General features: G+C 43.5%; 2 protein-coding genes and 2 pseudogenes across 2 annotated transcripts; 3 read left to right on the top strand and 1 right to left on the bottom strand.

Annotated features, from left to right (window-relative positions):
* Nucleotides 1-26,581: 26,581 nt before the first annotated feature.
* Nucleotides 26,582-29,499, bottom strand: LOC136484014 (uncharacterized; annotated as a pseudogene).
* Nucleotides 29,500-38,074: 8,575 nt separating this feature from the next.
* Nucleotides 38,075-38,980, top strand: LOC136484013 (uncharacterized). The gene is made up of 3 exons (XM_066481177.1): nucleotides 38,075-38,213; nucleotides 38,268-38,800; nucleotides 38,849-38,980. Exons 1-3 carry the CDS (start codon nucleotides 38,075-38,077, stop codon nucleotides 38,978-38,980), a joined length of 804 nt encoding a protein of 267 aa, XP_066337274.1.
* Nucleotides 38,981-41,294: 2,314 nt separating this feature from the next.
* Nucleotides 41,295-41,894, top strand: LOC136484009 (secreted RxLR effector protein 161-like). The gene has a single exon (XM_066481173.1). It carries the CDS (start codon nucleotides 41,295-41,297, stop codon nucleotides 41,892-41,894), a length of 600 nt encoding a protein of 199 aa, XP_066337270.1.
* Nucleotides 41,895-61,406: 19,512 nt separating this feature from the next.
* Nucleotides 61,407-66,992, top strand: LOC136484003 (uncharacterized; annotated as a pseudogene).
* The last annotated feature ends 5,097 nt before the right edge of the window (nucleotides 66,993-72,089 follow it).

The following is a 72,089-nucleotide window of genomic DNA, read 5'->3' as shown; positions in this document are numbered from 1 at the left end:
TTAAACACTACATTTTTGCATTAATGAAATAATAAATATTAGTTACATTATGTTTTATAATTATAACAAAAAATAAAAAAGTTAGGTTATAGATTTTTCCTATGTGCAATAAAGAAAAAGAAAATCCATATTTTTAACAAAATAATTTTATGCCTTTTATTTAATTTACTATGTATTTAACAAGACTATTGCATTTCTATTAAAAAATTTTGCTCAAAACAGGCGGGTAACGAAACTGCAGCCCACCTTTACTCCCGGGTGGGAAGCCCACTCGGGAGTAAAGGTGGGCTGCAGTTTTATGGCCTGCCAAAAAAACCTTTACTCCCGGTGCGTATTACCAACCGGGAGTAAAGGTAAACCTTTGCTCCCGGTGCGTGTTACCAACCGGGAGTAAAGGTATACCTTTACCTTTACTCCCGGTTGGTAACATGCAACCGGAGTAAAGGACCTTTACTCCCGGTGGGGGGCTAGCACCGGGAGTAAAGGGGTGTGGCATATATATGCCAGTGCCCAAACCCCTCGTCGCCCCATCTTCTTCCTTGCGTTGTCGATCTTCGCCGCCGCGCGTGCCATCGCCGATTCCTCTCCCCCGCTGCGCCCACGCCACCCGGCCCGCCACACCGAGGACGCCGCCGCCACCCCGCCCAACGCCGGTCGTCGCCACCGCCTCGTGCGCGTCCGCGGTCCTCGCACGCGCGTTCGCCGTGTCACTGCCGCCACGACCCCGTCGACCCGGCCCCAACATCGCCGCCGACCTCGGTCCCCACGACGCCCTCCACCTCTACACCGACCGCACCGACCACCACCCTCGTCGTCGGCCCTCCACCGCGCGCGCCCGCGCGCCACCCTCCACCACGCGCCGACGGCCTAGCGGCGCCAGCTGCTGCCCGCCCCGGCCCGACGTGCGGGTCACACCCTCCAACACGTTGACCGCAGCCCTAGCCCAGGCCGCTCCGCGCCGACGACGCCCTCCACCGCACCGACACCGCCCCAGCCCGGCCCGCCTCACGTCATCGTCGTCAGCACGTCGGCCGCCTCCACCGCGCCGCCGCCCCTAGTTCGCGCCGAGCACCGCCCCCGGCCCGGCCCGCCTCACGTCGTCATCGTCAGCAGAGACCGTAGTGTGCACGCCCCCGACGCCGGTCGCCACCGCGCCGACATGGCCCGGACCGCTCTGCTGCGCCGACCACCGCCCCGGCGCACTCTACGCCGACGTCAAGACCACGCCGCTTGTCTTGTCGTACGTCCTTGTCCTCGATCGCGATCCATATGTTTTCATCAGTTGTATTCATATGCATGTATATATACGTCGCGGAGCACCACCGCCCTCGTTCGCCCATGCGTTTCTATGTATACGGCGGAGCACCGCCGCCCTCGTTCGCCCTAGGGTTTAGGGTTTATACGGCGGAGCACCGCCGCCCTCGTTCGCCCTAGGGTTTAGGGTTTATACGGTGGAGCACCGCCGCCCTCGTTCGCCCTAGGGTTTAGGGTTTATACGGCGGAGCACCGCCACCCTCGTTCGCCCTAGGGTTTAGGGTTTATACGGCGGAGCACCGCCGCCCTCGTTCACCCATGTGTACAAACATATATACGGCGGAGCGGAGCACCACCACTCTCGTCACACTGCCCTCTCTCGCGGCCTAGTCGATCAACATTCGTATTATCGTTATCGTTAACGCTAAAAAATAACATGCAAGAGGATGTAGATGACAGGAGTCAGTACTTAGCTCTTGAACAAAATGAGCAACAAGATATTGGCCAAGTATATATTTTTTATTATTAGCTATATATATTATCATATGTCTTATGTGTGCTCATGACATTAAAAATAATGTTTATGTTTTGTAGCCCTCTAGATCGACATCAACAACTACAACGAAGAGTAAAAATGTTCGAGGTCCCAAAAAGCCATTGAAGGGCCGCTTCATCATCTCGGAGTTCAATTTGGATACAGGCGAACCGGGGGGGGCCAAATAAAACAAAATTCGTGCACCACTGTGGTTACCTTGTAAGGGACCGGCTCCCGATCTGTACTCACGAATGGAAGAAGAAGACCAATGCTCCTCATATCAGTTTTGTCTCCGATCATGACAAGACATTAATTTGGAATGATGTCTTGGAACATTTCATGCTCCAAACAGATGGTTATGATGATATAATAGATGGTGATGAATTGAAGGAGCGAGTTAGGGATTGGGCAATGAAGAAGATGGCCACCCAGTTTTAGACTTGGAAGAAACACCTATACACGACGTATGTCAAGAAGAACATAGCACCAGATTTCACTGTCCCAGACCCGATCTCAAAGCAGAGGCCCTATTGGGATGAGTTTGTACAGTACAAGACGTCGGAAGAGGGTGTGAGTCGGGTGATAAAGAACCAACGTAATGCCCAACAGAAGACATACCACCATAACTTGGGATCAGGTGGCTATCAGTCTTGTTAATGCTATCAACCGAACCAAGACACCAAGGATTCATGGGAATATAATCCAAGAAGGATATGCTACCATCTCGGTAGATAAAGCTGAAAATGGTTTTAGTGATTTGCCTCTTGATATTCCTGGAAGTGATGGCGAGAAGACTCTAGGAGAAGCAGAGAAGACATTCATTCTATGGCGCAAGCGCTACATCATCATTCTCGGGATGTCACCTCCACCTCCTCCTGAACTACCTCACCATAGTTGCGGATGAAAACACTACATCATTAATTTATATTGGCTTAAATAATTAACAATCTGCTCATAATAATATGCCATTCCTTTTTTTGTAGCAGATCCTCCCCTAACCTAAGTCCAATTGTTCAATCGCCAGATCATCATAGTGCTCTGTACATTGACAATGTGTTGGAAGGCGAGGCTGCATCCACACCATCTCCAAGGAGGTCTCCAACGCCGTAGCCGCCACCTCTAAGGAGGTCTCCAACGCTGCTGCCACCACCTCCAAGGAGGTCTCCAATGCCTCTCCTGCCCCGGCCTACCAAGAAGCCAAGTACTAGCAAGAGGCCAGCCCCGCAAACGAAGAACCAGCCCCCGCCAACAAAGAAAGCCACCGTGAAACCAAGGGCTATTCCCAAAATAATATCTGAACAGAAGGAAGAAAGTAATTGATGCATATAAAAAAGATATGTCCAGATTCTATGACAAACTTAAAAAGGATCAAGAAGTAAGGAGAAACCCAGAGAAACCGTACTTCTTCGTAGCTCCAGATATTCTAAGAAAAAAGGTGGCTTCTTACCAGCAACAATAGCGGGAATCTCGTAAGCTGTCCAAAGCAACGTTAACGAACTATGACCGCACTCTCACCAAGTCAATTGAGGCGGCATAGAAAAAGAAGCGGGCAGGGAAAGGAGTTGCACAACTCAGACAACAATCGCACCAATCAGTCCCCCCGCTAGTTGTTGGTAATGAATATGGTTCGAATTTAGGATTAATGCATCAGGCAAACATACCTCCGGATGTCAATTTGGATCACCTTGGTGAATTTATTGAAGAGACTGGTCTCGACCTTTACCAGATGTTTGGTGATAGAAACATTGAGAGTGCAGCGGAGGTTGATATTTGGAAGAAAAAATTTGTACTAGGCCAGAGTCTGTACAACCCTCAAGCCTTAGGTGATCTGGGGACGCAAATGTACCTGCTAAACAAGTGGTACATGAAGGCGTCTACCGGTGGATACTTCTGCGTTGGTGTTAGAATTAGAGATGAACATTGGTTCCATGGCGATGATGTTATGTATGTTGACTTTGCAGAATTTCATCAACTATGCCACCTGACATCTATAGACAAAGTTATCATTAGCTGCTATTGCCTGTAAGTAATAATTCTTTCGATCTATTTTTAAACTCATCATATGTGTGTATATGCATATAAATTATCCTAACAAGTACTATATATATGCAGATTTACAATGACAGAGCGCAGAAAGAAAGGCTGCAATGAAATTGGTTTTGTTGATCCCCATATAGTATTCAAAGACCCAGTTACTCCAAAGCCTAATTGGAAGTCTGTGTCAGAGAGTAACCTCATAAACTTCTTAGTGAACCAACGCCACAAGAAGGATATACTCTTCCCCTACAACTTCAAGTGAGTGTTAATAATGTCGATCATCCTTAATGGCTCATATGTTGATTCTAGTTAATTAATGAGTGTTATGCGTTATATCCTATAAACACATGCAGCAATCACTGGATATTGATGGACATCGATCTGGTGAAAAGTCACTTGATAATCTATGACTCGATGAGAAAACCACAACAAGACTACCAAGATACGATAGATATTATCCAGAGGTAATTTCGGTATCTCTAGCAACTATATATACACACAAACATGATGATTAACTATATCTGATGACGTGGCAAATTTTTTATTGGGCAGTGTTTGGAAAACCTTTATTGAGAAGCAACACATGGGAAAATGCAAAGCGCCACTGAATGTAATCCCTTTGAAAGTAAGTCCCCTAAATCGCATCATCTTTATTAATTAAACATATAGCTTTCACCGGATCACCAGATTGGATGACAAATCTTTTTCTCGTAAAGTGGTGTCTGAGGCAGGAACATGGGAACAACTACTGTGGTTACTATGTTTGCGAGTTTATAAATCAGGTCTCCCAAAGAACTCCTACAGAGAGACTCAAAGTACGTTAAAAATACACTATATATCCATTTAATTATTATTATTGATTGTGTTACTATGTCTTTATATATATATATATATGTACATATATTAATTTATTTTCCTTTAATTCAAACCTGTAAGCTCGATGGTTGGAGGAAAAGGTCATACGGCAAGACCAGTTCAAAGCAATTCAAGAGTCTATAGCCGGATTTTTTAATGACCAGGTCATCGATTCCAAGGGCGAGTTCTACTTCGACCCAACACTGCCATGGAAGCCAAGCTAGAGGATGAGAGGAAACTTGTTATATCACAACAACTGTAATGCAATCTTTTGTAATATATGCACATGAAATAATATAATGTAAAATACACATGTGCATGCATGCATGTAAATATATATATGATGCATGCATATATATATATATATATAGTTCTATGCTTGAATTGTGTCATTTAATATGTTCATTGTGCTTGAACCGAAACATACTATATGCACGTATAAATGTATTATTAGCATCGTACAATACGACTTCGAAACCTATTTTGAAAACAAAACAAAAAAAATGAAAAGAAAAGAAAAAAGAAAAAAAAATAACATTTAGTCCCGGTTGGTATTACCAACCGGACTAAAGGGTGCCGGCCCCGTGGCATGTCAGGAGGCACCTTTAGTCCCGGTTGGTGTTACCCACCGGGACTAAAGGTCCCCCTTTAGTCCCGGTTCCTGACCCAGGACTAAAGGACCCCCTTTAGTCCCGGATGCTTGCTCCCGGGTGGGGAACCGGGACTAGAGGGTGTTCCCCACCGAGAGTAAAGCCCGTCTCTGTACTAGTGGCTGCACGCAAACAAGGAGATGATCTTTCGGGAAGCTTCAATGAACAAAAAAGAAATAGAATTATGAAGCCTAATGTTATTAGAGGAAAGATTCATATCATGAGGAGCTAGTTCAAATAAAAATTAGAAAGGGAATCTCCATGCATGCGATAAAGATGCTTTAGATATCCAAGAGCATGAATAAGGTCACAGAAGCAATAATCAATAGAAACTACCTGCAAAAAATGAAAGTGAGCAGCCAACCCCAAGGTAGTGTGTGTGTGTGCGCGTGTGTGCGTGTGTGTGCGTGCGTGTGTGTGTGTGCGTGCGTGCGTGTGTGTGTGTGTGTGCGCGCGCGTGTGTGTTGTGTGTGTTGGTGTTTATAGAGCTTATCCAACGAAGGGAATTCCCGAATAGGGGGGTGGGGGTTTATAGCGAGAAGATCATGGGCCAGGGGCGGATTTGAAACCTTGTTCATCCTTGTGCTTAATTCCCCTCCCAATAAATCCTGCCTTCAGTTACAAACCATGTGCTTCCATCTACAGTATGCTGGCTTTGCTTGTCTCTTCCGAGCTTATAGCTATACTTCTGTTTCTACTGTTTGAAACCACTGAAGAATTTCCCATAGTTTTTCCACTGGTTTTGAACCAAAAGTCAGCCTGGATAGTTCCAAAAAAACTGAGAGAGAGAATCGTGCCCCCCCCAGGCCCCGAAGCGAAGACACAACCAGGATGATCCAAGCGCCATTGCGAGTCGCATTAGAAAAGATTGATGTGCATGGCGGCGTGTTTCCTTGAGGCCGTGCTGTTGTTGAAGGGTTTCACACCCGAGCAGGTAGATGGACCTAGGCCTCCTTTATTTTAATTCGTTAGCAAACATTTGAGCCCAACAGGCAGCCCAATATGCAAGCCTGTACTCAGCAAGTTTAGTGTCAGTCACACAATCTTGATGCATAGTGTAGCTTTCTAGTCTTCCGATCTGATATATGTTTTTGCACAGTACTAGGCTAAAACTGTATAGCAACTCCAACTCTATTCATATGCATGTTCACAATTAGAGTGAGTTGTTCTGACTGATACATCTTATAAAATTGGAACAATATAGGGCATAGTGGTGTGGGATTCAGTTCTTTTCATACATGGTTAAAAAAAATCTGTTCTTTTCAAATCTCTACATGGTTACTATAGTGCCTGATCATTCTGATTTGAGATTTGATACCGTGCTTGGCAGGAACCACTGGTTCCTCTCCATGGAATTATTTTCAGCAGTGTAATGCACTGTCTATCTTGAGATCACCGTTAGCCACCACCAGAAACTCGTCTTGATGCTTGAGGGTGTGAAGATTGTATGCTTGTCAGCTCAATGGTGAACGTGAACAGCCATTCGGCGTGCCTCATGGCGTGGGACCCAAGCATGGCAGTGGTCAGAGCGGGGCTTCCAGATAGTAAAGTATGAGTATGTTAGATGCCCGTGTTCCAGAACCAAACTACGGCAACAAATTATGCAACAACGCTTTCAATTATACCATTTAAAATAAATTTGTAACTAGTTCCGGGTCCACTAACTTTAAGTTCGGGTCCACAACTTATGTTCCGCCTAATAGGTTCCTCTTCTTTTTTTGACCACTAGATCTTGTTGAATGGGTGGGTATCCTTTTTTTCCAAGCACTGTAAAATTTTAGTATTTATAGAATCATTAAGTTTCAATTGCTCTGCATTTATAAAATATATTATGTGTTTACCATCTATCTAGTTTCTTTCAATCTTTGCAGTGTTGAGTCCATCCAGTTTGGTTTATTGCATGGCCCAAACTAACAGAAGGATTCTTTTCAAGACACATCAGATAAATGGAGAACAAGCTGATTATGTTACTAATGCCATCCCTACTTCATTTACCCCTATAATACATTACCATGCCATCAAGTCCTTTTCCATTCATGTTCCAGACCCGGTTGATCTCAGAGCAGATAGAAAAAAAAAATATTGTTTGCGCCCTTCCGGCTCCTGGCAATGCGACAATTGGCACTCCAAAAGAAGGTTTAAAGGGAGATCAATGCCACACAAGCTGCAGGCAAACAAGGAGGTGATCTTTAGGGAAGCTTCAATGAACGAAAAAGAAATACAATGATGAAGCTTATTATTATAGGAGGAAAGATTCACAATGAGGATCCAGTTTGAATAAAAATTAGAAAGAGAATCTCCAATCAAGCGATAAAAATGCTTCTGATGTCCAAGAGCATGAATAAGGTCAAAGAAGCAATAATTAATAGAAACAACATGCAAAAATGAAACTGAGCAGCCAACCCAAAGGTAATATGTGTGTGTGTGTGTTTTGAATGTCCTATTAGTGTTGTTTTAGGAATTTGCATTACTGTTAGATTTAATCTGGGCCAAGCCCAATATTTTATCTAATTTAATCAAATAACTCTAAGGCCCATAATAAATATTGTGTGTTGTATGATTTAGTCCCATATGGGATTTTTGACTGAATGTTAACTCGACTTATTGGTGTGGACTATGTCTGCCTACATTGAGAAGTTGACAAAGGATAAGGGTGAGCCAGATGCGCATGTGGTGCATGAATTGGTTTGGCCACTCAAGCCAAATATGGGCAGGAGTTTGACAGGAGTTACATCAGTTTCTATTTCTAAATGTGGGTAGGAGTTACAGGAGTTTCTAATCCAAAATGAGGTACTTACAGGAGTTTCTGCTGCTAATGGCAAGAGTTACACTACGTCAGAATAGCACTTCACTGCCGGTTCAAAATACACCATCACTGCCGGATTTTGAACCAGCACAACCATACCGGCAGTGATGAGGGTAAGCTATCACTGTCGGTTCCTACAAAACGGCAGTGTTCTTCAACTTCACTGCCGGTTCTTTACACAACCGGCAGTGTTCATTTCCACCAACATTACCGGTTCATAAGACCACCCGGTAGAGCTCAGTTCCAACAACACTGTCGGTTTGTGTTTCAACCGGCAGTGTTGTAGTAAGAATCACTGCCGGTTTGTGACAAGAACCGGCAGTGATGGCTAAGCCAACGCTGTCGGTTTGTGGCTCGAGCCGGCAGTGTCATCACTGCTGGTTTTGTTGCTAACCGACAGTGATGTTTACGACAACACTATCAGTTTTCTGATAACCGGAAGTGATGTCACGTTCGCATTTTATTGTTTTATAATTGATTTTAATTTATATTTTTTCATGGAATCGGGTTTCGCTTTATATACGCTACGTAGACGATAGGTCGATCAATATTAAACATTACAAATGTTACGGTTACAATTCAATTGTTCTTATCCACATCTCGATCCCTCAAAATAAAAAAGAAATGTTTTCGGACTTCACAGATTGTGCAATGCTTCTCGAACTTCATACAACAATCTGGCGAGCCGCTCTAGGCCATACTGGTCCTTGTACTTCACGGATTGTGCAATGGAAAATACTCCATCTTTTTCCAATACCTCGGCTAAGATGAATTTTGCCAGCTCCGATTGCAGTGCGACGATCTCCATGTCGAACAGCCTTTCGTGGTTATATTTCTTGCTTTGTCATTCAAAAAAGATAATATCCAAAGAGGAACAGTAAATCATTTTGTTGAATTATTAACAGACATAAATAAAATGGGGATTATACACACCAACTTATCGGCTTCTTCCGATTTTTCGCCGATGTAGCGAAGCATTGCCCACATTACATAAAACCCGCATTCATTGTTTCCCGCCGACTGTGATAGGTACTACCCCTCCATTTCGACAACCTTGAATGGGATCGGTGTCCCACCGATATGTCTTCTTCAGACACTGAGCAACATTAAAAGGAGAAACATTAGAAAGCGGTATGTCTGATTAGAAAATAATATGTTATTAGGATCGCTTACTAATTCAGCACTGCCACCAGCGCATCCAGATGATGAAATGGTTTTTTTCTTCGAGTCCCACACCTCGATCAGATTTTTGGCAAGATTAACACAAATGAAGACAAAATGGTTGCTGCAATCACAGAATCCTAATTATTGAATAATCTTAACAAAAAAGAAGCATAAAATTAAAATTTGAGAACACATACTCCCAGTTGTAGGCTAGAAGTATGTGGGTTTTGTTCTTCATTGTGAATTCGTCGAAAACAACAATCAATCTCTGTTTCAGGTCTTCCACGTCACATCCATGCAGGCCTAGACATGTCCTCTCATTGACTCGCAAGGGGTCCAAGAAGCCTATGCAATCTCATTTGCTTTTTAGAATGCAAAATTTTGCTATACACCTACATAAAATCATTGGAAGTGCTCAAAAGTTAACAATTTGTGTCTCGAGAGAGTAGTTAATTGTAATATCGCGCGTGTAGGGTACTTACATAGTCCACAACGTCAACATTTGAACATCGAGAGAGCGTTTCTGGTATAGCTGGAACAAGCACTCCCACTCGACATCAAACTTTTCTTCTTCAGGATAATGGAAAACATGTGGCGAACAGATAATAACCTCAAAACCAAAGTTGTCCGTCTCTGTTTCTTGAGCCATGTAATATTCATGTAACTGGCGCATATATGTTGTTAGATTTTTATACTCATGATCGGGAACCAAAAGATTGCCCCTTTTATACTTCATTGCCGGTGTTCTCGTCCCTTGTACATCATAATAGATGTTCACGGCCTCTTCCATGGTTAATCCTAGGTTGTCTTCGACATACTTCTATATGTTCTGTAAATCTTTATTGTGTATTTCTTTGTCTCTTGTTGTAGCGTATTTATTCCGTGTTTCCTTTCAAATTCGGACTTCAACAAAAATGAAGGCAGTGAGACACAAAGATTGAAGAAACTAACACAATCTTCCTTCGAGATGTGTGCTATAAATTTTTCTTTCATCAAGGTGGTAACGCTGCCACTGAACGGCATTTTTCTTTTTTGTTGGTCCACTTTGGGAGCATTAGCGACTGAATCCAAGGACCTTTTCTGCGACTGCGAAGATGTCCTTGATCTAGTTTTGGGCTGAGGTGGAGGAGGAGGAGGAGGAGGATGACAACGAGAATTATGTTTTCCCGGCGCAAAGATGGAGGAGGAGGAGGAGGAGGAGTCTCTTTTCTCGGGGCTGATGAAGATGGAGTCGGACAAGGAGAAATAGAAGGAGATCTCTGTGTTCTCGGGGGTGATGGCTCTGGATGAGGAGGGGAGTGATCTCTGTTGGGAGATGGTGAGTGATCATCGCGGGTGGGCGAAGACTCACAGTCGTCCTCATCATCAGAGGACAATTGATGGTCAAGCTTAATGAAGCGCTTGCGCCAGGCCACTTGAGAGCCCTTGTTTTGACCAAGTTTTGGCCTGTCTTCCGCTACGGGGTACTCAATGGGTATCTTGTTATACTTCTTATCAAGTATTTTGTCAATTGTGATGCGAGTGTACCCCTGTGGAATTGGGTGACCATTAATTGTCTCGTTTCCTGTAGGCCAGGCCTGGCCAAGCGCCACCTTATCCTTTGTCGATTCCTGACGGATGTACAACTTGACATTGACGGGTTCAGTGATGCCGTCCACCGGATGAGGCACATTCATCTCTTCTTCGTCGAGCGGGGTCGATTCGTAGCTGCTGCAAGCCCTAAGCTGTTTGCTAAAGGCAGTAGGAGTAGGGTTCTGTGGTACTCCTAAGCCCTTGGACAACAAAATTTGCTTGACTCGCACTTCAATAGTCACCTCAATCCATGCTTCCATTCTATCTTCCATCTCTTTTAGTCGCCTCAAATACTCTGCCTCCTGTTCCGCTCTACCCCTCGAGTGGCTTTAGTAAGTGTTAGATTCTTGGGGGAATGCTAGTTTCCAAGGAACAACACCAGTTCATCTAGTGTGGCCAGGGAGCTCCTTGGTTCCGAGTGCTTGGGTGAGCACGTCTTTCTCCCTATTAGAAGTGCGAGTCCCTTGCCTCACCTCCTCAGTTACCTGGGAGATCCTCTAGATGAGTTCGCTCATGGGTTGATTTGTGGAGCTAAAGCTCCCGTCCTCGGCGTGCCGTACATTCCTCCCCATATAGTATATTATTGATCTAGGCTCCCAATCGGTGGTCTCAACCTGAACGCCTTCCTTAGCAAGGCGATCCATCTTTTGAAGTTCTGCTTCAAATTTTGGCATCTTTTTAGCATAGCCACGAGAGCCGAGATGATGAGGATTCGTCGCTTTCTGCGAGTTCTCCTTATTCTTCCTGCTCAGTTCTAAGTACTCCTCGGATAACCTGTATTCCTTGAAATTCTGCCAGAAGTCCTTCTGCTTGCTAAACTGTCCACCATCAAAATCTGGCTCTTTATTTTGGAGGACAAAATTCTTGTACAATGTCCCCTTGAAATTCTTGAAGCATGTCCCCATGATTTCTTTTGCTTTTTTCTTGACTAACTCCCTGTCATACTCCGTTGGGAAAGTGAAATACTCTGGGATCTTGACATCCCATATGTAATCCTTCTCGCTTTCGAGAACCCTCCATGGGTCATCGTCTTTCCCAATCCACTTCCTGTACCTAATCAGGATGAATTCCCTAACAAGTAACCCGAGGATAGTCTTGTATTTGGTCAAAGCTATAGGCGGTGAGAGTGGATCCCCGAAATCATCGAACTTAGTAATGTGCCAGTGTGCATTCCTACCAACAAGAATCTTTGACACGCCTCACTTGGATCTGGCCTTCCTGCTACCCGAACCCTCTAGCTCCTCGGCCGGCGAAGGCTCCTGCTAGAGACACCAAGTAAGCTATGACCCTCTCAATTGATTAGCGTGTGTGGCTACATAGTCACATAATACCAAAGTTACATGGCCATCTTGGTCATTTTGACCTAGATCGAGCAGGCCAGATGGGGTCCATGGCTGCTCGTTCTCACCATACTGATTGACACCATCACCGTTTGTCGGATCATGCAGCTCTCCTGTCCCAACGATATCAGCCGCTTCTTGTTGCCGATCTGTTCTTTGGCGACGGGGTAACATGCGACGATGAGTCATGGCTGTGACACGATCGTGGTTAGTTTTGGCTGCAGACAACTACTAATAGCATATGTTCATATATATATATACATATATATATAATATGTTTAATGCAAAGTCTAATAATAAGTCCACATACAACAAAGTCAAATAATAGCATATGTTCACCTAGAACAAATTCATTGTTTGATTGACCACATACAACAAAGTCCACCTACTGTTCTACGAAACTAAGCCTACATCAACATCCAAATAAGAAAAGCAATGACCATAGTCATAAATAAAAGCATGACATCTTTCCAAGACCAAGGAGCAATTCTCCTAATCTTCACATCTCCAGCGGGTGGCTTCTCTTCAATCTCCAGTGCCAGTGGATGGCCATGGTTTGCATTCATTGGACCATAGTAGGCTGGTTGCCCATGGTTTGCAAGGTAGGCCGGATGACTATAGTAGGCCCTCAAAGCTTTAGCTTCTGTGTTGTACTTTTTGTTCAAATTACCAGGGTAGCGATTGACTTCAGCATAGCAATCTTCCCAGGTTTGATAAATCCCAGGTAGGTGACCAACATGCACTACATACCATGCCATGGTTGCCTATACATTTAAGTAAATTAGGCATGTGGTAAGTGGTAATAGTAACTCACTGAACTAGGGATGCTTAAGAGTAAGAACATTGTTCGGCAATACATTGTCAGTATTGCTCATGTGCAAGATGAATAACCAAATTCTTCATTGCTCCCAATAGTCATATTATACCGATTGGTTTATGAATTTTGGAGGGAGCTAAAATTGACTTATATAGTCATATCTTAATAAAATCCACTTATTCAGGTGTCACGTATCTATGTCATGTTTTACACTGCCATTAGTATCTAAAAAACCTCTCATTGATGCATTGGTAATCCACACACTGTTATATCGAAATCTACATGAAACATGAGGCTATGGATACCACTGCTCTAATGAACAATATTTGTAGGTATGTCAATGGGGTTTTTGCTGTAAAAGGGTTGATGAACAAATAATAGAGAACCACATCTTCCAGGAAATTAAAAATCAACTAGATGCATTTTTTGGATGCTGGTGCATGTCTGTGCCATTGAAATGTATCATTTCTTCTCCTGACTGACAGAGAGGCGAGAGCACACAAATTTGTACTTGAACATCAAATATGTAGCTACAGTGATTGTATCAAGATCACACAATACATCATCATCAATGTGGACATACACTATCAAAAACTATGGGCAGACAGCTTAATCTAGTCCCAGACATTTAAAATTGGATGCCTGGGATTCTTGCCTAAACAAACAAACATACCCTAACAGCATCATCAATGTGGGCATACACTATCAACTGTCTTAAAAAACTATAATACACATAGGAGTGGATGTATTAGAACTAATTTTTCCTAACACAGTGTATATTTGTCACTTTCTTCTTGTCCCAACCACTCCATGTTATGCCATCTTGTGACTCGGTCACTTTACTCATCCCGTGCTCTCGAGAAAATGCATGCTAAGCCACAACGTATAGCTCCATATGTGTTTCTGCGATTTGTCAGGTGAGGCGTCGACTTCTTCTGCAAGCTACTCTATCTAGCAATCCATGAAGCCACCGAGGTCCCTGCTTTTTTCCTTTACCTGGCATCTGAGCCTACGTGGTCTAAGGAGACCACTAATACTCACGAAAGATGGAGTTGAGATGACCATGATTATACGTGTGATGTGGGTGATACAAAAAAAATCAGCAATGTTACTAGCCATAGGTGGTGGAAGGTAGGAACCAGGAGGGAGAAGCGCTACAATGAGGCGCTAACATCGTGGGGCATTTCATCAAACACACAGCGGGCAGTGAGCCACGCACTCACCGTGGGGGAGGGAAAGCAGCTATCCACGCACTCCTGAAGGCCTCGGCGGTGGGAGCGCTCCTGAACGCACTCATCGGGAAGGAGGAGGGGCATGGGCGGCGTCGTGGGCAACGAACGAGGGCACGTAGAGAGAGAGTTGATTTCTTGAGAAGTGAGAGTGAAACGTGAGAAATGAGACTGTGGAGTTCGTGGGTGGGTGGGATCGATGTATGTGGCCGGCGGTTTATTTTATATAGGGGGGCATGGACATCACTGTCGGTTTTTAAGTAGAACCGACAGTGAAAGTTAATATCACTGCTGGTTTTTAAATAGAACCGACAGTGAAAGTTAATATCACTGTCAGTTTGTAAGTAGAACCGACAGTGAAGGTGCATATATGTAAAGGATATATTTATTTAGATAGTACAGTGGGAAAGTTTTAACAACAACGATATATTTATTAAGATAGTAATGAAATACATCAAAAAATAACAAACATATTAGAAATAAATTACATATACGATAACAAAGACCTTACACTAAAATTCCATATACGATAACAAAGACCTATTTGCGTATAGGTCAATGTTAGAATCAACGTGTATCAATACATTATAATGTAACCACCTCAATAGCATTCTTCTAGCACCACAACTAGGGTCAAACAGCAGCACCAAGGTGGTCTACGAGCTATACTGATTGGAGATGACAATGTGGCATCAATGAATCTGCCTTGTCTGTACATGGCCTTTTTCCAGATGCGCACAACAGCGGATGGCTCTGTGAACCTCGTGGCATCTCCAATCTTCGGCGTTGCTCTATCTTCAGTAGCATTCTTCTAGTACCTCTTGTGTGCACCATTTTGGTGGACTACGATGCATAATGATATATGTGGTTTGTTGTAAGAGGAAAACATTGTATCATGGTTGATAAGGCTTGGCTGAAACCAACATGCATGGAGAGGCTAGCTCCTGGCCGAGGGCCATTTTATAGGGGCTAGCAATCGTGGTACATTTTTATTTCTAAACTAAAGTTGTCGGGGTAGGTGGGAGCAGTGTTCCAACTGTTGTGGTCAGTGGGAGCACTGTTGGCATGTGAGGAGTATCTACACATCACTGTCAGTTTTAGTTTAAAAACCGACAGTGAATGGAGCCTTCTGTGTCGGTTTGAGCAACCGACAGTGATAGAAGCTATCACTGTCAGTTTTAAAACCAAAACCGGCAGTGATTTGGTGTAGCAGTTTTTTTAAATGTAGCAGTTAGGTGTTAAGTAGGACAACTTTTCATTTTCTTTTGAACTCCTTCGACTGGCTCAATGGTTAAGGCCCCTCAACCTAGCCCCGAGACCCATCTTCGAGTCCTAGGCTGCCCAAATTTTTTTTGTTCAATTTTATAAATTATTTAATTAATTCGGGAAATAGCTCATCACTGCCGGTTCGCATTATAAACCGACAGTGATGAGGATACATCACTGCCGGTTCATTCCCCAAATGGCAGTGATGTGGTGTAGCAGTTATTTTTTTGAAAATGTAGCAATTAGGTGTTAAGTATGATAACTTTTCATTTTCTTTCGAACTCCTCCTACTGGCTCAACGGTTAAGACACCTCAACTTAGCCCCCGAGGCCCGTGTTCGAGTCCTAGGCCGCCCAAAATTTTTGTTTCAATTTTATAAATTATTAAATGAATTGTCTCTATGCACCTTCTTTCTTTATGGCCTTCTTAGTGTTCCTCTTCATCTCGGCCTGATCTGGAGACTGGAACAATACACACATCAAGTAAATGGATCACTCAATAGTCAACACACAAGCTACAGTCATTCCCATTCACATCTCCAGGAGCACATACATCAATGATCAATGAAGGTTGGAGCTACTACACCTTTGCTCAATGCCTACTGGGGGCTAGGCTCCTTCGAGTATTGCGAGCAGGGACTACAAACTGGTTGAGGACCAGTGGCGCCGAGGAGCTGTGGATCCCTCACTACTAGTAGTAGCTCGGAAGAGAATGGCCGCCCCAATTTCCTTCTATTGGAAGTCTAGACATATATATTTATATTTATATTTATATTTAGCTAGTGTTTAAATTCAGAGAGTAAAGTTTTGAAATGTTACGTCCGGTGTCTAATCGAGTGTTTGAATAGTAATAAGGTCCGTCTTAATGGTAGTTTTAAATAACTTTCATTCTCATTAATTGCTATGATATGTCGGCATATTTGCTGAGTCGACAGAGCATTAACGAGGAGGAGAGAGGAGATGAGAGTTTCATCAGGATCAAACATCCTTCACGGGTATGTGCATAATGATTACATAGTTAATAATAATCTATCTATCTTTACGTACATCAACAATGAGGGCCTCATTGTGATCAAGCCGTACATAAGTAGGTTCGTCACCCTCTTGAAGGATAGGTAGGGGTATGTTCGCCCCGATTGGAGGCATTTCCTGATAGCCCTTGTAGTCTTCTTCGTCCGTCACTCCATCGACACCGACAATCTTCCTTTTCCCTTCTAGGACTACTTTTAGCCTTCCTTTTGTCTTGTTGTCCCTTGTATAGAAGACTTGCATAACATCTCTTGCAAGGACAAAGGGGTTATCTCTGTATGCTGTCTTAGTGAGATCAATTGTAGTGAACCCTTCGTTGTTAGTGTTGATTTCCTCGAGCCGGACCCACTGGTAGCGAAAAAGAGCTGCCTTCAATGGACCGTAGGCTAGCTCTCATATCTCCTCTATGAAACCATAGTATGTCGCTTGCACGTTGCCGTTTTTGTCGTGAGCATCAAAACGAACACCACAATTTTGGTATGTGCTCTTTCCATCTTGCTTTTTTGTGTAAAATGTGAATCCATTGATCTCATACCCTTGGTACTTAAGATATGTACTCGAAGGTCCCTTGGCTAAGGCATCCAGTTGATTACCCAACTATATTCCAAGCAAGCGACGTTGCAACCAGTTGACAAATTCCTCCTTATGTTTTTTATCCAGCCAAGCCTGTGACCTGCTCGGATACAGAGTTTGCAGCGATTGCCTGTGCTCATCAATGTATGGCATCACACCCTCGGCTTGCTGGAGAATAGCGAACTATGCCTGTCTAAAAGAAATAGGGTTGTCTATTGTAACAAATTTCTCCTCAATCGTTCCTTTGCCAGGTAGTCTTCCCTCGTGATGAGATTCTGGAACTCCGACCCTTTTGATGTCCAGATAATATGTGCAGAACTCAATGGCCTCTTTTGTAGACCATCCTTCAACCATGCCCCTTCTGGCCTGAATCTGTTTCTAACATACCTCCTAAAAACTGGCATCAATCTTTCAAAAGGGAACATCTGATGCAGGTACATTGGGCCAAGGGCTCTAATTTGGTCAACAAGATGAATGGGTAGATGCAATGAGATATCAAAGTAAGTCATCAAGAAATGCATCTCAAGTCTAACGAGAGTTTTGGCTATGTCCCACTACAGCTGCTCTAGCGTGGACACATCAATGACCTTTTTTGAGATCACGTTGAAGAACGAGCAAAGCTTTATGATTGGGGCGCGGACCTTTGGGGGGAGGATACCACGTAGGGCAATAGGGAGCAGCTGAGTCATAATGACATGATAGTCATGGGCCTTCATAGGGCCATAGTTGAACTTGAGTTCTCTTATGTTCACTAGCCTCTTCGGGTTCGCACAGTAGCTCGTCGGGACTTTGAGTTCATTGAAGAAAGAAATAAGCGCACGCTTTTCTTCCTTCTTCAATGTCCATGACGCAACTGGAAGTTCGAACTGTCCATTCTCTACCTCCATGGGATGCAGCTCCATCCTGATTCCCAAGTGTTGCATGTCCAAACGTGTGGCTAGTGAATCCTTCGATGTCCCCCCGGTGTCCATCAAGGTGTTAAGAGTGTTAGCGCACATGTTTTTAGTGATGTGCATGGGATCAAGACAGTGGCGTACACTCAGAAATGGCCAATAAGGTAGTTTCCAGAAAACTGATTTTTTCTTCCAAACGCTCCCATCAGGCGCGGCTACTGCATTATCCCCCTTCCCAAGGACAACCTCCAGTTTGTTTAGTTCTCGAAGTATCGCAGACCCATCTCGATATTTTGGAGCTAAGCGTTTCTCAATAGTACCGTTGAAATCTTTTCTGTTCCTACGGTAAGGGTGATCCTTAGGTAGGAACCATATAAACTATCTTTGAGTTATTTGGCAGATTTACCGCATTGGTGTCGTCCAAGCACTCGACACATCCAGTATAGCCTTTTGTCTTCTCTCCGGACAATGAACCTCGACCTGGTAGGTCGGTGATTGTAGCGATAAGTACTCCCTTGATCGTGACATGTTCCTTTTTGTACTCGTCCCAAACATCCGGCACACCCTTTTTAAACATCTCCACTAGTTCATTGATCACTGAGTCCAGAAACACATCAATGTCATTCCCAGGTTGTCTTGGCCCTTGATCAGTAGTGGCATCTGGATGTATGACCGCTTCATACAGACCCAAGCTAGAAGGTTGTATATACAGAGCATCACTGGCTAGGTGCTATGATTGCTTCTAACCTGGTCGAAAGGATTCATCCCATCTGTGCTCAAAGCAAACAAAAGGTGTCTTACATCTCCAGCGATGTCCTTATAGAACATAGTATTGATAGTCCTATAGTCATGCCCATCGGCGGGGTGCCTCATCATTGTATCTTTCTTACGCTCTTTGCTATGCCAGCGCAATAGCTTAGCTGACTTTGCACATGCAAACAGCCTATGCACCCGGGGAGCAATGGGGAAATACCAAACGACCTTTTTAGACCTCCTCTGGTCTTGGTACCCTCATCTGACAGCCCTTCCTTGTACCGTGGAGCTTCACACTTGGGGCACTTGTCCAAGTCTTTGTATTTTTCTCCACGGTATAATATGCAATCATTGGAACACGCGTGGATTTTTTCAACCTCGAGGCCGATGGGGCAGATCATTTGCTTGGCCAAGTATGTCTTTTTTGGCAACTCATTTTTTTCTGGGAGCATTTTCCTTATTAAACATAATAACTGATCGAAGTCTCTATCGCTCAATCTATTTGTCAATTTGAACTCTAATAGCATGATGTCGACTTCTAGTTTGCTCATTGGACAATCCCTATACAATGGTGTTTTGCCATATTATCTCATTTTCTCTAGCTTTCTCAGCTGTCTTTCACTAAGACATCCGGTCTCTACATTACGTAGCAGCCGAGAAATGCCATCGTTATCCTCGGTGTCGTCAGCTAGCGTGTTCCTAAACACATTATTAACTGTGGCCATAGGTTTTGTGTTGACACCGGGTTCCTCGTCAGCATCGTGGATGGCTATGTCAGGCATGTCCACATCATCATCGTTTTACTGTAGAACATTCACACCAACCTCGCCATGCATAGTCCATGTCGTATAGTTTGGCATGAACCCCTTGGTAATCAAGTGCGATCGTATAGACTCAATTTGATGAAAGTTCCTTTAATTCTTGCAATCTTTGCATGGGCAGAAGACAGGGTTCCCATTCCCAGCATGGGCTTTGGCGTTGGTGATAAACTGGTTGACGCCATGCATGTACCGCTTGTCCGTTCAGGACAGATGCATCCACTCTCGTTCCATCTCTGCACATAAAAAATACTGAGGCAGTAATTACAAAGAATTAATAAGAAATCGAGCTTCATGAACAACAATTGTAGCTTGAAAGTACCATTTTTAGAAAACATTATTGTACACTAATTATTGGAAAATTAAAATTTTTAGCCCCGGCCCTGTAAATTGAAAATAGTAGTAAAAAACAATTATTGCACAATATTGAAGAACAACTATTATACGCTACTTCTAAGAACTAATTATAGCATCACATACTAACAATGATGATCTTGACCACCATGGAATAATTAGCTAGGAATTTAAATGTGTTTATAGACACCAACCGTTTGGATGATGGATTCACCATAATTTGAGCCTTGCACAAATATCCAATTGGAAAAGTGCTCTCTAGAATGGAGAAAGAACTAGAATGAGAATCAAGCATTTTAGCCATCAAAACGAAGCTAATTAAGCAACAAAATCAAAGGAGTGGATGTTTGTTACTAAACTTAAAGCAAAAAGATCAAGCCATTCTTCAAAATCTAAGCGCTAGCTTTATGGTGAAGAGCAGCTGCAACAATGGAGGGAAGGGCCCAAAAGCGCACCTCTATTCTCGGGATGGAAGAGAGGAGGAAGAAGAGGACGGCTGCAGCCTTTTTGTGCTATAGGCTTATCACCGTCGGTTCTCGGCTAGAACCGACAGTGATAGAGCCAAATCACTGTCGGTTTGTGGCTTTGAACCAGCAGTGATAAGTGGTCGCAAAAACACTGCCGGTTCAAGCCACAAACTGGCAGTGATGTGGTGCTTCACTGCCGGTTTTAGCCCAGCCCCAATCATTTTCTCATTTTCAAGCTCATAACCGGCAGTGAAGGTACATCACTGCCGGTTCTCACAAATCCGGCAGTAATGATGCCGGTAGTGATGTCCAAATCTGGCGTAGTGTTATAAGAGTTTCTACTCCTAATGGTGAGAGTTATGGGAGTTTCCGTTTATGATGACGGGAGTTTCTTCCCTGGGTGTCTCTTCCGCTTCTGAATCTTGATCTCCTGCGGGTGGCCCTTGTGCCCGCTCTGCTTCTTGGCTACAAGATAAAAGTAAGACCCCCTTCAACATTTAGTCTCTCATACACGCAAGACATCCATGTTTCCGCTGCTGCCAAGCTTTCTCATCCTGGTTCTTGCGAGCATGGGAATAGGGAGAGTAGGCCTCCGAAACCGTGTCATCTCTGTGTTCATCTGCTCGGGTGAAGGGCGGCATCAAGTTTTTTGGGAGCGATTACGTGACTGCTCAATCGATTGATCCACGATTTCTTCTTCTTCCAAGTGGCGGCTGATTGGCACTGCTACATCTCTGCATTGCATAGAGCAGGACGACTACAACAATAGGCACTATGTTGACTTGCATAACCAGCTCTAGTGCTGTTGGGTATGTTGCAATTCATCCTCTTTTTATAGTGATCAAGATCTTGATGATTAGTATCATATATGTGTTCATGACACTGAATCATACGTGCACATATCTGAGGCCACAAACTTGTTCTTAATCTTTTCTGGATAAAATGATACTGAAATTTCCTAAATTTATAACAATTACTTCTATTACAAATATTTCTCTGATCTTGTTTTGTGCAAAATAAGTCTAAGCAAAAATTCAGCAATATAAATCCATCTTTTTTTACTGGTCAATTCTTACTGGTGTCTTTGTACAAATTATCTAGCTTTAGTGCTGTCGCAAGAGTAAAAAAGAATGTTTATCAAGCAACCATCGTAACATTTTGTGGGGGCCCTTTTGATCGGACGGTATCCTAATTCTGGCATATTCTGCCATTCTGGGAGTAGGAGGCTTGCTCTTCCTGTTTAATTTTTGACTGGTGTCTCCTTTCCCTCCATGGGTCTTGCGAGTGTAGGAGTGTGTATTAATCCATGGAGGGCAAGTGGGTGCTGCGACTGCGTGAGCATGGACGGTGAGGAGGCCACAGGTGGCAGCAGGACTAGGAGCCGTACAGATCTAAACCTGTTTATTGCCGTCCCTCTATTGCCGCTGCCTCGAGTCAGGCTCGACACCACGATGACATCCCCGACTTTGATGCCCAACCCGACCGGTGCTGTGCCAGATGCTCCAAGAATGGGTGAGGAATCACTTGCCTCGGCAGTCACGCCCTATTCGCCATCGAATGATCTCTCCACCTTGGAGAGAACCCAATGCTTGATCCCACAGTTTATTCCAGGCAGTAGTGCCGGCGGTGAATAGGACACTGATACACTCCTAGTAAGCCGCCGCCGGCTGTGGATGGTCCCAGTGTCTGTGTACGGCAGCTTCTGGTAGCTGCCATTGGGTTGGAGGGTGATGATCTTCCGGTAGCAAGGTCTATGCACCCTAGTAGGGTAGTTGCTGCTGTTGGAATGGGGATGGTCAACACAAGCATACTTGGGCGGTCCACTCAAGGGGCTCCTGCAATTGATGTTAATTGCAATATTGCTTCTTCCTTATGCTGGTAGTTAAACCTTCTAGCTGAGTTATATTGCCAGACTCTCTGAGGTACTCACAGGTGTAGAATCCACATAGAGCTGCCTTTAGAGGTTGCTTGGCGCACCGCACAATAGAATATATTAACGATTAATACCTTGTACATATGTATATAGATCATGCATTGTCGTGCTTGATGGAAGAAGGACAGGAGGTAGTAAAAACGACGGTAAAAACCTTGTAGGTAGCAATTTCGACCCGTTTTAAAAGTTCGAGTATAGGTGGAAAAAGAAAAATCGATTTTTCTGATTGGTAATTAGGAGAATCGTACTTGGACAGGAGGTAGTAAGAACGACGTTAGTTTCTATTTTTTATTTATTTAAATGGAAAATGGAATCACGCGGCCTCTGCTTGTAATGCTTGCATCCGTGTGTCTGGACGCATCAGACGCTCTAGCAGGTCCACATGCACTCTGATTAAATTAGATTGGCAAATATTGAGATTTACCTCCTACCGCACAGGGCACCATTCATCTCTCCACCTCTCGTGGGTGCCTCCTTTGTGCACGTGTCCTATGACGCTGCCCTCTCCTACATACATACCATATGTGTGCGGCACTTGGCGGCCCCTCCCCTGCGCCCCCATCTTTGTATGACACTTCGATGACCCCTTCCCCTGTGCCACCATATGTCTGTACGGCACTTCAACGACTGCCTGCCCTGTGCCCCCATCTACGTGTACGGCACTTTGATGACCACCTCCCTCGCGCCCCAATTTGTGTGTACGGCACTTAGACAACTCCCTCTCCCGCGCCCCCAACTATGTGTATGGGACTTGTACGACCCCCTTCCATGCACCCCCAAATGTGGGCGGCACTTCGACAGCCCCTTCCCTCGAGTCCGTGTGTGGCACCGTAGTCCTCCAAGATTGTAGGGGTGGCGTGTCAGTTATCCAGCATATGAGGTTTTGGATCTCATTCATGGTGGCAAGCCTCCAACTACATCTGTTGTCCACAACATCTTTTTTAGATCAAAGGCATTCACCCGGCTTTTATTGAAAGCTTAACGAAAGCCCAAGATTCTGCTGGGAAAACCAGCTTACAGATTAAGCACTAAACCCTTCAACGAACTCTATAAACTACACATCAAAAGATCTACCATCAGACCTCTAAACCCAAACAACAAGTTTGAAACCACCAACATTCGGACCAACAAAATCAGACAAAGGCAAACACTCGCGCACAGCTACATTGCCACAGTGGCATTAGAAGCAACTAGATTTATCATCTCGTTCGCCACAGGCTTCAGATTGGGCTTCAAGAGCGGACGCCAAGATTTCACCACCATCAGCATCTTGTAAATGATTGCCACCGGGGACGTCATCGTCTTCTTGTTAAACACCACATCATTGCGCGCCTTCCAGATAGTCCATAACGCCCCTGCACATAGGAACAATGTTACCTGCTGTTTTTTTTCCTCTAAGGTTTGTCAAGATCTCTAAAAATAGCGCTGAACAGCTTGTTGGCGACAATGACCAACTAAGGCTTTCACGAAAAAAGGACCACAAGAATACAGCAAAGGGGCATTGAAACAAAATATGATCCGACGTTTCAAGTTTATCACAACTGAACCATTCCTCCGGTCCAGACCATTTCTTCTTCTTCAGTTGGACCCCACACTGGATTCTATCATGTATGGCCATCCATAAGAAAATTTTAACCTTCAAACGAATATTACATTTCCAGATAAGCATCGTTTGCACATCTTGAAGCCCTCCAAAGGTCATCAAATTATAAAGTGATTTTGCTGAATATTGCTGAGATCTCTCTAAAGCCCAAAACACCTCATCTCTGCCATCTGACAAAGAAACTTCATCTAACAACATCAGATTGCTCCATTCTTCCCACAAAATTCTATTCAACTGTCTTCTAAATTCTAAAAACCACTGACCTTCCACCCATGCCTCTGCCACCACTAGGTCTTGGCGAACAGCAATATGAAACAGGTTAGGAAAAGTTACTTTCAGTACACAGTCTCCTACCCAACAATCATTCAAAAACCTTGTTTGCATCCCTGATTTTATCCTAATACACCTTCCCATTTGAAACCACTTTCTGACATCCAACAAAGATTTCCAGAATTGAGAGCCTTTCCTACTTCTAACTTGGAAAATACTTTTGTGGCCCAAATATTTGTTTCTCAATATGTTACAGCACAAACTATTATCTCCTCTTTCAAGCTTGTCAATCCATTTACCAAGTAAACAAGTATTCATAACTCTAATGTCCATAAAACCAAGACCTCCAAACCGCTTCGGCATGTTTAGAGCTTCCCACTTAACCATATGATACTTCCTTTTCTTACTTGTCCCTTCCCAGAAGAATCTAGCTCTAATAGAATCCAACCTCTAAAAATTGCCTTCATATAACTGATACACACCCATCGTGTACATGGGTAAGCTAGACAGACAAGAATCAATCAAATCAGATTTTCCCCCTGATGACAGATACTCACATTGCCAAGTTCCCAGTCTTTTCTCTGTCTTCTCACAAACATAACTCATTTGTGCTTTTGATATCTTATGACAACTCACCGGCATTCCTAGATATTTCATCGGAAGAAGTCCACTTTTACATCCCAACATCTCTGCTGCAACATTCATCTCCACTGCAGACAATCCTACTAAGAAAATCTCACTTTTCTCAAAGTTTATCTTCATTCCTAACATAGCCTCATAGCAAGATAAAATTACTCTAACATTTCGCAAAGTTTGTAAATCAAACTGCAGGAGCAGAATAGTATCATCAGCAGACTGTAAATGTGTTAACCCTCCTTCAACTAAGTGAGGTACAAGCCCCTTAATCATCCCAGCAGCACAGGCTCTCAATAACATAGCAGAAAGGGCATCTGCTACAAGGTTAAACAACAGTGGAGACAATGGATCACCCTGTCTAAGTCCTTTGAAGCTTCTAAAATAGTCGCCTCTTTCACCATTCAGATCAATGCACGCCTTTCCCCCTCTAACAACTTTATTCATCCATTGGATCCATTTCATATGAAACCCTTTTCTATGAAGAACTTCCTCTAAAAAATTCCAATTAACTCTATCATACGCTTTTTCAAAATCCAACTTGATGATAACCCCACTTGTTTTTGTATCCTTAAGTTCATGCATCACCTCCTGCAGGATCACCACTCCCTCTAAAATATTTCTTCCAGGTATAAAAGCTGTTTGAAAAATGCTCACCACCCTACCAACCACTGATGAGAGCCTTACAGCGAGAGTTTTGGTGATAATCTTGTATATTACATTTAAAAGGCAAATCGGTCTAAATTATTTAACACTATTCGTCGGTTTAACCTTAGGTAACAAAATAATAAATTCATAGTTTAGTCTACACAGCTCCAACTGTCCATCATATAATCTTTCTAGCATTTCTTTGATATCCCCTCTTATCATATTCCAAAAAGCTTTGAAAAATTCTATTGAAAAACCATCCGGGCCTGGAGCCGTATTATTTTTCATCTCCTTAATCACCACATCAAGTTCTTCTAAAGAGAATGGTCTAGTCAAAAACTCATTCTCTTCTTGCTGAATTTGCTGATAGCTCGGCCAAAGATCCCTGTCCAAATGCATATCAGCCACCTCTTCACTCCCAAACAATTTTTTATAGTACTCCGTAATGTGATCTCTAAGGCTGCCAGGCTCAACCACTTCTTGACCATTCACCTCCAACATTGAAATATGCATTTTCCTTCTTCTGCCAATAGCACATTTGTGAAAGTAGCTAGAATTTGAGTCGCCAGCGAACAACCATTTCTCACCCCCTCTTCTTTGCCATTGTAACTCTTCTTCTAACAGCATCTGATTAAAAGTCTGATCCAAAGCATATCTTTCCTCCCACTCCAACTGAGCCAGTTCCCTTTCCTGACTCCAATCATCCAGCATGGCAATTCTTCTAATAATTTCTTCCTTCTGTTTTCTTCTCTGGCTATCCAGATTCTGACCCCAGCCTTTTATAGCTCTCCTCAACTTACTTGAAATCACATGCCAATGATCTAAAGGATCATATTTAAACCTTGAAGGCCATTTAGCTCTCACCCATTCTCTGAACCCCTCCTGTTGGAGCCAATGAACACTAAATCTGAAATAAAACTGCTGACCTGGCACATTGTCTCCCATATCTACTATAAGAGGGTTATGATCTGATCCTAGCCTCGGACCAGTTACCACCGACGTCAGAGTAAACTTATCTTCCCAAGCATTTGACACCAAAACTCTATCTAGAACACACATAATCGGAGGATTTTGTCTGTTTGTCTAGGTAAAACGACTTCCAGACCTGTGAAGTTCCCTGAGAGTTGTATTATTGATCATTTCATTAAATGCCTCCATCATCTGAACATTCACATTTCCATTAGATTTTTCCTCAATTCTTCTCACCAAATTAAAATCTCCACCCAAAATCATAGGGCATTCCACCGACTGAACTTTAGATTGGATCTCTTCCAAGAACTCTAACTTTCTATTATCATGAGCAGGGCCATATACATTGAAAATCACCCACTAAAAACCATATGCCTTCATGGTAAGATTGAAACATTAGTAAAAATTACCCACATCTTCAGCTGTCACTATAGCCAGCTCTTTATCCACACCCATGAGCAAACCACCTGAATGTCCAGAACAAGGCAACCAGGACCAAAACATATCCTTCTGGCCAGCGAACCTCTCTAACTCTCTATTTCTAAAACAAGACTTAATGGTTTCCTGTAAGCATATGCAATCAAAAGAATGCTTATTAACTAATCCTAAAAGCAACTTCCTCCTCCCTGCATTTCCCAGACCTCTAATATTCCAATACAGAATCTTCATCCTTGATCTCTATGAGATAATTTATTCACTGTATCAGCACCACCCCCCATCAACTCTAACACCTGGGGGCTCAAATCCACAGAACTCTCAATCTCCAAAGGAACTCTAATAATTGTATCATTTGGGATCATAGAACTCAACTCAATCTTTTGCTTAGTTTTTTGTAAAGCAATGGAAGCATCTTCCTTAGCTTGTATCAAAGAAATGTTTGCAATTCTAGAAACCTCATCTTGCCCCAAAGAAAAACCACATACTCTAGCCATAGAATCTAAGGAGCAAGTATCAGTAGGACAAGAAGATGAGGGAATGGTTTTAGTACCTTTTGCATCAGCTGTCCTGGCATTTAGTTTATCTTGAGTTGCTCCTTTGTTCTCTTGAATTCTCGAACTATGCCTTGTATTGAAATTAACCATGTCACTCTTAACTGGCTGAAGTTTGGAAAGCTCATATGATTCCTCTATAGAAGTCAAAATTGACTCAGGAACTGCTACTTTGTCTTCCTCATTACATACTAGCCTCCCATCAGATACCACACCTTCCAAAAGAGATTTCTGACCCCCACCAGATAACACCACATTTTCAAGTACCAGATCACCCTGCTGATTTAGACTAGCAGCTAAATCATGCATATCCTGAAAAATGTCAGATTTGGTTATCAACCTCTGATAATCATCTATACCATCCTTAGGTCCCTGAGTATTCATCTCTAATGCTTCAGCAAGTGGACCAGTACTTTCAGAACTACCCATAGCTACCTGCCTTTGATGACTAGAAGGACCAGACCCATATTTCTGACTAATATCACCAGGTGTAGGTTGCCCGATTCTAGCCATCCATGGTTGTCCTGTGATTCTGGGTCTTCTTCATCAGTAACATCATCTTCATCATCTTCAGGATCATCGTCTTGCTTGGATGGGGGATAATTCTGGAGCTTGTCTGAAAAATACCAAGTTATCTTCCTACCCTTCTTGTTAATAAACACTTCAGATGTCCCGCCTATCTTGTTAGGATTACGGCATGACACCTTTACCCACACCGCTTTCCATTGCAGAGACGGTACATGCACTTCCTCTGGGTCACCCACCAACCTAGCCAGCTCCATAACATCAAACTCAGTTCTAGCAAATTTTGGAATGCCAATAGCTCTAACCCACACAGACTGAAGGACCTGAAACACCTCCGGATCCATATCTGACTCCTCAACCACAGCCACAATATCAAACGTGATAAACTTGATTTTTTCATCTTGATTAGCAGATTCAAAGCCACTTTGGAAGGTAGATTCACCAGAAACTCACTTCCCGAGATGCGCTTGACATCCCAATCCCAATTCGAATCCATCAAATAATGCAATTCAGTCTTAACTCTAAACATAGTACCCCTTCCTTCTAAAATTGACACAATAGCTCTAATCGGACCCTCTGTTTCAAGTTTAGCTTCAGCCTTAGGCTCAGGTAAATCTAGAGCATAAAAGATCTGACCAGGCATACCATACGCACAGAGACACAAACCCTTGTTCGATTTCATCAAAGGACACTGATTGGACTTATGACCTGACTCTCGACAACTATAACAGAATGGAGGTTTCTTGCAAGTAGAATGTTGGTGACCATAATCATTGCAATTAAAACATTTCATAGCAAGACCTGAAGACTGACCTGCACCCGAACCCCAACTCTGCTGAACATTGTACCCCTTCCTTCGAACTTTAATCTTGTGACGTAGATCTTCTTCAGTCATTTGACGCACATCTCGCTCCTCAGACTGATCCCCCATCCTCTTGCGATTCTGCACCTCCCACTGCTCCTGACCTTGAAACTGCTGATGACCCTGCTTTGACTCCCAGTACCCTTGATCACGAGCAAATCGCAGATCCCGCCCCTCTCGAGCCTGGGAATCCCATCCTTCACGCCTGGACCCCTGAAATCCATCACGGCTACTGCGTCCATCTCTAAATCTCTCCCCATCTTTAATATCTCTAAATCTATCTCCATCTCTACCTTCTCGACTTTACTACCTCTTATCCATGGTGACCTCAGCGAATGACCGCCCGTCCATCGTGTTAGGACGGACACGGCGGAAAAACTTTGCCTGAGTCCCAAATCTCCTGATGTCCCTCACACTCGCCGGAAAACGCTCTACGGCTGGATCCCAAACCCTAGCGGAGGCAACCCAGACCCAAGATGAGGCGGACCTAACAATGCGACCATGACTGCGACTGCGGTTTTGACTGGGTGGAGGGATATAAGAATGAGCGAACAAGTCATCAATAGACAGGCCTAACTAGGCCGGCCCAACTAAGCTTTCCTTTTCCTCAGCCTTGGGCCGTTGCATCTTCTTCCCCACAGTCATCACCTGGACATCACTGTCAATGATTCTTCGAGCTTGAGACCTCAACAATGGCGGCGAACTCACTTTTGTGCTCATCACTGGCGGCTGCAACTCTTGAACAATTTGCTCTATTGACTTCTGTACCTCTCCACCACCCAAAGCAGTGTCCGATTTACTACTCCATGAGAAATGAATTGGCAAGTTCCCAATTGCAATCGAATTCGAATCCACCGCAGCAACTGGAGGCAACTTGCCATGACGAAGGTGCTCACCTCTATCCAAATCACTCAACTACGAATGTTTAGGTAACCCGAACGCTACTTTTGGAGATCTCTGCTTAGAACTCAAAGGCGGAAAACGATCAAAACTCAACCAATCCTCCAAATCCACCTCTAACTCCTTCCGACTATTTACACCTACCCTCTGAGAACTCTACGGTGAAATCGAATACGGCGGACAAGCTAGAGTAAGCCTGCGATTCCTCATGAATGATGCACCAAATCTACACTCAATTTTCTGGAATGTTCTGACCACCGCGACCACACTCTCGACATACCACAAGGAAACGAGAAATACCTCTGACACCTGTGAAATCCGCACCGAATGCCCCGCTAGTTCCTCACCGTTGCTCAGCAGACACCGCTGGAGTGCTCCCCTCCACCTCCTCAAAATGACAACCGCTCCAACCTCGAACCAACACGCGTAGATCTACGACTCCAATGACAGTCCCCCTCACGAGCGAAGTGGAGATGAGCAGGGGCGAAGAAGTGGGCGGAGGCGGAGAGGTGAGCGGAGGTGGAGGCGGAGAGGTGGGCGGAGGCGGAGGCGGAGAGGTGGGCGGAGGTGGAGAGGTGACCCGGTTCGTTATCTGTCTAGGAGGTTTTCGACCCAAACAATCCTTTTCACCTCTTACGGATCTAATGCCGCAACACAGCGGCAGTATGAAATTTCATCCAAAACATCTTTGAGCTCCACATTTGATTTTTGAGATGTTATATTTGTGTTTTTCCATGTTGCATTAGATGAATTCCCATGTTGCCACAACAAAATACAGATGTTTCTGTAGATGATTTTGCCACAACAAAATTGATATGTAGCGTTGCTTGAATGGTGTTGTAGCTGATGATTTCTCATGTTGATTATAAATGGTTCATCTTCTCTTATTCTGATGTTGCAGTAACAAACTGTTGTATGTTGCACTTCGTTGATTTCTCATGTTGCAGCAAAAAATTTTTTGGGAGGTTTCAATAAAAAATGCTCTTGGGCCAGCACCTATTCCATCCTACGACCCATACGGCGCATAGCTCACTACTAATTTTTGACCCATGCGATAGCTTGGTACCACATCAATTTCGCGTTTGATGCGAGCCGCAGCAATAGCTCTAGTTGCCATAGCCTTATCGCATTAGTTTGCTGTGAGCGATGTGAGATTTCACTATTGCATCAGCCATCTGTTGTCTCTTGCATCAAAATAGAGAGATGCAAAAGGGTTATTGCATCAAAATCATTTTGATGCGAGGTTGCTATTGCATCGACCATAGATGTCTCTTGCATCAAGATAGAGAGATGCAAAAAGGTTATGCATCAAAATCATGTAGATGTAATACATGTAATAAATCTGATGCAATAAGAATTTCAATTGCAACAGCTAACGTTCGTTGCAATAGACCATATTACATCGACATTAGGTTCAGTACAATAAAAACTATTGCATCGACATTAGGTTCGGTGCAATAAAACCTATTGCATCAACATTAGGTCCGATGCAACACAAACTATTGCATCGACATTAGGCTCAATGCAACATAAACTATTGCATCGACATTAGATTTGATGCGATACAAACTATTTCATCGACATTAGGTTCGCTGCTATTTTATATTGCATCTGTTTTATTTGCTAAATAATAAAAAATTGCGGCACAGAAGTTCACAAAATTACAAAATCTAATGGCACAAAAGGGCAATGATATTAATAACTTTGATCATCCACATTCAATAGTGTGTACAATAATAAAATAAAAAAGCTTTATAGTTCAATAATGTAATAGCAAGGTCGTCGAAACTGCATTCTAGACTTGTAGAACTAAACAATTAGACTAAGGACTCTTAGCACAAATCATGAAAGGTTCGTTGTCATTGCAAAATTCTTGATTCAGTTCATCCTTCAAAAGAGTCTGAGCACTCTTCTCAAAGCGCATCTTCCTGCCCAATGGAAACAGTCCAAATGGCATATGCATCAGTTTTAGAACAATTAAATTTTGTCGCCATTAGATCAAAAGAGCTGTCATGGTAGATTTATGGCCTCTCACGCCATTATAAATATGTATATCATCTGAAACTCAACAATTGCAACATCATAAAACTTTACCAGCATTAGTAGATAGATGATCACCTTACAGTTGGTCTCAGGACTCTGGACCTTCTTTCAATATTGATTTATTGAGCTGTCAAATGAACCAATAATCAATCAGCAAGCACATGAAGAAAGAACTGGCCTAACAAATATTCAAATCAGCACCTTAAAGTAGATGTTGAGAAGAATGAGAGGACCACTACCCCAGATCTGTACATCACTGTTGGTTCAAAAAACCCCTTCACTGCCGGATTTTGAACCGACAGTGGCATACCGATAGTGATGGGGGGTTGACATCACTGTCGGTTCTTAAAAACCAACACTGATCTATAGGAAACAGTGTCGGTTTCTGGCTCCACCCGACAGTGTCTAGTTGAACAACACTGCCGGTTTGTAGTCCTAACCGACAGTGAAGGTTGCTTCAAGAGTGTCGGTTCATGGCTCAAGCCGACAGTGTTGAGCTAGCCAACACTGTCGGTTGAGGGCTCAAACCGGCAATGTTGAGCAAGACAACACTGTCGGTTCATGGCTCAAGCCGACAGTGTTTTGCAAGACAACACTGTCGGTTTGTTGATAACCGGCAGTGTTTTGCAAGACAACACTGTCGGTTCGTTGCTAACCGGTAGTGATGGCCCATTCGTATTTTATTGTTTTATAATTGATTTTAATTTATATTTTTTTGTGGAATCGGGTTTCGCTTTATATACACTACGTAGACGACAGGTCCATCAATATTAAACATTACAAATGTTATGGTTACAGTTCAAATGTTCTTATCCAGATCTCGATCCCTCAAAATAAAAAAGAAATATTCTCGGACTTCTTACAATAATCTGGCGAGCCGCTCTAGGCCATACTGGTCCTTGTACCTCATGGATTGTGCAATGGAAAATACTCCATCTTTTTCCAATACCTAGGCTAAGATGAATTTTGCGAGCTCTGATTGCAGTGCGACGATCTCCATGTCAACAGCCTTTGGTGGTTATATTTCTTGCGCTGTCGACCAAAATAGATGATATCCAAAGAGGAACAGTAAATTATTTTATTGAATTATTAACGGACATAAATGAAATGGGGATTATACACACCAACTTATCGGCTTCTTCCGATTTCCCACCGATGTAGCGAAGCATTGCCCACATTACATAAAACCTGCATTCATTGTTTCCCGCCGGCTGTGACAGGTACTTCCCCTCCATTTTGACAACCTTGAATGGGACTGGCGTCCCACCGATATGTCTTCTTTGGACACTGAGCAACATTAAAGGGAGAAACATTAGAAAACGGTATGTGTGATTAGAAAATAATATGTTATTAGGATCGCTTACTAATTCAGCACTGCCACCGGTGCATCCAGATGATGAAATGGTTTTTTCTTCGAGTCCCACACCTCGATCAAATTTTTGGCAAGATTGACACAAATGAAGATGAAATGGTTGCTACAATCACATAATCCTAATTATCGAATAATCTTAACGAAAAAAGAAGCATAAAATTAAAAGCCGAGAACACATACTCGCAGTTGTAGGATAGAAGTATGTGGGTTTTCTTCTTCATCGTGAATTCATCGAAAACAGCAATCAATCTATGTTTCAGGTCTTCCACGTCACATCGATAGAGGCCTAGACATGTCCTCTCATTGACTTGCAAGGGGTCCAAGAAGCCTATGTAATCCCATTTGCTTTTTAGAATGCAAAATTTTGCTATACACCTATATAAAATCATGGGAAGTGCTCAAAAGTTAACAATTTGTCTCGAGAGAGTAGTTAATTATAATATCGTGCGTGTAGGGTACTTACATAGTCCACAACGTCAACATTTGAACATCAAGAGAGCGTTTCTGGTATAGCTGGAACTAGCACTCCCACTCGATATCAAACTTCTCTTCTTCACGATAATGGAAAATATGTGGTGAACGGATAATAACCTCAAAACCAAAGTCGTCCGTCTCTGTTGCTTGAGCCATGTAATATTCATGCAACTGGCACATATATGTTGTCAAATTTTTATACTCATCATCGGGAACCAAAAGATTGCCCCTTTCATACTTCATTGCCGGTGTTCCCGTCCCTTGTACATCATAATAGATATTCATGGCCTCTTCCATGGTTAATCCTAGGTTGTCTTCGACGTACTTCTGTATGTTCTTTAAATCTTTATTGTGTAATTCTTCATCTCTTGTTGTAGCATATTTATTCTATGTTTGCCTTTCAAATTTGGACTTCAACAAATACGAAGGCAGTGAGGCACAGAGATTGAAGAAACTAACACAATCTTCATTCGAGAGATGTGTTATAAATTTTTCTTTCATCAAGGTGGTAACGCTGCCACTGAACGGCCTTTTTCTTTTCTGTTGGTCCACTTTGGGAGCATTAGCGACCGAATCCAAGGACCTTTTCTATGACTGCGAGGATGTCCTTGATCTTGTTTTGGGCTGAGGTCGAGGAGGAGGAGGAGGATGACGACAAGAATTCTGTTTTCCCAGCGCTGATGAAGATGGAGGACGAGGGGGAGGAGGAGGAGTCTCCTTTCTCGGGGCTGATGAAGATGGAGTCGGACGAGGAGGAATAGAAGGAGACCTCTGTCTTCTCGGGGGTGATGGCTCCGGATGAGGAGGGGAGTGATCTCTGTTGGGAGATGGTGAGTGATCATCGTGGGTGGGCGAAGACTCACAGTCGTCCTCATCATCAGAGGACAATGGATGGTCAAGCTTAATGAAATGCTTGCGCCAGGCCACTTGAGAGCCCTTGTTTTGACCAAGTTTCAGCCTGTCTTCCGCTACGGGGTACTCAATGGGTATCTTGTTAAACTTCTTATCAAGTATTATATCAATGGTGATGCGAGTGTACCCCTGTGGAATTAGGCAGCCATTAATTGTCATGTCTCCCGCAAGCCAGGCCAGGCCAAGCACCACCTTGTCCTTTGTCCATTCCTGACGGATGTACAACTTGACATTGACGAGTTTAGTGATCGGTGTCGTCCAAGCACTTGACACATCCAGTACAGACTTTTGTCTTCTCTCCAGACAATGAACATCGACCTGGCAGGTTGATGATTGTAGCGATAAGTACTCCCTTGATCGTGACATGTTCCTTTTTGTACTCGTCCCAAACATCCGGCACACCCTTTTCAAACATCTCCACTAGTTCATCGATCACTGGTTCTAGAAACACATCGATGTCATTCCCAGGTTGTCTTGGCCCTTGGATCAGTAGTGGCATTTGGATGTACGACTGCTTCATACAGACCCAAGGTGGAAGGTTGTATATACAGAGCGTTAGGTGCTATGATTGCTTCTAACCTGGTTGAAAGGATTCATCCCATGTGTGCTCAAAGCAAACCAAAGGTGCCTTACCTCTCCACCGATGTCCTTATAGAACATAGTATTGACAATCCTCCAGTCATGCCCATCGGCGGGGTGCCTCATCATTGTATCTTTCTTATGCTCTTCGCCTTGCCAGCGCAACAGTTTAGCTGACTTTCACATGCAAACAGCCTATGCAACCGGAGAGCTATAGGGAAATACCAAATGACCTTTACAGGACCTCCTTTAGTCTTGGTACCCTCATTTGATGGCCCTTCCTTACACCATGGAGCTCCACACTTGGGGCACTTGTCCAAGCCTTTGTATTTTTCTCCACGGTACAATATGCAATCATTGGAACACGCATGGATTTTATCAACCTCGAGGCCGATGGGGCAGATCATTTGCTTGGCCAAGTATGTCTTTTCTAGCAACTCATTTTTTTCTAGGAGCATTTTCCTTATTATACCTAACAACTGATCGAAGCCTTTATCGCTCAATCTGTTTGTCGATTTGAACTCTAACAGCATGATGTCGGCTTCCAGTTTGCTCATTGGACAATCCCTATACAATGGTGTTTTGCCATCTTGTCTCATTTTCTCTAGCTTTCTCAGCTGTCTTTCACTAAGATATCCGGTCTCTACATTACGTAGCAGCTGAGAAATGCCATCGTTATCCTCGGTGTCGTCAGCTAGTGTGTTCCTAAACACATTATTAACTGTGGGCATAGGTTCCGTGTTGACACCGAGTTCCTCATCACCATCGTGGATGTCTACGTCAGGCATGTCCACATCATCATCGTTTTCCTGCAGAACATTCACACCAACCTCGCCATGCATAGTCCATATCGTATAGTTTGGCATGAATCCCCTGGTAATCAAGTGCGATCGTATAGACTCAATTTGATGAAAGTTCATTTGATTCTTGTAATGTTTGCATGGGCACAAGACAGGGTTCCCATTCCCAGCGTGGGCTTTGGCATCGGTGATAAACTGGCTGACGCCATGCATGTACCGCTTGTCCGTTCAGGACAGATACATCCACTCTCGATCCATCTCTGCACAAAAAAAAGTACTGAGACAGTAATTACAAAGAATTAATAAGAAATCGAGCTTCATGAACAACAATTGTAGCTCGAAAGTACCAATTTTGGAAAACATTATTGTACACCAATTATTGGAAAATTGAAATTGGTAGCCCCGGGCCTGTAAATTGAGAATCGCAGTAAAAAACAATTATTGCACAATATTGAAGAACAACTATTCTACTCTACTTCTAAGAACTAATTATAGCATCGCATACTAACAATGATGATCTTGACCACCATGGAATAATTAGCCATGAATTAAAATGTGTTCATAGACACCAACCGTTTGGGTGATAGAATCACCACATTTTTTAGCCTTGCACAAATGTCCAATTGGAAAAGTGCTCTCTAGAATGGAGAAAGAACTAGAATGAGAATCAAGCAATGTAGCCATCAAAACGAAGCTAATTAAGCAACTAAATCAAAGGAGTGGATGTTTGTTACTAACCTTAAAGCAAAAAGATCAAGCCATTCTTCAAAATCCAAGCGCTAGCTTCATGGTGAAGAGCACCTCAACAATGGAGAGAAGGGCCCAAACGTGTGCCTCTGTTCTCGGGATGGAAGAGAGGAGGAAGAAAATGATGGCTGCAACCTTTTGTGTTGTAGACTTTTCACTGTCGGTTCTTGGCTAGAACCGACAGTGATAGAGCCCAATCACTGCCAGTTTGTGGCTTCAACCGACAGTGATGATTGGCCACCAAAATACTACCAGTTCAAGCCACAAACCGGTAGTGATGTGGTGCTTCACTGCCGGTTTTAACCCAGCCCCAATCATTTTCTTATTTTCGAGCTCATAACGGCAGTGAAGGTACATCATTGCTGGTTCTCACAAATCCGGCTGTGATGAGGCCGGTAGTGATGTCCAAATCTGGCGTAGTGGACAATGTTGGATTGGGGTGCCCTACCACTTTTTAGCATTGTGCTTGAGAAAGCATGTCGCAGCCCCCCAAAGTTAACAGTCCATGATTTGATATATATTATCTAGAAATGAAACTGATAGAAGAGAAGTGATAAAAAGAATATGTGGCAAGAGCAGCCAGTAGTTGGTATGAATCAAGCTGCTTTGCTCTATCTGAACTGAACTTTGTTAAGTAATCTGCTGCTCCCATGTATGAACATGCGGCAGGGACAGGCGCCGAAAGGCTCCCCTACCGCTGCACTGTAGCTGCTGTAGGGGCAGGCGCCAAAGTCAGCCCTGCTGTCACATCTAGTCACTGTAGCAGCATGGTAGCCTGACATGTCTATGTACTAGGATTAGATGGGTAGAGTTGTATATATAGCTTCCCACTGCAACTCAGTAAAGTGAGCGAGTTTAGTTTTGCCATCTCCTCTATAGAGCTCCGGCCAACGCTGATGCTTGTGTTGGGCGATAGCAGTGGCACTATTGTGGCTGTCCAGCCACGACAGGAGGTCGTCGTGCACACGGTGCAGGAGGTTAGCAGCACCAGTTGGCCGATGCTGACTCGCACCAACTATGGCGAGTGGGCGGTGACCATGAAGGTCAAGCTCAGAGCCCGATGGCTCTAGAATGCTATTGACAAGGGCAACGACAACGAAGAAGACGACATGTCAACGTTGGAGGCTATCCTTACTGCTATGCCAATGGAGTACAGGGAGTTCATTGGGGGAGAAGAACTCTGCTAAGGAGGCATGGGAGGCCATTGCAGCGATGCGCATCGGCTCCAACCACGCAAAGAAGGCGGCGGCCCAGCTGCTAAAGCAGGAGTACGCTAGCCTTAAGTTCAAGGATGGTGAATCAGTGGAGGACTTCTCCCTCTGCCTACAGTCGCTCATCAGCAAGCTGAGGAGCCATGGTGTCACCATCGATGAAGAAGAGGCAGTCTCCAAGTACCTCCACTCCATGCTGGTGAAGTACATCCAGATCGCTCTGTCTATGGAGACGATGCTGGACTTATCCAACCTCACTATTGAGGATGTGACAGGCCGTCTATGGGTGGTGGACGAGCGCATGGAGCAGGCCACAGCAACAAAGGACAGCGGCAAGCTACTACTGATAGAGGAGTAGTGGGTTGCCTAGAGAAACTCCGGGGAAGCCTCCTCCAACTGCGGTGGCGATGACAAGCACCACGGCAAGGCTTCTTTGGAGAAGAAGAAGAAAAAGGTCGACCCCAACGCCTGCTGGCGTTGTGCGAAGACGGGCCATTGGTCAAAGGAGTGCCCAAATCGCAAGCAAGAGAAGAAGGCTGAGGCTCATATAGCGCAGGCCGATGAGGATGATGAGGCCACTCTCCTGAGGGCATCGTTCTATGCACTGCACGACGTTGAGGCGAAGGAGAAGGGAGAGATGATGGTGTTGAAAGGGCACGGCAAGGCTTTAAAGGCTGTCAACCTCGATGAACCGCGTGCCCAAGTCCACCTCGGATGTGTGGGCGGCAGACAAGAGCAGCTGCGGTACCTAGACTTTGGCGCTAGCAACCATATGATGGGCTCCAAGGAAGCCTTCTTTGAGCTCGACGGCAACATGACTAGCACGGTGAAGTTCGGGGACGGCTCAAGGGTGGCGATCCGAGGGCGCGGCACGATCATCTTTAGGTGCCAGAACGGTGAGCACCACGTGCTGACGAATGTATATTACATCCCACAACTACGTTATAGCTTCATCAGCATTGACTAGCTGGATGAGTATGGCAGCGAGGTACTGATCAAGGATGGTGTCCTCAGGTTCAGGGACCGGGAGCAGCGCCTTCTTGCCAAGGTGAAGAGGTCTCGGAACTGGCTATACATGCTCAACTTGAAGGTGGAGTAGCCGGTGTGCCTAGTAGCATGGCACACCGAGGAGCCATGGGTGTGGCATGCCCGGTTTGGCCATCTCAACTTCGACGCACTCGGTTGGCTGGAGAAGATGGTCCGAGGGCTACCCCACATCAAACACATAGACGAGCTGTGTGACAGCTGCCTGGCCGAGAAGCAGAGGAGGCTGTCGTTCCCAAAGGCGGCCAAGTATCGCGCGGCGGATGCTCTCGAGCTCGTCCACGGCGATCTCTGCAGGCCAATCACGCCATCCACAAATGGTGGTCGGCGATACTTCCTCCTGCTTGTGGATGATTGCAGTCGCTATATGTGGCTACAACTCCTGACGAGCAAGGTCGAGGTGGCGGAGGCAATCAAGAATTTCAAGGTCCGCACGGAGGCGGAGAGCAGCAAGAAGCTACGCGTGCTGTGGACTAATCGTGGTACCGAATTCACTTTGGTGAAGTTCGTTGCATACTGTGCGGATTAGGGTGTGGTGTGACACCACACCGTACCGTACTCGCCACAGCAGAATGGCATGGTGGAGCGGTGGAACCAGATGGTGGTCGGCATGGCTCGGTCCATGATGAAGGCCAAGATCATGCCGGCAAGGTTCTGGGGTGAGGTGGTGACCATGGCGGTGTTCATCCTCAACCGTGCGCCCACCATGGAACTAAAGGGCAAGACGTTGTTTGAAGCTGGGTATGGGCACAAGACGAGCGTGTCCTTCCTCCAAACATTTGGCTGCATCAACCTCGTTAGGAGGACGAAGCCAGTTCTCACCAAGCTGGAGGACAAGAGCACACCAATGGTGCTCCTGGGCTACACGGAAGGTACCAAGGCGTACTAGCTCTATGACCCACACGGAGGCAAGGTGGTAGTCTCGTGCGACATCGTGTTCGACGAGAAGGCGGCCTAGTACTAGGACAGTCTGGGCATGGGGGAAGCTGGTGGCTTCAATAGCACCTTCGTCGTCGAGCACTTGGTCATCCACGGTGGTGGAGACGCTACAGAGAAGATGCCGAACACTCTAGCAACAGAGCCGAGCACTCCTGGGGTGGTGCCAAGCACTCTGAGAGGGGTGCCGAGCACTCCAGGAGGGATGCCGAGCACTCCAGGAGGGGTGCCGAGCAGCCCTGTAGTGGTGCTGGCCAGTCCAAGATGGGTGTCGACTGCTCCTGTAGCAGAGCCGAGAGGTCTTGCAGTGGTGCCGACCACTCCAAGACTACTACCGAGCACTCCTATAGTGGTGCAAACCACTCTAGCAGTGGTGATGAGCAGTCCAGGAGTAGTACCGAGCACTATAGGTGTTGTGCCGACCACTCCGGCAGAACAGGGGACTCCATCAATGCCGATCGAGTTTGCCTCACCTCCAAGCGACATCACTGAGTTCGTGGATGCTTTCCACGATGGGGAGGAGGTGCGGTTCCACAAGCTGGACAACATCATTGGTGGCATGGGGTCCTTAGGCCTAGCATGTCAGCTTCTCAATGACCCAGAGCTGCTTCACATTAGTGCAAAGGAACCACCCATGTTCGCGCTGGCCGAGCGCGATGCAAATTGGCGACGGGCGATGCTAGAGGAGATGAAGGCAATCGAGGAAAATGGGACTTGGGAGCTCATCGATCCACCTCTAGGATACCATCCGATCGGCCCTGAAGTGGGTGTACAAGGTCAAGTGGGATGAGCGCGGCACCATTGTAAAGCACAAGGCGCGCCTCATCGCTCGAGGCTTTGTCTAGTGCGAGGGCATCAACTTCGAGGAAGTCTTTGCGCTGGTAACGCACATGGAGTCTATCCAACTGCTACTAGCATTGGCAACAGTGAAGGACTGGCGCATCCATCACCTGGACGTAAAATTGGCCTTCCTTAACGACGAGCTGGCGGAGACGGTCTTTGTCAAGCAACCTCCGGGTTTTGCTATCAACGGAGCGAAGCACAGGGTGCTCCAACTACGCAAGGCGCTCTACGGGCTATGGCAAGCCCCATGAGCGTGGAACGCTAAGTTTGACGCCACGCTGGGCGAGCTTGGGTTCACGTGGTGCGCAACCGAGCACGTGCTCTACACGCGGCGACGGGGGAAGGAGGAGCTTGTCATCGCCATGTATGTGGATGACTAGATCGTCACCAGCGCGCGTGTGGAGGACATCGACAGCTTCAAGCGCGAGATGGCGGCTCATTTTTGAATGAGCGATCTCAGTGCGCTCTCCTACTACTTGGGCATCGAGGTGAGATAGGGGAAGCAGGTGCTCACGCTCGGTCAAAGCGCGTATGCCTCGAAGCTGTTGGAGCGGAGCGGCATGGCTAAGTGCAAGCCGTGCGTGACTCCGATGGAGGAGCGATTGAAGCTAATGAAGGCCAGTACTACGGCGAAGGTAGATGCAACACTCTACTGGAACATCATCGGCGGTCTGCACTACCTAGTCCACATGAGGCAGGACATTACATTCGTCGTGGGCTATGTCAGCCGCTTCATGGTGGATCCCCGAGTGGATCACTGGGCTGCGATGAAGTGGCTGCTACGCTACGTTAAGGGGACAGTGGATCAGGGGATCGTCTTCCCCAAGACCGACAAAAGTGGGCTGCAACTCATGGTGTTCCGTGATGTAGACATGGCTAGGGACATCGATGGACCGCGGAGCACCTCTGGCGTGCTCGTCTTCCTTGGGTCGGCTCCAATCTCATGGCTGTCGCTAAAACAAAAGGTGGTGGCACTGTCCACATGCGAGGCAGACTACATGGCGGCGGCCACAATGGCGTGCCAAGCTATGTGGCTGCGCCGGCTGCTGGGCGAGCTGACCGATGTGGAAGCTCACCCACCAGCACTGATGGTGGACAACCAGCCCTGCCGCACTGTAGCCATAGCAGGTGCAGGCGCAAAAGTCAGCCCTGCTATGACATCTAGACACTATAGCAGCATGGCAGCCTGACATGTCTGTATACTAGGATTTAGTGGGTAGAGTTGTATATATAGCTTCCCACTGTAACTCAGTAAAATGAGCGAGTTTAGTTTTGCCATCTCCTCTGTAGAGCTCCAGCCAACGCTGGTGCTTGTGCTGTGTGTGTGCTCTGTTCTCCCTCCCTTCTTCTACCTCTAGCCATAGTGTGTGGTCGGCAACGTCGTTGAGTGGTCGGCTCACCTGTACCGGAGATCTAGGGGCCAACAAACTTTAGGTCTTGATCCTATTCATTTGCTAAGGGTGAAATCAAAGAAATACAGATCAAACTTGTACATAATAGCAAATTGAAGAATGGCATACTATATGCTGACTTACAGTAAGTCTTTAACCATAATCTGGCCTGATGTAAAACAGACCACAATACAGATCATATCATGATAAAGGCATAATTTTAAAGAGTTCATGTGTGATACAAGAGAGAAGTCATATATAAAATCTGAAATAAAGTCATGTGGATCTAACTTAAAGAGATCATAAGAAATCTGTTGAGTAGACTTACGATAGAGTATCCCCACATCATTATTGAGCTGAATGTAAAAATATAGCTACTTCTGAACAACTGTAAGAAAATATCGCCTAAAACCATGGGCAAGTTTTTCACAAAATATCCCCCTCCCCCGTCCAAAGATGAGTAGCAAGCCAGCTGCAAAAAAAACCCCATAAATATACGATCCTTACAAGTTTTTGGCTCAAATGACATAATCATAGCTTAATTTGTAGAGTTATTTCACTGACATTACAAGCAGCTCTTCTATATGATAGCGCAAGACAGATATAATCAACACAACAAAGATCGTATCACATAGCAGCATACAATTAGACAAAAAAAGATTACCTAAAGTGCACCATTTAAGTAGCAGACAAGGAAAGTAAAGAGTCGGACAAACCAGCTTTGTCAAATATTCTTTCAACACATCCTAGGACCAACCCTATATGGAAGCTTGTCAGTTGGCCTAGCTAGATTCACCTTCAGACCTGATTGAGCAATGCATCAGTTTACTTGCACTACGCCAGATTTGCACATCACTGCCGGCATCATCATTGCCGGATTTATGAGAACCGGCAGTGATGTACCTTCACTGCCGGTTATGAGCTTGAAAATAAAAAAATGATTGGGGCTGGGCTAAAACCGGCAGTGAAGGACCACATCACTGCCGGTTTGTGGCTTGAACCGGCAGTGTTTTGGCGGGCACTCATCACTGCCGGTTTAAGCCAAGAGCCGACAGTGATTGGGCTCTATCACTGTCGGTTCTAGCCAAGAACCGACGGTGATAAGCCTACAACATAAAAAGGCTGCAGCCGTCCTCTCCTTCCTCCTCTGTTCCATCCCGAGAACAGAGGCGCGTGTTTGGACCTTTCCCTCTATTGTTGCGACTGCTCTTCACCATGAAGCTAGTGCTTGGATTTTGAAGAATGGCTTGATCTTTTTGCTTTAAGGTTAGTAACAAACATCAACTCCTTTGATTTTGTTGCTTAATTAGCTTCATTTTGATGGCTACATTGCTTGATTCTCATTCTAGTTCTTTCTCCATTCTAGAGAGCACTTTTCTAATTGGACATTTGTGCCAGGCTCAAATTGTGGTGAATTCATCATCCAAAAGGTTGGTGTCAATGAACACATTTAAATTCCTAGCTAATTATTCCAGGGTGGTCAAGATCATCATTGTTAGTATATGATGCTATAATTAGTTCTTAGAAGTAGAGTAGAATAGTTGTTCTTCAATATTGTGCAATAATTGTTTTTTACTGCGATTTTTAATTTACAAGGCTGGGGCTACCAATTTCAATTTTCCAATAATTAGTGTACAATAATGTTTTCCAAAATTGGTACTTTCGAGCTACAATTGTTGTTCATGAGGCTCGATTTCTTATTAATTCTTTGTAATTACTGTCTCGGTATTTTTTTTGCAGAGATGGATCGAGAGTGGATGCATCTGTCCTAAACGGACAAGCGGTACATGCATGGCGTCAGCCAATTTATCACCGATGCCAAAGCCCATGCTGGGAATGGGAACCCCGTCTTCTGCCCATGCAAAGATTGCAAGAATCATAGGAACTTTCGTCAAATTGAGTCTATACAATCGCACTTGATTACCAGGGGGTTCATGCCAAACTATATGATATGGACTATGCATGGCGAGGTTGGTGTGAATGTTCTGCAGGAAAAAGATGATGATGTGGACATGCCTGACGTAGCCATCCACGATGCTGATGAGGAACTCGGTGTCAACACGGAACCTATGGCCACAGTTAATAATGTGTTTAGGAACACACTAGCTGACAACACCGAGGATAACGATGGCATTTCTCAGTTGCTACGTAATGTAGAGACCAGATGTCTTAGTGAAAGATAGTTGAGAAAGCTAGAGAAAATGAGAAAAGATGGCAAAACACCATTGTATAGGAACTGTCCAATGAGCAAACTAGAAGCCGACATCATGCTGTTAGAGTTCAAATTGACAAACGGATTGAGCGATAAAGGCTTCGATCAGTTGTTAGGTATAATAAGGAAAAATACGAGCTCCCAGAAAAAAATGAGTTGCCAGAAAAGACATACTTGGCCAAGTAAATGATCTGCCCCATCGGCCTCGAGGTTGAAAAAATCCACACGTGTTCCAATGATTGCATATAGTACCATGGGGAAAAATATAAAGACTTGGACAAGTGCCCCAAGTGTGAAGCTCTACGGTACAAGGAAGGGCCGTCAAATGAGGGCACCAAGACCAGAGGAGGTCCCGTAAAGGTCATTTGGTATTTCCCTATAGCTCCCCGGGTGCATAGGTTGTTTACATGTGCAAAGTCAGCCAAGCTGTTGCGCTGGCATGGCGAAGAGCGTAAGAAAGATACAATGATGAGGCACCCCACCGATGGGCATGACTGGAGGATTGTCAATACTATGTTCTATAAGGACATCGGTGGAGAGGTAAGGCACCTTTGGTTTGCTTTGAGCACAGATGGGATGAATCCTTTCGACCAGGTTAGAAGCAATCTTTGCACCTGGCCAGTGATGCTTTGTATATACAACCTTCCACCTTGGGTCTGTATGAAGCGGTCATACATCCAGATGCCACTACAGATCTAAGGGCCAAGACAGCCTGGGAATGACATCGATGTGTTTCTGGAACCCATGATCGATGAACTAGTGGAGATGTTTGAAAAGGGTGTGCCGGATGTTTGGGACGAGTACAAAAAGGAACATGTCACGATCAAGGGAGTACTTATCGCTACAATCACTGACCTGCCAGGTCGAGGTTCGTTGTCTGGAGAGAAGACAAAAGGCTATACTGGATGTGTCGAGTGCTTGGACGACACCGATGCGGTAAATCTGCCAAATAACTCAAAGATAGTTTATATGGGACACCGTAGGTTCCTACCTAAGGATCACCCTTACCGCAGGAACAGAAAAGATTTCAATGGTGCTATTGAGAAACGCTTAGCTCCAAAATATCGAGACGGGCCTGCGATACTTCGAGAACTCAACAAACTAGAGGTTGTCCTTGGGAAGCAAGACAATGCAGTAGCAGCGCCTGATGGGAGCGTTTGGAAGAAAAAATCAATTTTCTAGAAACTGCCTTACTGGCCATTTCTGAGTGTACGCCACTGTCTTGATCCCATGCACATCACTAAAAATGTGTGCGCTAACACTCTTAACATTTTGATGGACACCGGGGGGACATCGAAGGATTCACTAGCCACACGCATGGACATGCAACACTTGGGAATCAGGAAGTAGCTGCATCCCATGGAGCTTGAGAATGGCCAGTTCGAACTTCTAGTTGCGTCATGGACATTGAAGAAGGAAGAAAAGCGTGCGCTTATTTCTTTCTTCAATGAACTCAAAGTCCCGACAGGCTACTGTGTGAACCCAAAGAGGCTAGTGAACATGAGAGAACTCAAGTTCAACTATGGCCCTATGAAGGCCCATGACTGTCATGTCATTATGACTCAGCTGCTCCCTATTGCCCTACGTGTTATCCTCCCCCCAAAGGTCCGCGCCCCAATCATAAAGCTTTGCTCGTTCTTCAACGCGATCTCAAAAAAGGTCATTGATGTGTCCACGCTAGAGCAGCTGCAGTGGGACATAGCCGAAACTCTCGTTAGGCTTGAGATGCATTTCTCGCTGACTTACTTTGATATCTCATTGCATCTGCTCATTCATCTTGTTGACCAAATTAGAGCCCTTGGCCCAATGTACCTGCATTAGATGTTTCCTTTCGAAAGATTGATGAAAGTTTTCAGGAGGTATGTTAGGAACAGATTTAGGCCAGAAGGGGGCATGGTTGAAGGATGGTCAACGGAGGAGGCCATTGAGTTCTACACATATTATCTGGACATCAAAATGGTCAGAGTTCTAGAATCTCATCATGAGGGAAGACTACATGGCAAAGGAATGATCGGGGAGAAATCTATTATAGTAGATGACCCTGTTTCTTTCAGACAGGCATAGTTCGCTATTCTCCAGCAAGCCAAGGGTGTGATGCCATACATTGACGAGCACAAGCAATCACTGCAAACTCTATATCCGAGCAGGTCACATTCTTGGCTAGATAAAAAACATAAGGAGGAATTTGTTAGCTGGTTGCGACGTCGCTTGCTTGGAATAAAGTTGGGTAATCAACTGGATGCCTTAGCCAAGGGGCCTTCGAGTACATATCTTAAGTACCAAGGGTATGAGATCAATGGATTCACATTTTACACAAAAAAGCAAGATGGAAAGAGCACATACCAAAATTGTGGTGTTTGTTTTGATGCTCACGACGAGAACGGCAACGTGCATGCCACATACTATGGTTTCATAGAGGAGATATGGGAGCTAGCCTACGGTCTGTTGAACGTAGCTCTTTTTCGCTGCCAGTGGGTCCGGCTTGAGGAAATCAACACTGACAGAGAAGGGTTCACTACCGTTGATCTCACTAAGACCGCATACAGAGACGACCCCTTCGTCCTTGCAAGAGATGTTATGCAAGTCTTCTATGCAAGGGACAACAAGACAAAAGGAAGGCAAAAAGTAGTCCTAGAAGGGAAAAGGAAGATTGTCGGTGTCAATGGAGTGACGGACAAAGAAGACTACAGGGGCTATCAGGAAATGCATCCATTCAGGGTGAAGGTACCCCTACCTATCCTTCAAGAGGGTGACAAACCTGCTTATGTATGAATTGATCATAATGAGGCCCTCATTGTTGATGCACCTAAAGATAGTTAGATTATTGTTAACTATGTAATCATTACGCAGACGTTGTATCAGTAATTCACACTAAATATTTAAATTATATTTTGTGAGCTTCTCTACAATTTAATTATTGACTATGTAATCAAATATTAAGATGATGTTCACAAACACTATTATTTGATAATTATAGACCATTAATTAATTATCATAGAATTAAATAATCAAGACACAAATTTTTTTGTTATTTTAGAATATAAACTAACTGCATTATTTCTATTAATAAATATATAAAGAAAACCAAACTAACCGAACTCCCTATCCTAGCTCAGCGGTTAAGGCCGCGCACTCTGTATTCTGAGACCCACGCTCGAATCCCAGGCGGGCCAAACTTTTTTGATTTTGCATTTATTATTTAGTAGTGCATTACGATGGGATAAAAGAAAAAAATAAAACCATTCTAACCAAACTCCCTATCCTAACTCAGCAGTTAAGGTTGCACACTCTCAACCCCGTGACCCGCGCTCGAATCTTAGGCTGGCCAAACTTTTTTATATTTTTTGCAAAAAGGCTGCGATGGCAGGCTCCAAACCGACAGTGTTTGTTTATATTTTTACTAAAAGATGGCGGCAGGGCCCATTCACTGCCGGTTTTGGTTTTAAAACCGGTAGTGATAGCTTCTATCACAGTCGGTTGCTCAAACCGACACAGAAGGCCAATTCACTATCGATTTTTAAACTAAAACCGACAGTGATGTGTAGATGCTCCTCACATGCCAACAGTGCTCCCATGACCACAACAATTGGAACACTACTCCCACCTACCCGACAACTTTAGTTTAGAAATAAAAATGTACCACGACCGCTAGCCCCTATAAAATGGCCCTCGGCCAGGAGCTAGCCTCTCCATGTATGTTGGTTTTAGTCAGGCCTTATCAGCCATGATACAATGTTTTCCTCACACAGCAAACCACAAATATTGTTATGCATCGTAGTCCACCAAAATGGTGCACACATGAGGTACTAGAAGAATGCTACTGAGGTACACATGAGGTGGTTAAATTATAATGTGTTGATACACATTGTTGGTAACATTGACCTGTACGCAAATAGGTATTTGTTATCGTATATGGAATTTTAGTGTAAGGTCTTTGTTATCATATATGTAACTTATTTCTAATTTTTTGTAATTTTTTGATGTATTTCATTACTATCTAAATAAATATATCGTTCTTATTAAAACTTTCCCACTGTAGTATCTAAATAAATATATCCTATACATATATGCACCTTCACTGTCGGTTCTATTTAGAAACCGACAGTGATAGCCATCTTCATTGTCGGTTCTATTTAGAAACCGGCAGTGATTACCACCTTCACTGTCGGTTCTATTTAAAAACCGGCGGTGATGTCCATGCCCCCCTATATAAAACAAATTGTCGGCCACATACATGGATCCCACCCACCCACAAACTCTCTCAGTGTCATTTCTCATGTTTCACTCTCACTTCTCAAGACATCCACTCTCTCTCTACGTGATTTGGTCATGGTTGCTACATTTTTCAATGGTATTGATATGTTGTCTTCTCCAATATTGTATCTATATTCATTTGATCTATATTTATATTCATATTTCTTTGCATTCTACATTTATATATATTCTTATTCCTTGCACTCGATCTATATTTAATTATGTTGCCACATTTTACTTGGAAGAATTGTTTTTGTGCATATATTTTATGTTCATATTTTTTTCATTTTATCGATCAGGTGGTATGAACAACGGACCTCCCCCACCACAAGAACCAGGTTTCCACCCTGGCGATGAGCCATTCGCTCCTAATGTGGCCATTCCACGGTTCCCTGTTCCAGCTATTGTATGAAACATTTTCCAACATCTTTTGTTTTTTGATGCTAACAAACAAGTGTAATTAGTTTAATATCATTGTTGCATGCATATATGTCGCATACTATATCCCCAATAGATTGGCTACGAATAGCACTTAGCTAGTTTTTTATCTCGGACATCGTCGAGAACACGGCATCTAATACAAGTGTCGGCTATGGACGTGTGAACTCAGTTTTTTCATCCCTGTGAGGGGTTCAAATCATCAGAACCATATCCACGGGACGGGAATACAGAGCCCGGACGTGATAAGCGCCCAATTAAGTGTCATACACATCTGTTTAGAGGCACTTCGATATATTTGCTATGATGTGCATGATTTCTCGCACTTCAAGGCACTTGCTTTGAATGCTGGTGATATCCCCGTCCCGCAAGCAAGCGAATGGTTTGCAAGCTACAACCATGTGGATGTGGTAAAATGGTCACTTATACCTGAGTCGTGGTTATTTGTTGTTTATTATTGTAATAACATTCTCTAATTTTTCTTTTTCTTCGCATGCAGATTGCGCTACAGGACCTTACCTATGCTGCATGTGGCTTGTGGGCCGTTCTAGACCAAGCTACGGAGCAACTCGGGTACGATTGGGACTTCTACAATGGAAACATCGGCCAGCTCACTATAGAAGGATGCCAGTACTGCATAAGGATTACTAACAGGGGCAATGGTCATTCAGTAGGTTACATCTATGGCCGACCATTCTTTCGGTATTGTGAGGCACGAGAGAGTGCACTCATACGGGCATTAGACTTCATCGATACAAGCGGATACATAATCCGTGACATCAACTACCATATATGGCTACAGAGGCATGTTAGTGTGCGTGGCCCGATCAATCCCGAGAGTGATTCCGATAGTAATTAATGTTTATTTAGCTAGGTTTTCAAGGTCGTAGTTTAATTGGGTTCTAATTTTAATATGTATGGCTTTGTGTGTTTAATTATTGTCATGCATGTAATTCGTGTAACATTTGTTGGGCAATTATAAATATACATTCCGGTGTCGTATTGGTCTCAAAATTATTCCCAGGCTTGCACATGCCATGTGTGAAGGAAACACCAAGTTTGGGATTTTTCGGAGATGGTTTGCTACTTTATGAGGTTTAATTGAATTTTCGTGCGACGAGACCATTTAATTATAGGTTGAACTGAGTCTACCCACGAAAAGATCCGGAATGGTGCCAAACTTTTACACAGGCTCTAATGTGCCCTAGGGATAAGAATTTTGTGGAGGTGGATGAAAAAATCTATTGGGTCCAAGATGAAATTCACCCTCTTTTGTCTCATTTGGCACAGAGAAAAATATAATAAATAAAAAAATAATCAGAAAAACCTAAGATCCTGTGTGGGTTCTTAATTTAGGTGTACATGCTTGCCAAAAAAATTTCAAGCCATTTCAACATAAGCGGAGTATACATGCTTCACAGAGGTACATGTGCCCTTTCATTGAACCATGACTATACACATAGATTATCAAGGTTTATGTGGTTCATAGGCATTCCGGTGTCGTATTGGTCTCAAACTTTTTCTTAGGATTCCACGTGCCACGTTTGAACGAAACAGCAAGTTTGGGATTTTCTGGAGATGGTTTGCTACTTTCTGAGGTTTAATTAAATTTCCGCGCGACGAGATAGTTTAATTATAGGTTGAACTAAGTCTACCTACGAAAAGATCTAGAATCGTGCCAAACTTTTACACAGGCTCTAATGTGCCCTAGGGATAAGAATTTTGTGGAGGCGGATGAAAAAATCTATTCGGTCCAAGATGAAATTCACCCTCTTTTGTCTCATTCAGCACACAAAAAAAATATAATTAATAAAAAATAATTAGAAAAACCTAAGATCCTCTGTGGAATCTTAATTTGGGTGTACAAGCTTGCCAAAAAAATTTCAAGCCATTTCGACATAGGAATACATATGCTTCTATTTATTCAGTATATAAAAATAATTTTTTTAATATATATAAACATCACCATCGGTTTCAAAAAACCGGCAGTGATGAGAAGAAACTGACAGTGATGCTTGTTATCATTGTCGGTTTATTTTGAAAACTGACAGTGATATATAAATAAAATTAAAAAAAATTGTGCCAGCCCTCGGGTTTGAGCTCGGGTCTCGGGCTACAGAGTTCAGACACTTAACCAAAAAAAAATTTCAAGCCATTTTGACATAGGAATACATATGCTTAATAAATTATAAAATTAAACCAAAAAAATTGGACCGCCCAGGATTCGAACACGGGTATCGGGGGCTGAGTTGCGGGGTCTTAACCGTTGAGCCAGTAGGAGGTATTCGAAAAGTGTGGAAAAGATAAGTTACTTATGTTGTAACCGCTACACGGCAATCACTGTCGGTTTAAAGAATCACCCGGCAGTGATGTACCCCCATCACTGTCGGTTTCTACTTACAACCGGCAGTGATGTACCCCCATCACTATCGGTTTCTAATTAGAACCGGCGATGATGAGGTCTGGTATAAAAGCCCGCCGCGGGTTGAAAATTTTCAACCCCGCACCAAACGTTCCCAGCCCCGCGCTCCTCTTCTTCGACGCCGACTCCCGTGCACCACCCCAAGCCAGAGCACCCGTCCACCACCCCCTGCGCCGCCGTTCCTAGCCCCGCGCTCTTCTTCTTCAACGCCGAGGCCTGTGCACCGCCCCACGCCGGAGCAACCATCCACCCCCCCACGCCGCCGTTCCCAGCCCCGCGCTCCTCTTCTTTGATGTCGATGCCCGTGCACCACCCCACGCCGGAGCACTCCCAACGCCGTCCACCGCTAGACATCGGAGCACCGCCGAGGCCTTCAGGAGCGCGCGCGGACAACTGCTTTCCCACCCCCACGGTGAGTGCGTGGTTCACTACCTGCTAAGTGTTCGATGAAATGCACCACGGTTGTTGTCTTCCCAATAGCAGCCGATTCCTATTCGATTGAGTTACATGCTGTTACTCCTTGGTTTAGCTATAGGTAGAGTGTTAATTGATGGATTCTTGTCAAATGTGTACAGGTATAATCGCTATAGGTAGAGTGTCAATTGATTTTGATGGAATGTATAGCATGCTTAAAAAAGGCATCTATAGATGTTTGTTCTATAAAAAAAAGTTAAAAACAACTTTTAAAATTGGCTCGACAACAGCAGCAAGTATGATTACTAAACCACATTGATCTCCGAATAATAGACAGTCCAATAATTGAGGTTATTTTTTTATCATGTCAAGGATAAAGAATATTAAATAGATTTAGTTTGGCCATATAACTTGAATAATAACTCTTGTTCAGTGAGTTACCATTACCACTTACCACATGCCTAATTTACTTAAATGTATAGGCAACCATGGCATGGTTGTAGTGCATGTTGGTCACATGCTTGGGATTTATCGAACCTGAGAAGATTACTATGCTCAAGTCAATCGCTACCCTGGTAATTTGCACAAAAAATACAACACAGAAGCTGAAGCTTTGAGGGCCTACTATAGTCATCCGGCCTACCTTGCAAACCATGGGCAACCGACCCACTATGGTCCAATGAATGTAAACCATGGCCATCCGCTAGCATTGGAGATCGAAGAGAAGCCACCCGCCAGAGATGTGAAGATTAGGAGAATTGCTCCTTGGTCTTGGAAAGATGTCATGCTTTTATTTATGGCGATGGTCATCGCTTTTCTTATTTGGAAGTTGATGTAGGCTTAGTTTCGTAGAACAGTAGGTGGACTTTGTTGTATGTGGTCAATCAAACAATGAATTTGTTCTAGGTGAACATATGCTATTATTTGACTATGTTGTATGTGGACTTATTATTAGACTTTGCATTAAACATATTATATATATATGAACATATCCTATTAGTAGTTGTCCACGGCCAAAACTAACCATGATCGTGTCATAGCCATGATTTATCGTCGCTTGTTACCCCATCGCCGAAGAACTAATCGGCAACAAGAAGCGACTGATATCGCTGGGACGGGAGAGCCGCATGATCCGACAAATGGTGACGGTGCCAATCAGGTCGGTGAGAACGAGCAGCCATGGACCCCGTCCAGCCTGCTCGATCTGGGTCAAAATGACCAAGATGACTAGGTAACTTTGGTATCATGTCACTATGTAGCCACACACGCTAATCAATTGAGAGGGTCATAGCTTACTTGCTGTCTCTAGCAGGAGCCTCCACGGACCAAGGAGCCAGAGGGTTTGGGTAGCAGGAAGGCCAGATCCAAGCGAGGCGTGTCAAAGATTCCTATTGGTAGGAATGCACACTGGCACATTACTGAGTTCGATAAATTCGGGGGATCCACTCTCACCGCCTATAGCTTTGACCAAATACAAGACTATCCTCGGGTTACTTGTTAGGGACTTCATCCCGATTAAGTACAGGAAGTGGATTGGGAAAGATGATGACCGGTGGAGGGTTCTCGAAAGCGAGAAGGATTACATATGGGATGTCAAGATCCCAGAGTATTTCACTTTCCCAGCCGAGTATGATAGGGAGTTAGTTAAGAAAAAAGCAAAAGAAATCATGGGGACATGCTTCAAGAATTTCAAGGGGACATTGTACAAGAATTTTGTCCTCGAAAATAAAGAGCCAGATTTCGATGGTGGACAGTTTAGCAAGCAGAAGGACTTCTGGTAGACTTTCAAGGAATACAGGTTATCCGAGGAGTACTTAGAACTGAGCAGAAAGAATAAGGAGAATTCACAGAAAGCGACAAATCCTCATCATCTCGGCTCTCGTGGCTACGCCAAAAAGATGCTAGAATTTGAAGCAGAACTTCAAAAGATGGATCACCTTGCTGAGGAAGGCGTTCCGGTTGAGACCGCCGATTAAGAGTCCAGATCGGTATTATACTGTATGGGGAGAAATGTACGGCACACCGAGGATGGGAGCTTTAGCTCCTCAAATCAACCCATGAGCGAACTCATCCAGAGGATCTCCCAAGTAACTAAGGAGGTGAGGCAAGGGACTCACACTTCTAATAGGGAGAAAGACGTGCTCACCCAAGCATTCGAAACCAAGGAGCACCCTGGTCGCACTAGAGGAACCGGTGTTGTTCCTTGGAAACTAGCATTCCCCCAAGAATCTAACACTTACCGGAGCCGCTCGAGGGGTAGAGCGGAACATGAGGCGGAGTATTTGAGGAGACTAAAAGAGATGGAAGATAGAATGGAAGATAGAATGGAAGCACGGATTGAGGCGACCGTTGAAGCGCGAGTCGAGCAAATTTTGTTGTCCAAGGGGTTAGTAGTACCACAAAACCCTACTCCTAGTGCCTTTAGCCCACAGTTTAGGGGTCGCAACAGCTGCGGATCGACCCCGCTCGATGAAGAAGAGGTGAATGTGCCTCATCCAGTGGATGACATCACTGAACCCGTCAATGTCAGGTTGTACATCCGTCAGGAATGGACAAAGGACAAGGTGGCGCTCGGCCAGGCCTGGCCTGCGGGAGACGGGACAATTAATGGCCGCCCAATTCCACTGGGGTACGCTCGCGTCACCATTGACAAAATACTTGATAAGAAGTATAACAAGATACCCATTGAGTACCCCATAGTGGAAGATAGGCCGAAACTTGGTCAAAACAAGGGCTCTCAAGTGGCCTGGCGCAAACACTTCATTAAGCTTGACCATCAATTGTCCTCTGATGATGAGGACAACTAGGATTCTTCGCCCACCCGCGATGATCACTCGCCATCTCCCAACAGAGATCACTCCCCTCCTCATCCGGAGCCATCACCCCCGAGAAGACAGAGGTCTCCTTCTATTCCTCCTTGTCTGACTCCATCTTCATCAGCCCCGAGAAAAGAGACTCCTCCTCCTCCTCCTCCTCCTCCATCTTCATCAGCGCCAGGAAAACAGAATTCTCGTCGTCATCCTCCTCCTCCACCTCAGCCCAAAACAAGATCAAGGACATCCTCGCAGTCGCAGAAAAGGTCCTTGGATTCGGTCGCTAATGCTCCCAAAGTGGACCAACAGAAAAGAAAAAGGTCGTTCAGTGACAGCATTACCACCTTGATGAAAGAAAAATTTACAGCACACATCTTGAAGGAAGATTGTGTTAGTTTCTTCAATCTATGTGTCTCACTGCCTCCGTTTTTGTTGATGTCCGAATTCGAAAGGCAAACACAGAATAAATACGCTACAACAATGCTCTTGTATTAGTGTTATTCCACATGCCAATTACTTTCAGCCAGGTAGTCATGCATCAATTTTCTATCACCCATTGATATTATTTCTTAATTTCCATTTCATTTATTTCTTAATTCCACATGCCAATTATTTTCAGCCAGTTTTGGGAATTTGCATATTGGTTAGACTGAAAACACCTAGCTGATGTACTACAGCTATAAAGTTAAGATAATGCATACATCTGTTCTTCATGAAATGCTTTCTCATTTAGGCAGTACTTTAGCCTTCTAATGTGAACAATATGCTACATGGACACTGGACTTAAATATAGTGCTTTCTTGGCAGGTGCTTTGTTCCATGAATCCGTTTGCTCAGACATTGCATTTTAACTACCATTACTTTAAGACATGCAACGAGAGGAAGCTTATTATATGCTAGCAAATATAGAAATATTATGATTTAATTAACCCCATGCATACTAAGAGGATCCTTTCAGTATACATGCCTCCCTCATGTCTGCTGAATAGATCAGATGTTCGTACACTTTGCTTTTAGTGAATACAGACATGATCATCTCTATTACGGTCAATTTGCATGGTAGCCCAAGTTATAAAAATGATCATCTCCATTACAGTAATTTTGCATCAACAAGGTAACCAAGTGATAAACATGATTAATCTCTGTTAGTTACGTTTGGTAGCCGTCTTTGTTATTTGGTAACCTGAGTTAGCAAAATGCATTTATCTTACATTATTACCCTAAAGTTGTGTGGTTTCACCCCAACCTGCTGCTGCTTCTTAATCATGCCATAATAGCCGTCAAGGTAATCTGTTTTTCCTTGTTTTTATTTTTTTATGCACCTAGGGATGCCATAAAATGGATACTGAGATGTCAAACTATGTGCTGGGTTTGGGAAACGCATGTTGAAGTATTGACTATCTCATGTTTCCTGGTGCAACAACCAACTCAGGGTAGCTCTTGGTACACAAGTTTGTGCTTGGCATTTTAGTCTTTTATTCTCCGAGGTACTGGCAATAGTAGAAACCTTAAGCAATTTTTGTAAGAGATGGAAAATGCATTGCACCTGTCACTAATCTCTAAGTTCCTATAGTACAAACTCCAAATGGGCCTTGCTATTGTGAAAATTGATTTGGGTTTTCGAATGCTAATACTTTATTAACATATTAGAAGGCTAATCCATTGTGAATGACAGGTATGGGATAGAACTAGTGTGAGTTAGCTCAAAAATAGATAGTTGATATCTATTTTTAGAATCTTACAATTTCTCTGTTTAATTTGTTCTGTTTGCAGTATGCACCACATATCTCCTTTGTATGCTAATGCAATGTTCTTATAAATGCAGGAATCTAGGAGTGACTCCGGCTTACTAGGAATTGCTACTGCTCTCATATTATATAGTGTGCATGGTCAAATCAAGCAATTGTACATTGACAAACAAACTATGCCCAAGGCCATCACAAGATATGATTATAGAATACTTTTGTTGTAATAGTAGTTAAGAACAGTTTAGTTTTTTTGGAGATTAAATTAAAATTCTCTGTATACATCTGCATTCACGTTTTAAATGATGAGTTGATTTCATATCAGTGCAGCAATTTATATTTTGGTAATTCTTTTGCAACAACAAAGGCAATAGGTGTTGTTAAAAATCTTCCCTTTATTCATATCCAACAATATTTTGTTGCAGTATAATACCTTGCCACGAAACAATTTGCATGGCAATAGAACTTATTGCAATCATGCATTATGTATGTGGCAATAATGGATAGCCACAAAACGGTTTCCGTTGCAGAAGATCTTCACTACACCACAGAACTAGAATAGCGTCACAGGTGTGTCGTTATAAATATACTAATACCGTTGAACAGTCGGTGGTTATAGCTAGCCCATGGATCAAGTATTGGTAAATGTAGCTTTTGCGTTGGACTGCCGGTCGGTATACATATTTGGCTGTACAATCGACCGTCGGTCGGGATAGATCAAAAAAGAGGACGAACGGTCAGTCGCTATAGGGCCATGCCTTCAACGCGTGCTTAAGGGTCCGCGGGAACCGAAAAGAAGTCCCCCGCGGGAAGCTGAAAATGAAAAAGTCCCTTCGCGGTAAAACTTGGGCCCAAATACTAGGAACCCTAGCACTTATCCCCGCTGCCTCCTCTCTGGGCCCGCCCAACCCCGCCTCTTCCTCTCGAGTCTGCGGCACTCTCCCCGACTCCTCCAGCGCCCGTTCCCAAAAAAAACGCGACTCCTCCAGTGCCCATCCCCGCTGCAGCCGCCGCCCATCCCCGCCGCCACCGCCGCTGCCCAACTCCACTGCCTCCGCCGCGTAACTCCTCCTCCGGCCGCCTAACCCCGCCTCCTCCGCTGACCAACCCCGCCACCACGGCCCAGTTGGTGCCCCAGACCCTTCCGTGCAGCCCCTCGTGCGTGGCCCTCAATTGCGACAGTGCGTGACCCCTCCCCTCATCCTCATCGATTCCAACCAGCGATTTGATCTGGTTTCCGTGATGCTTCTTTGCCGCAGCTGTTGGGATCTACGACTGTACTGCGGCGTGGGCTGGAGCGGCTGCGAGGGCGAGGTGCCCTGCGACGACGTCGACGCCTGCCGCCGTGACCATGACCGTTGCGTCCAGAAGAAAGGTCACATTTGCTTGCTTCCCTGCCTGCCTTGTGCACTTGTGCTCGTTAGTGAGATGGCTGGCTGGATGAAGCCATGTCAGTGCAGTGAGGTAGGAAATAAATCGGACCTTGAGTGTTCCTGGGAAATCTATCAATAGGGTGTATTCAGATCTGCAGCAGTGTGAACGGTTCAAAAACATGTCACTGAAGTGCAGTCTCAGTATTATGTAAATGGTAGGAAATAAATTGGGTAGTAGAGTGAGTAGCATGTGCATTTTCTTTTGTGTTTTCTGTATTAATCAAGAAGCAGTGAAAGCATATATAGTTGGAATCTGGCAGCATATATATTGCATATTTAATATGGAATATGTGGTGATGCTGGACCTTAGTTTTTCTCATGGCACGCACGCACTGACACATCACATGTCCTAAATGATGATATGATTTTTGTGGGCAAGCGATGGTTTGGTATTGGCAGTAGCCTGATCTCAATTTTTTCTGTCACTCTAGCTTGTCACTATATATCTTGTGTTCTGTCTTTTACTTTCATGCTATCAGTTGCTGTACAAAGTAACAGAAAACAGAAATGCAGACTAGTTTTATTTGGCATATTCGATTTACTGCAGTACTTTGTTTTGCAATTTAGGTCTCAACATACTTGTACATGTACTGATGTCATGTGTATTCACAGTACAGCTGCACTGGTGTGTTGGAGCTGTAGCTGAAATAATCTGCACAGGACTGTCTACCCTAGCCTAGAGCTGAAGTGGGCAATTTGCAACCTTTTGGAGATTATTTGAACAGCCACAACATTGGCGGTTGCTCTTCTTGTGCGTAACGGTATGAACATCTTTCTGTAGGCTATCTTTTTTAATATTGTGTGTGGACATGAACACAACAATCATGTTTAAATTAAAACCATTCCGTGGCTTCATGGATATCAACATGATTGACAGTATGTAGCTTCTTTGATGCTAATGGTCTTTTTTTATATTTTATAGTTCATTTTTAAAGCTGCTTGATCTTTCACAAAGGGGAATGGATAAATGATGGATCGATAATGATGCTAGGTACAAAGACTTATTTCACAAAGACTGAAAGTTCTATGTGTAGTTAACATGGGAATTAACTTAAAAACTGCATGTAGGCACACCAAGATATATCAACATGGGGTGAACAATTTCATAGCTTTTGCATTTGAGAATTCAGCGGTAGGAAGCAAGATATTATGCCCTTGCATAAAGTATGTTAACTCATTTTGGAGAGAGGGAAGTGAAGTACGTGAGCATTTGATATGTGATAGGTTTCTAAATGGGTATAGAACATGAACCTTACATGGAGAAGTTAGCTCTTCTCTGAATCATGGAAACTATGATGGTGTTGAACTTATGGAGGAGACTGACGAAGATGATAACATCTCTAACACTACTACAGAAATGATTTTTAGAGGAACCTCCCTTTTCTAACAGAAGCGGTTGTCTTAGCGCGCCGTCACTAACTTTCGCGGGAGGCACTGTAGCTATACAACTGTTGCTAGAAATCCATTTTTAGAGGCGGTTCCATTAACAAATCCACCTCTAAAACTGTACCCATTCTTAGGGGAGGTTTCATTAAGAGAACCGCCTCTGAAAATCGATTTTCAGAGGCGGTTGTATTAAGAGAACCGCCTCTAAAAATTAGTGATTTTCAGAGACTATTCTCTAAAGACAACCGCCGCTGAAAATCAGTGATTTTCAGAGGCAGATCTCTTAATACAACCGCCTCTGAAAATCAATTTTCAGAGGAGGTTCTCTTAACGAAACCATCTTTAAAAATAGCTGCAGCACAAATAAATTCATATCTTTTTTAAATGAAGTTGGATGAAGACAAACTTTATATCAAAATTGTAGAGCTCAACGAGATCTAAAACTTTGTAGTTGATAAAATTTTTGTTTGAGATCATTTAGGGTTCCAAATATATAAATTAATTCTCAGATTTTGAATTTCATTTTTTTTGAATTTTTCAAATGACCTTGGATGGAGAAATGTTCTATATCAAAGTTGAAGTGCTCGACGAGATCTAAAACTTTGTAGTTGAAGGTTTTCTCATTTAAGATTATTTATGAGTTAAAATATTGTTTATAAGATTTGTATATATTAGTACAAATAGACAACATCGTAAAACAAGACACGAGATTGTGTGGTGCGGTGGTAAGGGATGAGACACGTGAGGAAGGTGTCGTGGGTTCGAATCTAGGTCTATGCACTTATTCAAAACAAGTGAAAAATAAATCTTGTGAGCCGAGGGTCGGTCCTCAGGCCTTCTGGCCATATTAAAAATATTTTTTATTATTTTTATTAGACTCTAAATGATTTTTAAAAAATTGTCAACCGCCTCTGAAAATCATTTTTAGTTGCCGTTGTCTTAAGAAACCCGCCTCTGAAAATCATTTTTAGTTGCCGTTGTCTTAAGAAAACCGCCTCTGAAAATCATTTTTAGTTGCCGTTGTCTTAAGAAAACCGCCTCTGAAAATCATTTTTAGTTGCCGTTGTCTTAAGAAAACCAAACTGCCTTTGAAAATCGATTTTTAGAGGCGGTTTTAAAACCGTCTTTCAAAATCACTTATTTTTACGGTTGGTGGCATTGTAGCGGTTATTCTAACCGCCTCTTAAAAGCGATTTTAACCGCTTCTAAAAATTATTTCTGTAGTAGTGTGATTTGCTTAGAGACTTAGCTGTTGGTTTAGATGATAAAGGGGATTTTGATGACAACAATTCTGACCTATGAGGAGCTAGTTGCCATTCCAAAGTTAGTAGCAGAGAATAGCAAATAGTTATACCCTAATTGCAAGAAATATACACAGCTGCGTTTCCTAATTAGATTACTCCACACCAAACTCCTTGGAGGGTGGAGTGAAAGGAGTTTTAACCTGCTACTAGATCTACTTAATGATGCACTACTTGAGGGTTCGACACTGCCTAGAAACTTTCATGAAGCTAAGAAATTGGTGAAATCTATAGGAATCGGATACAATAGTATTCATGCTTGTGAAAATGATCGCATCCTATTTTGGAAGGATAAAGAGGGATTGGATGCATGTCCAAAATGTAAGGCTTCTCAGTGGAAATCAATAAGGAAGAGCCTAGATGGAAAACATGTATATAAGGTTCCTAAAAAGGTTCTCCGCTACTTTCCAATAAAGAAATGTCTAAAACGGTTATTTCTATCCTCTAAAACAGCAAGTCTAATGAGATGGCGTGATGAAGGCCGAAAAAGGATGGTCTGCTTAGGCATCCTACAGATTCACCACTGTGGCAAGACATTGATGGGAAACATCCAGAATTCACTGCAGATAGCTGAAATATTCGTCTAGCATTTGCCACTGATGGTTTTAATCTGTTTAGAACCATGAATGTTAGCTATAGTGTTTGGCCTGGTATTTGTATTCCCTACAACTTTCCACCTTCAATGTGCATGAAGAAATCAAATTTCCTTTCTTTGTTGATTCCTGGTAAAGAAGCTCCTAGTAGTGATATGGACGTCTATTATCAGCCACTAGTTGAAGATCTGTTAGATTTGTTTACCAAGGGAGTTAGAACATATGATGCTTTGAAGGGTGAGTTCTTTCAGTTGAAGGCAGCGGTACTATGGACTATTACTAACTTCCCAGGTTTAGGCTATGTGTCTAGGTCCATCACATCTGGTGAAGCTAGATGTCCTGATTGCCACAACTATACATGTCCACTTAGACTTGGTAATAGTAGCAAGACTTGTTATATGGGTCATTGCAGATTCTTGCAAGAGAACCACCCATTTAGGTTTGATGCTAATAAATTTGGGGGTAAAACTGAGTTTACGGCAGCACCTACTCCACTTTCCGGGGAGAAGATTTTGGAGTGTACTAAAGACCTTAATACAGTTTTTGGGAAGGATCCTTCTAGAAAGAAACCAGCAAGCAAGAGACGCAAGGAAGTAGAGCCATTGCTAATATTGAAAAGGAGATCTATTTGGTTCCAACTGCCATATTGGAAAGATTTGATGCTGCGACATAATTTTCACTTCATGCACAAAGGGAAAATGTGAGTGAAAGTTTGGTTAATACATTCATAGGCACAGAAGGGAAATCCAAGGATAATTTGAATTCTCGTTTGGACCTTCAAACTCTAGGTATTAGAAGTGATCTCCACCCTGTTGAAGTGGAAGATCAACTTTATTTACCACCAGTACCATACTCAATGAGTTTCGATGCGAAGAAATTATTTTGTCAAGTACTAAAAGGGGTGAAGTTTTGTGATGGTTATGCATATGATATACGTCATAATGTACATGTTAGTGAGAGGAAGATATTTGGGCTTAAGAGTCATGAGAGCCACATTATTTTACAACACTTGCTTCCACTTGCTGTGAGAAAAATATTGCCAAAAATTGTGAGTGCTGCAGTGATCCGTATATGTAATTTTTTCAAGAAACTTTCCTCCCCTGTCTGTCACACCTGATTTTAAGGATAAAATAGGATGCATAATTTTATGTGCGCCCAGAGATCAGTCACACACATGAGTCGACAAATTATAGATAGTATCATTGCAAGTGTTTATTACATCATGTATAATAAGACAGAGTCTTCACATAAATGTAGCGGAAGTATAAAGAAAAATCTCTCGCGGAAGCTCCATATTGTAGGGACGTCAACTGGTTGACCACAAGTCTAGTAATCCTCAGGAAAGTCGTCATTATCATAGCCATATGTTACCCATCCGGGATTTTTATCCAAATAATGAAAATAAACAAGTGTAAGTACATGTCGTACTCAACAAATGTAACATGGGGTTCATGAGGCTCAACAAGTTTAACAGCATTTAGCTTTTAGTTGTCACAATTTTAGCATAAGAGTAGCAACAAGTTGTTTTAATCCCAAAGTAAAACACATTATCAATGTAAACCTGAGTAATATATAGCAAAAACAATTACTTAATAGTGATCCTCTATTCCATAAGGGTCCAAGGCCGCTCGTGACCGTCAGCACGGCTGATATACCAGTTTTACACTCTGCAGAGGTTGTACACTTTCACTATGAGTCGTGATACCCATATGCTCGGGTTTATAACTCCCAAAACACTTCCAAGGTGAGCAAGCAGGGTTCACTATGAAGCCTTTCAAAGGTTCGTCTAACAAGTTAGGGCCATTAGATTCACTCGGCAAATAGATATAGAACCCCCCTGTCGAATGGCACAATTCCATCGCGGCTATACACATAAGAGTAGAGGTTGTCCTATACCCGATTCGGCGAGCCATTCTTACGCCATAAAGGTAACCTCTAACAAGCTAGAAAAATGTCCTCATACTGAGCCTAAAGCCAGAGCCATGTAGCCCTGACAGCTGTACTATAAGTCTCGGATGTTCGCTTATAGATAAGTCCTTTGGGAGAGGAATCTGAAGTATTTAGAAAGTAGCTAAACACTCCAGCCCCCTATTTCCAAGTTGCTAAAAAGTCATGTTTTAATGTTTATTGCATACACCATTAGTCAAGTTACAAGATTATGGTTTAGTTGAGCACTAGCAAAGCTACCCAATGCATATCCCATAGGAGACAAGGTATAAGTTCAATTCTAGGGAATCCCTATCAAGGTGACACATGTAATATGAATTAAATGTATTAAAGTTGATAGGAAACAAGGATGATCCCATGCGACACTTTCCTTGAACAAAGTGTTCCTGCTGATCCTTCTCGTTAAAGTAGTACTCTTGATCACCCACGAATTGCTCACCGTCTATACTCGATAATCATAGCACCATACAAGCATCCAGAAGCAATCATGCATAGCAAACAAAGATTATAGATTAGAATAGTACACCAACAACATAAAATCAAGATGAAAAGTTTATACAATGAATCTACGTCTCGCTACGAACACACAGACGCGAAGATCACGAAAATCAGAGCAAAAACAAAGAAATTATGAATTAAACAAGATTTCCTTTAATAGATTAAATTCAACCTTGAATTTTAAAAGTTGAAAACATGCATAACAGTAGTATGAACATGTAGATTACACAATTATGAACCTAACGCAACTTGAACGGATTAAATCGGAGTTAAAACGAAGATTTTATGGCCTAAATAAGACTAGTGGCAAAACTGTAAATAGATGAAAGCGTATATTAGATCTAACCAAAGAAACTACGCTTTCTGAAAAAGAAAACGTATTCTAGGAATAAGCTTTGGACCGCGGGTTTCAACTTATAAAATTGTAGGGGCTCTTTTTCAAAATGTCTAGCCAAATCGGTACCAGCCAAACTAAGCCGTTGGATCAAGATTGAACGACTGGGAATGGATCAGAGAGAGAGAGCGGACCGGCATGGCCGGCGGCGGCACCATGGCAGGAGACGGGTGGCACACGTAGAACATGGCCTATGGACCATGGGGAAACAAACCGAGGGCACCGGGAGAAAGAGAAACGAACGGCGAACTCGGCTAGGCAGCTTACCGTGGTGTGGAGCGAAGGGAGGCAGCGCGCGGCTCGGTGAGGCAAATGGTAGACAGCGGTGCTAGGGTTTTGTGGCGGCTCGACGACTCGGTGAGGTAGCGGCTTTGGCGAGAGTTGATGGAGAGGCGGTGCAGGGCTAGTATTTAAGGCCAGGGAAACTTGGAGCGCACGCCAAACAAAGTCGTGGCTGCGGCAGAGTCAGGGGCGGTGGTAGTGTTCGGGTAGGAGATGACTGAAGGTTGAAGATGACGCTGACACACGGGTCCCACAAGTCAGCGAGACGCGTGGAAGAGAAAGGAGCGGGCGACGAGGTGCTGGGCCGGCCTGCTGGGCCGTTGCGGGAGAGAAGAGCGGAGGCGCGGGGACTAGGCTGCTGTGGGAAGATGGGCCGAGCAGCTGCTGGGCCGTGGGAAAGAAAGCAAGGCCGAGTTGGACCAGAAGAGAGGGAGGAGGAAGAGTTCTTTCTCTTTTTTTCATTTTGATTTTCAAATCCAAATTCAAATCAAATTTAAATACTTTTGAATTTTTTATCAAACCCAAACATAACAAAAATAAGTATGCATTAGCATGAATGCACAAACATGTAGCTATACCTTATAATTGATTTTAATTTTAACAAAGTTATCATTTTTCTAAATTTAAAAGCTCACAAAATGCATAATTAAATTATTTTCTCCTATTTTAAAATCTTGCAAATTTTAGGGTGTTACACTGTCATTCGAATAAGTGATATGGAAAATTTAGAGGTTGAAATAGCTGAAACCTTGAGCCTTCTTGAGAATATATTCCTTCCTTCCTTTTTTGATATCATGGTACACTTGATGGTTCATATTCCTGCCCAAGCAAAGATAGCTGGACCAGTTCATTTTCGCAGCATGTGGCCTATGGAGAGGTAATTTAGTTAGGGATACTGTAGCTTACTGAACTAAATTAGGTACCTACTAGTTTTATGACATTATCAATGTGCCTATTGTTCATGTGTATAGGTATCTGATGAGATTGAAGGGTTCTATTCATAGAAAAAGTCACCCTGAGGGATCAATTATGGAGTGGTCTAATTTTATTGAATGCCTTACACTTTGTTCTCGCTAGTTACATGATGGGACTCAGAGTAGCCATCAATTTAGAAATGAATATTGTAGTAGAACTCCTTTCTTTCGTAGCATTGGTCGAGGATTGGCCGGAAAGTGCATAGTGAGTATAGATCACAAGACATGGCTGCAAGCCCACATATATGTTTTGTTCAACTATGACAATATACAGCCTTACTTGGAGTAAGTTATCTAGATGCTTTGTCACACTTTACATCACATGATAGGTTTTCTTTGCATACTAAAGTGGTAAAATGATGGACCTTGCAGCAAGCATGCCCACTATCTATCAACAATTGGTCCTCGAAATAGAAGGGAAATCAGTCGCGTGTATCATGAATCCTTTCATGAGTGGTTTAGGTTGCATATAAGTAATAATAAAACTTAGCACAAGTTAGTTAATATGGATTTGGCATTTATATTAATAGTAGTTTGAAAATCATAGGTGGAAGAAATGGGAGAGGAGAAGCACCAGATGAGATAAAAAATTTACTCCAAGATGAAAATCATAGGTGTAAGTAATAATAAAAATGGGAGAGGAAGCACCAGAAAGGGGCCTACGATGTTTGCACATAAGTATAGTAGCTATAACATAAATGGATTCAACTTTCACACAGTATCCTGTGATGAGGGTACACCTATTCAAAATAGCGGGGTTGCTCTAGTTGCTGAGTCATCAAGCTTTGAAATTGGCAATAATGGTAACATTATAATAGGAAGCAAGACATATTATGGTATAACTAAAATTCTTGAACTGAACTATCACCACAAAGGAAATGTGGTGCTTTTCAAGTGTGATTGGGTTGACAACCGTGTGCAAAATAAATGGGTAAAAACGGATGAATTTGGGACCACAACTATGAATTTTAGGCATTTATTCAATACAGGTGAAAAGATATCTGATGATCCTTTCATTCTTGCATCAAAGGCAGTTCAAGTATACTACATCCCAGAAGCAATTGATACTGAGTGGGTTGCTGCTATTCAGTCAGTCCCAAGAGATGTATTTGACTTTGATAACTTGGAGGATGAGCACATAAATAATGATAATGGACTAGTTGTGTACCTGCCTAATCTAAATCGCGATGTGACTATGGATATTGTTAATGGGTTTGTCCCTTCTGTTAGAACAGACATAGATGGTATTATTGTTGATCAAAAAAAGTCTAAAAAAGGTTCTAAAAAGTAAGTCTTGTCAAACAATGTGTCTATTGTTTTCCAGCGAGTATTGCTAATTTGTTTGTCCATTCACAGGAGAAAACATGTCAAGACCAAAAAGAAACAATAAGGATGTCCCTGTCAATCCGTACGAGCAACTCAAAATGACCAGATTGAAATTAATAACCAGAGGCTTGAAGCTCTAAATCTCCCTCAAATGAACAGTTCAGGGAAGAATGTTCAACCTAGTAAAAGAACAAAGGTTTTGCATAGACTTTTATTTACTATGACAATCATTGCATATTTCTTAACAAATATTCATACTATTATGTTCCTTTTCTGTAGAGAACTCAACAATCAAGTGATGCAGCAATTGAAGGTCACAATCTATGCAGGTCACGAACGAGGAAACCGCACCATGCAGACTCATCCCGCGACTCGAGCGTCGTTGCCGCCGCCGCTCCCCGCCTCCACCACCGCTGGTCCCCCTTCCTCCACCTCCGGCATATCACTGGAGGCCGGAGAGAGTGAGGATCCATCGTTTTTAATAAGTTTTTTTTCTATAGATCAAGTTCTTAGGGTTAGGATCTCTCCATGCCAAGTTTCTTGGTTTTGGGGATTTATATCCTCCTCCTCCTCTTCTCTGGCGACGGCGAGAGGATAGGATAGAATCGTTTTCTCCATGACGGCTCTGTTGAAGATGAGGGCAACAACTACGGTGTCAGTATCCTCACTGGTATCACGACATGGAGACTTTTATTTCTGGACGGCGACATCAAGGTGGAGATGGTGTCGCCGCCATGGAATAATTTTCTCCGGTCTCTTCTCTGTTTTATCGTGGTTAGATCTAGCGATGATGAAGGACTAGGGAGAATAAGTTTTGGATCAGTCTTCCTCATTCTTCGATGGCAAAACACTACCCCAGATCTGGACATCACTGCCAGTTCAAAAACCCACTTCACTGCCGGATTTTGAACTGACAGTGGCACACCAGCAGTGATGGGGGGTTAACATCACTGCCGGTCCTTAAAAACCGACACTAATCTACAGGAAACAGTGTCGGTTCCTGGCTCCACCCGGTAGTGTCCAGTTGAACAACACTGCCGGTTTGTAGTGCCAACCGACAGTGACAGTTGCTTCAAGAGTGTCGGTTCTTGGCTCAAGCCAGTAGTATTGAGCAAGCCTACACTGTCGATTCATAGATAAAACCGGCAGTGTTGTAGTAAATATCAGTGTCGGTTCATGGATCAAACCAGCAGTGTTGTCATAACCATCAGTGTCGGTTCATGGTTTAAGCCGGCAGTGTTGAGCAAGCCAACACTGTCGGTTTGTTTCTAACCGGCAGTGATGGTTACGACAACACTGCCGGTTTGTTGCTAACCGGCGGTGCCCGTTCGTATTTTATTATTTTATAATTTATTTTAATTTATATTTTTTCATGGAATCGGGTTTCGCTTTATATACGCTACGTAGACGACAGGTCCATCAATATTAAACATTACAAATGTCACGATTACAGTTTAAATGTTCTTATCAAGATCTCGATAACTCAAAACAAAAAAGAAATGTTCTTGGACTTCATAGATTGTGCAATGCTTCTCAGACTTCTTACAATAATCTGGCGAGCCATGCTAGGCCATACTGGTCCTTGTACTTCACAGATTGTGCAATGTAAAATACTCCATCTTTTTCCAATACCTCGGCTAAGATGAATTTTGCCAGCTCCGATTGTACTGCGACGATCTCCATTTCTAGCAGCCTTTCGTGCTTATATTTCTTGCATTGTCGTTCAAAAAAGATGATATCCAAAGAGGAACAGTAAATCATTTTGTTGAATTATTAACAGACATAAATGAAATGGGGATTATACACACCAACTTATCGGCTTCTTCCGATTTCCCGCCGATGTAGCGAAGCTTTGCCACATTACATAAAATCCGCAATCATTGTTTCCCGCCGGCTGTGATAGGTACTTCCCCTCCATTTTGACAACCTTGAATGGGACCAGCGTCCCACCGATATGTCTTCTTTGGACACTGAGCAACATTAAAGGGAGAAACATTAGAAAGCGGTATGTGTGATTAGAAAATAATATGTTATTAGGATCGCTTACTAATTCAGCACTGCCACCGGTGCATCTAGATGATGAAATGGTTTTTTCTTTGAGTCCCACACCTTGAGCACATTTTTGGCAAGATTAACACAAATGAAGATGAAATGGTTGCTGCAATCACAGAATCCTAATTATCGAATAATCTTAACGAAAAAAGAAGCATAAAATTAAAAGCCGAGAACACATACTCGCAGTTGTAGGCTAGAAGTATGTGGGTTTTCTTCTTCATCGTGAATTCGTCGAAAACAACAATCAATCTCGGTTTCAGGTCTTCCACATCACATCCATAGAGGCCTAGACATGTCCTCTCATTGACTCGCATGGGGTCCAAGAAGCCTATGTAATCCCATTTGCTTTTTAGAATACAAAATTTTGCTATACACCTACATAAAATCATGGGAAGTGCTCAAAAGTTAACAATTTGTGTCTCGAGAGAGTAGTTAACTGTAAAATCATGCATGTAGGGTACTTACATAGTCCACAGCGTCAACATTTGAACATCGAGAGAGTGTTTCTAGTATAGCTGGAACAAGCACTCCCACTCAACATCGAACTTCTCTTCTTCAGGATAATGGAAAACATGTGGCGAATGGATAATAACCTCGAAACTAAAGTCATCCATCTCTGTTGCTTGAGCCATGTAATATTCATGTAACTGGAGCATATGTGTTGTCAGATTTTTATACTCATGATCGGGAAACAAAAGATTGCCCCTTTCATACTTCATTGTCGGTGTTTTCGTCCCTTGTACATCATAATAGATGGTCGCGGCCTTTTCCATGGTTAATCCTGGGTTGTCTTCGACGTACTTCTATATATTCCTTAAATCTATATTGTGTATTTCTTTGTATCTTTTTGTAGCTTATTTATTCTGTGTTTACCTTTTGAATTCGGACTTCAAAAAAATGAAAGCAGTGAGGCACAGAGATTGAAGAAACTAACACAATCTTCCTTCGAGATGTGTGTTGTAAATTTTTCTTTCATCAAGGTGGTAACGCTGCCACTGAACGGCCTTTTTCTTTTCTGTTGGTCCACTTTGGGAGCATTTGCGACCGAATCCAAGGACCTTTTCTATGACTACGAGGATGTCCTTGATCTTGTTTTGGGTTGATGTGGAGGAGGAGGATGACGACGAGAATTCTATTTTCCTGGTGCTGATGAAGATGGAGTTGGAGGAGGAGGAGGAGTCTCTTTTCTTAGGGCTAATGAAGATGGAGTCAGACAAGGAGGAATAGAAGGAGACCTCTATCTTCTCAGGGGTGATGGCTCCTGATGAGGAGCGGAGTGATCTCTGTTGGGAGATGGTGAGTGATCATCGCGGGTGGGTGAAGACTCCTAGTCGTCCTCATCATCAGAGAACAATTGATGGTCAAGCTTAATGAAGCGCTTGTGCCAGGCCACTTGAGAGCCCTTGTTTTGACCAAGTTTCGGCCTCCGCTAAGGGGTACTCAATGGTGATGCGAGCGTATCCTAGTGGAATTGGGCGGCCATTAATTGTCCCGTCTCCCGTAGGCCAGGCCTGGCCGAGCGCCACCTTGTCCTTTGTCCATTCCTGATGGATGTATAACCTGACTTTGATGGGTTCAGTGATGTCGTCCACCGGATGAGGCACATTCGCCTCTTCTTCGTCGAGTGGGGTCGATCCGCAGCTGCTGTGACCCCTAAACTATGGGCTAAAGGCAGTAGGAGTAGGGTTTTGTGGTACTACTGACCCCTTGGACAACAAAATTTGCTCGACTCGTGCTTCAACAGTCACCTCAATCCATGCTTTCATTCTATCTTCCATCTCTTTTAGTCTCCTCAAATACTCTGCCCCCTGTTCCGCTCTACCCCTCGAGCGGCTCTAGTAAGTGTTAGATTCTTGGGGGAATGCTAGTTTCCAAGGAACAACACCATTTCCTCTAGTGCGACCAGGGTGCTCCTTGGTTCCGAGTGCCAGGGTGAGCACGTCTTTCTCCCAATTAGAAGCGCGAGTCCCGTGCCTCACCACCTCAGTTACCTGGGAGATCCTCTGGATGAGTTCGCTCATGGGTTGATTTGAGGAGCTAAAGCTCCCATCCTTGGCGTGCCGTACATTTCTCCTCATACAGTATAATACCAATTTGGGCTCCCAATCGGCGGTCTCAACCTGAACGCTTTCCTCAGCAAGGCGATCCATATTTTGAAGTTTTGCTTCAAATTCTAGCATCTTTCTGGCGTAGCCACGAGAGCCAAGATGATGAGGATTCATCGCTTTCCGTGAATTCTCCTTATTCTTCCTGCTCAGTTCTAAGTACTCCTCGGATAACCTGTATTCCTTGAAATCCTATCAGAAATCCTTCTGCTTGCTAAACTGTCCACCATCGAAATCTGGATCTTTATTTTGGAGGACAAAATTCTTGTACAATGTACCCTTGAAATTCTTGAAGCATGTCCCCATGATTTCTTTTGCTTTTTTTCTTGACTAACTCCCTGTCATACTCGGCTGGGAAAGTGAAATACTCTAGGATCTTGACATCTCATATGTAATCCTTCTCACTTTCGGGAACCCTCCACCGGTCATCATCTTTCCCAATCCACTTCCTATACTTAATCGGGATGAAGTCCCTAACAAGTAACCTGAGGATAGTCTTGTATTTGGTCAAAGCTATAGGCGGTGAGAGTGGATCCATGAATTCATCGAACTCAGTAATGTGCCAGTGTGCATTCCTACCAATAGGAATCTTTGACATGCCTCGCTTGGATCTGGCCTTCCTGCTACCCGAACCCTCTGGCTCCTCAGCCGGCGGAGGCTCCTGCTAGAGACACCAAGTAAGCTATGACCCTATCAATTGATTAGCATGTGTGGCTACATAGTAACATCATACCAAAGTTACCTAGCCATCTTGGTCATTTTGACCCAGATCGAGCAGGCCGGACGGGGTCCATGGCTGCTCGTTCTCACCAACCTAATTGACACCGTCACTGTTTGTTGGATCATGTGGCTCTCCTACCCCAGTGATATCAGCCGCTTCTTGTTGCTGATCTGTTCTTCGGAGACGGGGTAACAGGCGACGATGAGTCATGGCTGTGACACGATCGTGGTTAGTTTTGGCCGCGGACAACTACTAATAGCATATGTTCATATATATAATATGTTTAATGCAAAGTCTAATAATAAGTCCACATACAACAAAGTCAAATAATAGCATATGTTCACCCAGAACAAATTCATTGTTTGATTGACTACATACAACAAAGTCCACCTACTGTTCTACAAAACTATGCCTACATCAACTTCCAAATAAGAAAAGCGATGACCATAGCCATAAATAAAAGCATGACATCTTTCCAAGACCAAGGAGCAATTCTCCTAATCTTCACATCTCCGGCAGGTGGCTTCTCTTCGATCTCTAGTGCCAGCAGATGGCCATGGTTTGCACTTATTGGACCATAGTAGGCCGATTGCCCATGGTTTGCAAGGTAGGCCGGATGACTATAGTAGGCCCTTAAAGCTTCCACTTCTATGTTCTTTTTTTTGTGCAAATTATCAGGGT

Source organism: Miscanthus floridulus, chromosome 9 (assembly GCF_019320115.1).
Source record: "Miscanthus floridulus cultivar M001 chromosome 9, ASM1932011v1, whole genome shotgun sequence".
Classification (NCBI taxonomy): Eukaryota; Viridiplantae; Streptophyta; class Magnoliopsida; order Poales; family Poaceae; genus Miscanthus; species Miscanthus floridulus.
Note: the sequence above shows the minus strand (reverse complement) of the source record. Positions and strands in the feature narration are given on the sequence as shown.

Excerpts from the sequence above, each read along its gene's own strand:
- LOC136484009 (XM_066481173.1), top strand. The coding sequence starts at position 41,295 with ATGGAGGAGCGATTGAAGCTAATGAAGGCCAGTACTACGGCGAAGGTA.
- LOC136484013 (XM_066481177.1), top strand. The coding sequence starts at position 38,075 with ATGCTGGTGAAGTACATCCAGATCGCTCTGTCTATGGAGACGATGCTG. Across the intron at positions 38,214-38,267 it reads CACAGCAACAAAGGACAGCG|CCTCCTCCAACTGCGGTGGC; the intron begins GCAAGCTACTAC and ends ACTCCGGGGAAG. Across the intron at positions 38,801-38,848 it reads AGCACCACGTGCTGACGAAT|CTGGATGAGTATGGCAGCGA; the intron begins GTATATTACATC and ends AGCATTGACTAG.